At 43.0% G+C, this 68,717-nt stretch overlaps 7 protein-coding genes across 7 annotated transcripts; 4 read left to right on the top strand and 3 right to left on the bottom strand.

The window, feature by feature from the left end:
• Window positions 1-5,315: 5,315 nt before the first annotated feature.
• Window positions 5,316-8,518, bottom strand: med8 (mediator complex subunit 8; the record flags this gene model as incomplete). Its single annotated transcript, XM_079221539.1, has 7 exons — window positions 5,316-5,781; window positions 6,782-7,021; window positions 7,121-7,208; window positions 7,367-7,507; window positions 7,632-7,776; window positions 8,130-8,251; window positions 8,513-8,518. The coding sequence occupies 7 exons, from the start codon at window positions 8,516-8,518 to the stop codon at window positions 5,711-5,713; spliced, it is 813 nt and encodes a 270-aa protein (XP_079077665.1). The 3' UTR covers window positions 5,316-5,710.
• Window positions 8,519-9,215: 697 nt separating this feature from the next.
• On the top strand, window positions 9,216-11,432 carry LOC306739517 (carnitine O-palmitoyltransferase 2, mitochondrial-like; the record flags this gene model as incomplete). The annotated part of the gene is made up of 4 exons (XM_079221538.1): window positions 9,216-9,388; window positions 10,294-10,374; window positions 10,485-10,535; window positions 10,592-11,432. 4 exons carry the CDS (start codon window positions 9,216-9,218, stop codon window positions 11,430-11,432), a joined length of 1,146 nt encoding a protein of 381 aa, XP_079077664.1.
• An 11,266-nt stretch (window positions 11,433-22,698) lies between these two features.
• On the top strand, window positions 22,699-25,968 carry LOC306739351 (carnitine O-palmitoyltransferase 2, mitochondrial-like; the record flags this gene model as incomplete). The annotated part of the gene is made up of 5 exons (XM_079221346.1): window positions 22,699-22,871; window positions 23,660-23,740; window positions 23,848-23,954; window positions 24,043-25,308; window positions 25,640-25,968. 5 exons carry the CDS (start codon window positions 22,699-22,701, stop codon window positions 25,966-25,968), a joined length of 1,956 nt encoding a protein of 651 aa, XP_079077472.1.
• A 15,098-nt stretch (window positions 25,969-41,066) lies between these two features.
• LOC306739189 (carnitine O-palmitoyltransferase 2, mitochondrial-like) lies at window positions 41,067-44,335 on the top strand (the record flags this gene model as incomplete). Its single annotated transcript, XM_079221155.1, has 5 exons — window positions 41,067-41,239; window positions 42,025-42,105; window positions 42,215-42,321; window positions 42,410-43,675; window positions 44,007-44,335. 5 exons carry the CDS (start codon window positions 41,067-41,069, stop codon window positions 44,333-44,335), a joined length of 1,956 nt encoding a protein of 651 aa, XP_079077281.1.
• Window positions 44,336-51,230: 6,895 nt separating this feature from the next.
• Window positions 51,231-55,358, bottom strand: aldh9a1a.1 (aldehyde dehydrogenase 9 family, member A1a, tandem duplicate 1). Its single transcript, XM_079220917.1, has 10 exons — window positions 55,221-55,358; window positions 54,742-54,871; window positions 54,494-54,628; window positions 54,162-54,358; window positions 53,471-53,611; window positions 53,121-53,309; window positions 52,858-52,945; window positions 52,630-52,771; window positions 52,221-52,333; window positions 51,231-51,622 (listed from the first exon to the last, which is right to left on the bottom strand). The coding sequence occupies exons 1-10, from the start codon at window positions 55,347-55,349 to the stop codon at window positions 51,528-51,530; spliced, it is 1,359 nt and encodes a 452-aa protein (XP_079077043.1). The 5' UTR covers window positions 55,350-55,358; the 3' UTR covers window positions 51,231-51,527.
• Window positions 55,359-57,064: 1,706 nt separating this feature from the next.
• tmco1 (transmembrane and coiled-coil domains 1) lies at window positions 57,065-60,281 on the bottom strand. The gene is made up of 7 exons (XM_079221113.1): window positions 60,098-60,281; window positions 59,124-59,201; window positions 58,961-59,020; window positions 58,778-58,824; window positions 58,540-58,607; window positions 58,206-58,350; window positions 57,065-57,595 (listed from the first exon to the last, which is right to left on the bottom strand). The coding sequence occupies exons 1-7, from the start codon at window positions 60,165-60,167 to the stop codon at window positions 57,497-57,499; spliced, it is 567 nt and encodes a 188-aa protein (XP_079077239.1). The 5' UTR covers window positions 60,168-60,281; the 3' UTR covers window positions 57,065-57,496.
• Window positions 60,282-62,937: 2,656 nt separating this feature from the next.
• Window positions 62,938-67,117, top strand: uck2a (uridine-cytidine kinase 2a; the record flags this gene model as incomplete). The annotated part of the gene is made up of 7 exons (XM_079220486.1): window positions 62,938-63,042; window positions 64,396-64,555; window positions 64,821-64,917; window positions 65,405-65,547; window positions 65,716-65,813; window positions 65,934-65,982; window positions 66,981-67,117. 7 exons carry the CDS (start codon window positions 62,938-62,940, stop codon window positions 67,115-67,117), a joined length of 789 nt encoding a protein of 262 aa, XP_079076612.1.
• Window positions 67,118-68,717: the final 1,600 nt, after the last annotated feature.

The following is a 68,717-nucleotide window of genomic DNA, read 5'->3' as shown; positions in this document are numbered from 1 at the left end:
ATCCTTGGAGATGAATCCAGTTTTTAATAGAGAGCCGAGGTGAAACCTGTACGTAAGAGAAGTAAGAGAATTTCAATCAAAATCCCTAAAAACTACAAACTAGTACACAAATAACTACAAATCCAGCCTGGGAAGAGGCCCTTCCTCCACAGTATGTTGTGCGGCTTGCTTTATATGTCTGGATAAGAAAAAAAACTATTTTTTAGCTGCCTTTATTCGAACACCATTTCCCATAAGCCCTAGACGTCTGTGTAAATATCACGGTTCAACAGAAGCTGTAGTTTTTTTTTTCTTTCTGCGCTCAAAAAGTTTGAATTCTCTCGTGGAAGCTGGACGACGCAAAGCAAAGCCTCGGTTCCACTTTTTGAAGAGAGACCGATGACAGAAACGCTGAACGAGAGAGACTTCCCTTCAGTTACATCGGAGCTAGCGGAGCAGCTAACTGAGCTAAACAGAGAGAGGCGCCACGAGGGTCGACACGAGTTTTAAGAAGGCTCACTGAGAGGCCGGGCCGACGCCACAGCGAGCAGCGCAGGAAGACGCCGGCGACACAAACACGTTTTGATGCCGGCACTTTATTCGTCTCAAATAACTCGATTAACGGAGAAGACAAAAGCAACAGTTGCATTAGTAGAACCCCGCCATTGGTTGGAGATTAATCCGCCTCTGTCGTACGTCACAGGGTTAGGGGGCCACAGTTGTGCACTCAGGAGCGCGCACAACAAGTGGTGGGTATTAAAGACTTTCTGATGGGACCACATGCAAATGAGAGAGAGAGAGCATCGTCGTCATTTCTATTTCAAAACAAAAAACACGTCTCAATTTATGCGTATTTTCGATTTGCAAAATGTGCATTGCTACTTTGCAAACAGGTCAAAATGCTGTTTTTTCAACAACAAAAAAACAAAAAAGGCAAACATCAGACCTCACCTCATCCTCATTGGTTTCCTTCACCTGATCCGAGGCCTCTCATCGCTCTTTCATATCAATCACCCTCAACCAGACCGCAGTGCGTGTGGCACACGTGTACAGTAGGGCTCGGGGCTCATATTATATCAATGACAATAACGAGGCTCATATGGCCTTATTCGCAACGCATAATGCGCATCAGTTATGTCAACGCCTGCCAGCATGATACACACACACACACGCACACGCACACACGCACACACACGTGCCTGGAGGGGCAGGCTACTCAAGCAGACGACGCAAAGTGTCTGAGGGCACGACATAATGGAGAGGCTTTGTCTTGGTCTGCATTCATGCGACGAAAAAAGTCTTCTCCTCCACCACAATCCTAAAATACCTCCAGTGTAGAGGAGCTTCTGCAGGAATAGGGTCAAGTAATTACTGACTGTGGGCGTGTTGCAGATTTCCGATTTGGAAACGGTTCAGTTTGGCAAAGGACTTTTTGCCACAGTCTCGCGTTGCCTATACACCCACAGATGTTTAATGAATTCCTCTCATCCCAACTTTCATAAAGAAGACATTCGGGGGAGATTTCACAGATCAGCGTGTGTCATCGTGGCCTTTCAAGTTATTTCAACCGTGGAACATTTGAATTAGGCTCCGCAGGAAATTGGAGCATCCTGGGCGTGGGAGTTTATAAGGCTGTAAACTGGTTCTTTATATTTGCCTAAAGCTTCCATAATGAGCGAGATGTGGACCTTATCTTGTTATTCAATTAGGGTGGGGGAGGGGAGCCTTTAAAACCGTGCCAGGAGATTCTCTTATTAAAGAAACGAGAAAGTTATCTCTCCGAAACATGAATCGAAAATGAAACAAACAACAAAAAACAAGAAATGTTTTTTGTTGTTGTTGTTGTTTTTTGCGCTGATGATCAAGGACATCCAGATACACCGCTGTTGCAATAATTATGGCGCTCACATCCCACAACAGAAAGTACAAGGGCCCGTTCACGTGGACGCTCGTGCAGCCGTGAGCTAATTTGTTGTGAGTGTGCGTCTGTGTTTTCATCCTCTTAAATGCCCCCCTTCGCGTTTCTGGACATGAAGCCATTTGACACATTTGGCCACTGCGTCGCGTCGCTTTGTTGGGAAACTCCTGTCTTTTCCTTGAGATAGCAACGCTGATTATGTTGTCAGAATGGATTTGTGTCTGGTAAAAAAACAACAACAAATAACTGCCCGGTTCCTCCCGCTACCCTGCTACATGTACTGTATATTGTAATTTAGGAGGCAGCTGTCATATTGAGTTTCCCCATTATCCGGTATGCGTACCGCGAGGCTTGAGACTCCAGACCGAGCGCACCGGTCGGGACTGGGCCATCTTCCTGGCACTCTGGCAAGATGACGCGATCTTGATTTATGGGTACAAATTAATATTTAGATTAATAGTCAAAACAGAAGGCGAGAACGGGCTACTGGCAGGTTTGTGGCTCCCAACAGTGAAACGCTGCTGACCCCTCATGGTCTGTGTGACAGACGCGGACGGAGAGCGCTGAGGACAGGGACGGACAGGGATGGGGGGCTCCGAGTCCACATGGAAACAGATATATGAGTTGTGAACCCTTCACGTCAGGCATTTTGGGCTTTAAAAGTATTTGTTTTTAGAATTTTGTTTGTAACTTATAATTTTTTTCTGAATCTTTGGAAATTCAACCTCAGTATGTGATAATAAAAAAAACAGTGGCACTATGTAGATAAAACAGTTATTGATATTTATTACATATTTTAAATATATGGTAGTTATGATCAGGATGGATGTTGGTTACACATTGAACTTAGTGAAAGTGGAAAATAATAGCAATATACAGCATTTATAGCAGTTTTTGTTTTACATGTTTTGTCCTCTAAGGACATGAGAGCAAAGTGAGGCACAATGGTTAAGCAGAATATTAATCAGTCACAGACTTTACATAAAGCTATAAATAAAAGTAATGACAATAAATGCCTTCTACTAACAAATTACTAAATGAACAATTAAAAAATTACATAAACTTCTTCAATCAAAAACATATATATATTTAACGGCATGGAAAAGGGCATTACATGATAGAGGCTGTCAAAAGACATCACATCACATCGTTAAGATGTTTGACATTCTATGCAAAACAAAATCAAAACATTTCTTCGTATCAAAATCGAATCATCTTTTCTTCTTAAACAAAATATGTGTACTTACGTAAACTAGTACCAACAATCAATCAATCTGCAACTTTCAACAACAATAGAGGTGTGTGCAGAGCGCTACATTCTAAGCCCGCCCTTTTCTTTGGTGGTCCAATCAAATGCAAAGAATATGACTTAAACCTCTAATTTGTAATCCCTCATAACTGTAAATATCTCAAATATTCAGTTTCACCGGGGAATATGTCACAGTACCAAAGCTACAGACACGTCGACTTCCATTCAGTCGGGATTTGAGCTAGGCTCATTAGCTTTTAGCTAAGGCCTAGTTTTACGTGGTGTTACTCTGTTATTATTTATTATGTATTATTTATGCTATAGCCACGGGTCTTACTTATGTGGAATGACAAGATGTTGAAGCACCCAAAAATTGTTTTCAATTCAGGAAAAACAGGAAATAGTGTGTAGATTAGCACAAGCTAATGCTATCAGCTAACATGAGTGTGGTCACTGGGGTTGGGTTTTACCGATTATGTAGGTTTATTTTCTATTGTAAAATAATGTACATGATAAACTCAGATTTTGGTCTCACTCGTGACCAATAGCCTATCCTGCATTTCGGCCCTGCAGGGCAACACGAATGGATGGGATTTAGATCCTGGTGCGACATGCTAGTTTTATGACAAGAAGTAAATTGATATTCTAATTGTTTCATACAGAAGAGTCACAACTGTCACATGTGGCTGTGACAGCATGCGTCAGGGCAGCGATAGTGCGACACTATAGTCTGCTATGAGCCTCTCCGGGGAGTGCAATTTAAATCACTGCCTGCATCTCTGTGCTCTCACAGCTCTGAAAAGGATGATCAGACAAATATGTTTTTTTTTCTATCATAGGACACCGGAAACTGAATAGAACTTGCCCATTGAACCTTTATACGGTTCACCTCTACTTCCTAATCCTCAAATCACAAATTGTCCGGAAAATAGGAAATCTCGAGAAGTCTCTCAACACTGATGGGGCCAAACGTTCCCCCAGCAGACATGTTTGACTTGTCATAGAGCAGGAAAGGCCCGGGTTGTCACTAATAACATTACCGACGGTCTCCTGCTCCATTCCAGTGGCCCCCGTAAACCGTGACAGTGTGACAGTGAGCCAGCATGCACAACACCAGGACCCCGGCACTGAAGCAGCTGAGTGGAATTCATCGTGGCATCAGTCATCATTTACACACATATTCCTCTCTCAGAATGCATTTTGGAGGTTTCTTTATAGTTACAGCCACAGCAACAATTCAACTCATGCTCCGCTTGTTAAAAAGCAAAAACACAGGAACAAAAGTGTCCCTTGCTTGTTTTCTCAGGAAATTAATGGAAACCATTGGCTGATTGTAAAGCAAGAAAACCAGACATCACAGATCTTAGGAGTCCAACTGGAATGTGCTTTGTGATCAGCTTTAATAAAACGTGCAATGCATGATTGCTTTGTTTATAACGTAGACCTCATCTGCGGCCACAGGTCTGACCTTGTGCAGCTTTGAGCTGTCTCAGCAGAGCGTCCGAGCGCGGCGGCTGACGCAGCGAGACGTCTGCCCGTTTGGGGACAGAGGGTGTATGTAGGTCAGCGGCGGGCCCGCATGCTGTGACAGCAGCACGGTCGCTGTGCTGTGCAGCAGGACGGGGATCGGAGTGGACAGAGAGAGAGGGAGAGAGAAAAGCGAGAGGGAGCGAGAGAGAGAGAGGGCCCCCCCCTCACACGTCAGCACCGATACTTCCTCATTTGCCCCCTTAAACACTGTGACATTATCAGGCCACGCAGAGCAACGTCCGCCCTCATTACTCTCACCTCTGGTACCGCGGCGAAGTGGGCAAAGAGGAGCCGGAGAAGAGGACACCGGCAGAAATAGGGAAGGGACATCCGATCATGGTGCATGTCTGAAAATGTCCGGATTGGTCATTTGACAGGCAGATGGTCCGTCCATGTCGAGACACACGCGACGATCAAACACAACAATGGTACAGTGTTGACAATACAGAGCTGTGTAAACACAACTTGATTGAAATATAAAATTAAAAAAATGTAGAGCTACTGGCAAAGCACACTAGTTTAGGATTTAAAGAAATGGGAGAATTAATTAAAACATGTATTTATTACTTTCCTCAAGTACATATATCATAAAAAGTCATTTAAATATATTAATTCATACCAACCAAGTAGTTCTTTAAGCACATCTTTTATTGGAAAAAAAGTAAATAGTACAGTACAACATACAAGCCTTTCTAATCTCACAAATGACGTCATACTGCCATCTAGTGGATCAAACAGAGGTTCAGATGACGTTTCAAAAATGAAAAAAAAAATGAAAAGACAAATGAACCCTGATGGTCGCAAGTATTAACATTTTGTGTTTGAGATCATTTCACACTAAGAATGTCAGTGAAACTGCTTTAGGGAGAACAGAGCAGTAATAACTTTGTAGATGTTGGTCCATTCTATGAAAATAATGGGTTTGTATAAAGTTACAAAGGCGAGTGTTACAACTTTTGGTCATTGCTGTTGGCGAGTCTCTGAAATGTAACGAATGATTATGAACACAATCAAAATATAAATAAAAAAGGAGCTCATCGGTTATAAGGATGCATCGAACCGGAGGCAGATTTGATGTTTGTCTTGATGCTGCTTGGCATTTTTCCTGAGAAAGAAAAGAAATAGGGAGGAAAATTACTGCTTTGGAAATCTTAAGAGTTCAGCAAAATTCAGGGGGTTATTTTTCTATACCATAGGCTCATTTGCGATTAATTCCTGTCTCGCCTGAAAGATGACGAGATTGACAAAGAAGTCATACAGTTTCCAGCAGCATCATCTGACTGAAGAAATTATTATTTGGTAGATCAATCTGTTCAGCTTTTACTATGCAATAATGATCTCTAATGAATGATGATCTTGTGTGTGGAAGGGTTTACAATAGGGTTAAAGAGTGTATTTATTAAATTATTTTAATATGGTTAAAGTAAAGATCCTGTCCACCGAAAACTCAGTCACGTCCTAAAATTAAGACATTAATTAATAATGCAAACATTCTCACAATTAGACACACGCAAAAGAATATGAAGAGCAGCAAGGGCTTAAAGCGATAGTTCGATGTTTTGAAGTAGAGTTGAATGAGGTCTTTATCCATAGTCAGTGTTTTACCTACAGTAGATGGTGGTTAGTACACCCCCAGTTTGGGAAAAGCAGACAGGAATACTACTCCTGAAACCTAATTTAGACACACAAAAAACCCACTATATTTTATCGACTTTATTTTGCCGTCAGACAGCCCTTCCGATGGAGAGCCGAACTGAAAGTGCAACTTAGCTATACTGTTTTTACAAATAGAGCATCGATTATTTTCACCTTCAATTCTCCCCAGAAAATATTCTAAATAATATGCACACTTAAACTGATGTGTTTTTTTTTTTTTTTTTTTTTTTTTTTAGGTGGCTGAAATACGTTTTGCTGCTGCTCACGTCCACAGCAGTACATTGCTTTGCTGCTACTCTGGCAATACACTGACTATGCATTGTACCTCATACAAGCCCACTTCAAAACAACCGAACTATCTCTTTAACATCAGTAAAAATGTATTGTTAGAACGCAAACAACCAAAGTGGTCATGGCGCAATACTAAACCAGCTCTCCAGGTCTCCTACCTGGCTGCCCTTGCTGCTGTGGAGCCAGAGGTCCTCCCATACCTGCTTGTTGGCTTGAACCACCACCAATGGTGACCTGCTGCAAGGTTGGGCCTCCACTCATCATGGCTCCTTGTCCCGGATGTCCAGGGGCCACTGGACCAGGAGGCCTACACTTGGAAAGCCCCTTTCCAAATGCAACTGCTCCGACTAACGCGTTAGTGTCAGCAGGGTTGAATGATGGTTTGTTCTGTCGTATTGCTGTGGAGAAGAAACAAAAAAACCTGCACATGAGTCAACATATTTAAATGAATTACTACTTCTTAGAGGAGTTACCTGGACACTGAAAGTGAAACATACCTGCACTCTCTGAATCTCTGTCATCCCGAGGATTGTTCAGCTTCTCTAGCAGATTGGAACAAAGTTTATTCAACGTCTGGATCTGTTTCTGTTGATGAAAATATAACCAGGGGCATTTGAACAATGCAAAATACTCCACAGCTGTAAAAAAAAAAAAAAAAAAAAATGCAAGGCACGACAAAATTACATTTGTTTGTATGAGTAAGACAGCATCGATCCACTCAGTTTGTGCGATAACTAACTGACCTGTGCCACCTCTGGGCCAATTCGCGCCGCCTCTACACTCAGCTGTTTCTCCTGCTCCTCCACCTCTGGATCAGGCTTTGTCCGCAAGTAGTCTGGTACAATCTCATGGCTGAACACTGGGACACGCTGCTCTGTGAGTTTCTGTGGGGGGTGGAGAGCGTCGGTCGTGAATGGAAAGGTTAGAGAGAATGCTTAAAATGCAAAAAATATAAAACACCCACACATCAGAGAAGCGGAAACATCAGTCCGTGGCTTTGATACTCACTGCTAAATCCTCATCCCGGTCTGGGGACAGAAGCAGCGGTATTATAACCTGGTTGCGAAAGGACGGTGTCTTCTCATTCTTCAGCAGTTTATTGATGCTGTTCAGCTGACCGGATAGCAGGGCGAAGTTGTCCAAAACAGAGGGCCTGAATGACACAAACACAAATCAGCACCTGAGAAGAAAAATATAAACACTCCACAAAAGGGCATTTAAATGTGTACATTTTGATGACAAAAAATAAATAAAAATAATGTTTCTTTCATATACACAACTGAATCCTAACTTGCCAAGTTGTCCGCAGAGAAAGACTCAAGATGTGACACCCAGAGGTGGTGCTGAAGCAGAGGGACTGGGCTCTGCTCGCCCTACACTCAAGTGTCACTCATTTTATAAATGTCCAAAGCCTGAACACGTATTATTAGAGATGATTCTCCCTTTAGGTTAGACGGCACAAACTGATACCCAATCGCTATTCTTTTGGGGAAATGCTTTACTCACCATGTTAATCGCTCGTATTCATTTTCCAGCTTATAAATGAAACTGTGCAGAGCGTTTTTGACGTGAGCGACCCGAGAAGCGAGAGACTCCACCGCCGCCTCCAACTGCTTCTCCTCCCGCTGCTACGAGAAACGAGAGAGAAACGCTCCGCTGATGAACAAAAACACGCGAAATCAACACAACAAGTTAATTTCACTGGCGTTGTACAATAGTACTAGCGTTAGCTGTTAGCAAGCTAGCTAACGACTGCGAGCTCTAAAAAGAAGTAACCAGAAGCGCCACATTCAAACTTTAACAGGTAGAACTGCAACGACAGGATCAGAGTATAATAGAGCAAAGTAGCCACCCTAAATGACAATATATGGCCATTAAAGTAGCATTACCTGCATTGTTGAACAAGCTTACAAGCTAACAGTGAAACGCTCTAGCTAAATCAGTCAAGGCAGACGCACTTCCGGTTAACCGTGTCAAAATAAAAGCACGTGTTTTGAGCATTTTCACCACACGACAAAACACAAAAACTATAGTGGTGGAATTTAACTATTGGTAACACGTTTGGATTATATTTTAAATACATTGTAGTATTATCAGTGTGTGGCTAATTTTACTTTAGCAAAGGATCTGGATTACATATACTGGAGTATATGAAATTACACATATGCACATCAAACCTTTGCTGACAGCACTAACGATATATAGCTTGAACAAGCATGACAATAATACTGCACACTGCTTTTCAAGTGCAACAATTATAGTAAAATATATAATATTATTGGTATAAAATACTGTGGGACAAGGGCTGTACCATTTATTGGCCATCTTATTATTGTGTATGTGTGTATGTATATGTATATACATATATATATATATATATATATATATATATATATATATATATATATATATATTTTACACACACTCACAAGTACACACACACACACACACACACACACACACACACACATGTACATCAGGGGGAAGGAGGCGGGAGGGAAGGAGGCGAGAAAAGGAATGGAGGAGACAAGTTAGCATAATACATCATACGTCGATAATAACCCAGGAGGTATTCCGTCTGCTAACAGCACCATGGCCAGTCTGCTTTCAGTGCAATGTGTTGCCTCTCTGAGGAAATCCAGGACTTATTTAAGAACTGCTGCTCTGGGCATCAAGAGACACTACAGCAGCAAGAAGGAGTCTTCAACCGAGTATTTGAGCCAACGTGTTGTGCCATTGATGTATTACCAGAAAAATTTACCCAGGTAAGGAGACAAATGTGACATTTGTCAGACACATTTTATTTCACATGATTAAAACTGACTGTCAAAGTGGGGTCCGTGTCACTCTGCCAGGCCGTTGTGAAATAATTTGCCATACATATTATAAAATGTCTGCATCATGAAAAAGTGCATATCTACAAATGAGCACTATTTCTGCCAATAAAACAAGCATATATTTTACCTCCCACGTTAGTTTTGGGACAATAGAAACTCTGATATGATTGTGACACGCAGCAATAAATTCATTATTTTGAAGTTGAAGCACTGGCTGAAAGTCAGGTTTAGACTGTTAACCGTAAATATCTGGATTCGTGAGGACTATTCCAATCTTGCTGCTGTTCATTTTCTGAAAGCTTTTGGGTTCAAGATGACAGTGAACACACAATACACTGAGAAAGAAAACTGACTAAAAAACAAAACAGCAGAAAGTTAACAAGATACAAAAAAATAATTAAGCGGCCAAAAGGAGACGACAGACTTGAACAAACCAGAAAATGCATCCATCAAAGATTTTTCATTTTCACATTGCAAATTTATCTGCTGTTGGACTATAATAGTATTGTAGTGAAAAAAAACACAGCGGTTGCTGATTGCTTTGTTTAGACGCCTGCAATAAATGTCAATTTCCTAAAAGAATAAGCATCTTCCTAAATCGTAGACAAAAGAAATCATAACATTCAACTTCATTCATTATCGCACGGTCAAAAACTGTTTGCTTCTGCCCAGTCAGCAATACCTGTATCAAGCAACCTTTTTGATTATATTAACTACGCCCCCAAGTGGTGGGAGGTTTAACACAATAAAACAATAACAAAATGGCTCTTACAAGTACTATATACTTTAATCTTAACGTGACAAAATGTGAACAAGTGTTTTTAATTGTTTAGGCTACCCATTCCAAAGCTGGATGATACCGTCAGGAGGTATTTAGCTACCCAGAGACCTCTGTTGGATGATGACCAGTTCAGGTAAGTTTTTAAAAGGGCAATCAACCTTTATGATGTAATTATTTGAAACAATAGTGTCTATATTAACTACTTGAATCCTACCTGCAACAATCTAAACTGTGAATCCTCAGAACAACAGAGAAAATTGCACAGGATTTCCAGAACGGTGTGGGGAAACAGCTGCAAGAGGAACTGGTAGCTCAGGACATGAACAATTAACACACAAGCTACATCTCAGGCTCTTCACCGACGAGAAAGCGAGACATCTCCTTGTTATGAGGAAAGGCAACATGTATGTGTTTGACGTTGTAGACAGGGATGGGAATTTGTTGAAGCCTGCAGAGATTCAGTCCCACTTGAAGCACATTTTGTCCGACCCAACGCCAGCGGCTACCTTTCCTCTCGGGATCCTGACCAGTGAGAACAGGGATGTGTGGGCCGGGCTGAGAGACAAGCTGATAGCTGCTGGAAACGCAGAGGATTTACGGAGTGTTGACAGCGCCCTTTTCTGTCTCAGCTTGGAAGATGAAAGCATGAGGGACCACATCCACATCTCCCACAACATGCCGGTTGCAGCCGACGGCTGCAACCGGTGGTTTGACAAGTCCTTCACAGTCATTCTGACCAAAGATGGACAGGCAGCCATCAATTTTGAGCACTCCTGGGGCAACGGCTTAGCTATACTTCTTTTCCTCAATGAGATCTTTCAAGACACAACTGAGCGGCCGCTGGTAAACCCGGGCTCTGCTGCTGCTGCTGTGGATTCAGCCTCTGCTGTGCGCAGACTAAAGTTCAACCTGGACAGCGAGCTGGAGAATGGCATCAGAAGAGCCAAAGAGAACTTTGACTTAACTGTATCGACACTCACCATTGATACCGTGGCGTTCAAGAAAGGTGGCAAGACACAGTTAAAGATGAGCAAAATAAGTCCAGATGCTGTAGTCCAGCTGGCTTTTCAGATGGGTTTCCTGAGGCAGTATGGACAGACAGTAGCAACATATGAGGCCTGTAGCACTGCAGCGTTCAGGCATGGCCGCACAGAAACCATCCGGTCAGCCACCACACACAAAAACTTGTGAAATAATCAAAGTTGTTCTGCAAACATAGTTTGGGGTTTGTTTCTGTAAAAATGATCTGAATTAGTTTTTTCTTTTACATTACACTGACAAGATAGTCCTTCCCTGTTGTTATTTTAAAATGTTCTAGACTTAATTTATTCTGATGACTGGGTTGCACCTTATGCAACCCTGTCTCCTAAAAATTACGTTCCTCCAGAACTAATACGCATTCCCAATTACGTTTGATCAGAAACGTATCTCCTCCCTGATTATGTTTGTGTTTGACGTATTACACATACGTTGATAAAACACGTATGTTGATTATACACGTATTTTTGTTTTCTTGTTTTTATGTTTGTGTTTGACTATTACAAATACATTTATAATTGTGTGTTTGTGTTATTGTTTTCTTGCTTTATTTAAGCATATTTTAATTTTTAAACTTTACGGAGAAAAAAGAAAAGAGGGGCGGGGGAGGCCAGTGACGGGGAGCCGAAGACCGTTTGCCAGCCGTTGTTAGGCCGGTGACTCTTCTCTGAGTCGGGTTGTTTGTGAATGCAGCCCAAAGTGTGTGATGAACTCCATCTAGTGCAGTAAACCACTGCGATCATCAGCAGACACTCGGATCTCTGTGGTCACATCAAGTGCAGAATCTGACGTGAAAAATATTCAAACGAGCTGAAGGAGTCACGGGACCCAACATCCAGTTTTCAAAATACTAACTGATATGAATGTGTTCAGAACATTTCTGACCACATCCAAACATCTTAACTTTAACAGTACGTTGTGTTTGACATATTACAACATTTCTGTAAGACCAGTACAGTCTTAAGTCAGATTCTGCACTTGATGTGACTACAGAGATCCGAGTGTCTCATTTGCTGCATTTCACAAGTATACCGATATCAGACGGCGCAGAAGGCCCAGGTCGAAAATGCACGGCCCGCCACTGCTTTACAGTGACGGCTGCGACTGTAAATTGTTGTGAACACTGTTGTGGTCATCTGACAGAGATTATAAACTATGGGCAATTTATACAGTTGTACATCATCCAGAGACTGTAAATAAAACCACACCATATTAAATTGACGTAACTTTAAAGTGACGGCTCCAACTGTGTGGACTCCTCTCTCCTCGTGTCTCCTACTTGCTGTTGTGCCCATTTATCAGTTTGTTCTGTTTTGATGTAACTTGTATCGCTTCACTCTGAACATTATGTTCATGCAGACAAACAAAGGTCTTAACTCCCGGCAAGGAAGTATGCCTAGCAGGGGGGAAATGAGGTGCTGCTGGAACTGTTCAGTTTGTGTGAAACATATATACTCTACCTAAACTTTGACCTGTTGTTAGACCGCTGAAACATCCGTGGGGAAGGAGCTCTGACCATTCAACTGAATTATTCTAAGTCTCTACGGCAGAGGTGGGCAAACTTTTTGGCTCAGGGGCCACATTGAATTAAAAAATTTGACAGACGGGCCGGGCCAGTATCAGATGGATGGAGAGTGTTTGTGTGAACCTGTCACGGGAGGACAATGTTTAGGACCCAAATGCAGACCACATGAGAGTATGAGTATCTGGTAAAACAGATTATTGGAGCCAAAGGGAAGGTGGGGAGCCTGTGGTCCGCCACAGGGGGTGCTGGGCGGTGTGAGAATATAACGTAAATGACTCAGCTTTTTTGTTCAACTCGCTGGTTAAATCTTCATCAATTTGTTCTACATGCCGAGTCACTGTTCTGCGTGATAAACTCAATTTTTCAAATTTGTTTTTGCTCTCTGGACATAAGAGACCTTCTGTTTCTACCATACATTCTTTCAAAAACTCTCCTTCAGAGAAAGGCTTGCTGGCTTTTGCTAATTTGAATGCTAGCAAAAAACTTGCCTTGGTGCTTGATTCTTGTATAGCAGTTTGGCGGAGAAAAATATTTTGCTGACTCTTTAATTTGGCTGCCAACCTCTTAGCAGTAGCCGCCCGTTCTGTCGTTGACTGTTGGCTAGCATAGTTAGCATGCTTGGTGGAAAAGTGGCAGCTAATATTGTATTCTTTAAATACTGCAATGGTTTCTTGGCAAATAAGACATACTGCCTCTGATCGTACTTCGGTGAAAAAATACTTAGCAGTCCACTCCTCATTAAAGACTCTGCACTCACTGTCAACTTTTCTTTTCTTGGGTCCACTCATTGTGACAGAAGGGATCACTGCAGGAGGATGGCAGGAGGCTGACAGACAGAACCCTATATGTCACATGACATGAGCGCGCAGGGTGGCGCAGTTCCGTGGGTCGAATGTGGTTAGTTTTGTTAGTTATACTGAGGAAAAATACTCTGCATGTAGCTGTCAGTTCATTTTACAACTCTAAAACTGTTGTAGTACAAACCCTGTCTCCGGCGACAGAAAGTGATTCATATTACCGTAATGCTTCTAATGTTAACGCTTTACGACATAATTAAAAAGGATTTTGACCGCTAAGAAGTGGAGCTTTTCAGTGGTTTGCGGTATATTACGCAGTGGTGGGCCGTCAGGGCCTTCTAAGCCTTCTCTGCTGTCCTAAACAGAATCACAAAGTTATAGCTATTTTATAATTGAATTGTTTTTCACAAATACACTTCATGTATTATAATTATTTTTCCCTATCAGGTTATTTTCTCATTGTACAGCTCTGTTGCTCAGCCTGCAGTCTTCAGCCATCAGACTGCAGCTGGTTTGAAGGAGATTTCATCCAATCAGATTTTTTCTCTCCAGTGTCTCTAGGCCAGCAAGGCAGTTTAAGCAGGCCTTTGCAGATTACAGTACACAGAGAGTGGACGTTGTGGTTGATTGTCATGGACTTAAGCCAATCAGATCTTTAGTTTGACAAGCTGGGCGGATTATTTGACATGCAAGGTGGCGTGGAAGTGTGATTGGTCAGTGACCCAGCGTGACCATAACATGCGCTGTGATTAGCCAGTGGGGCACAGGGCGGAGCTCAGTGGGAGCTTGAATGATTCAGGCTGAAGCTAGAGAAGTTGTGAAATATTTTATTTTTTGCGTGTTTTGGCGCTCGGTGGAAGATAAACGGACTTGGTGGTTGGATTTTCTGCCCTAGAACGCGTGGAGGTTTCCGGGGTGCGGTTGGGAGGCTCGGCTGTCCTCACCGGTCCATGGCACCTGTTGCTGGAACTGAAGCACCATAAACCGTACAACCGCGTTGCTGAATTTGTTAATAGGGATAGGCGGATGGACTTTGTCTTGAATGAACATCATCAGGTGAGTTGCTTTTTGTGTTTCATCTGCGGTGGCGTTGTGTTGTATGCTGTTTTTTTTTATCATGGATTGTTTTGTCATGTTGTAACTGTTGTGTATTGTTATTCAATTGTGTTTGTTCCCTCGGGGGCATCCGTAGTGCCCCACTGTTAACCCGTGTGGAATGCTGGGTATTTTGTCCTGTGAACGATACAGTAAAGAAATGCACGTTATTTGAAACCACCGTGTCATGTCATCTTATTATTAGTTATATGAGTATAGAGTGTGCTCTATAACAATGACTAAGTGTGGTTCTTGTTGCGGGGGGAAAACCCCGGTGGGCCGACGGTCGGGTGGGTCAGAGACGCGCTAAACTCTCCCCGACTCAGAAACGTCCGCTGAAAAAAGAAAGAGGAAAAAAAACTCCGGCCGTTTTGTGACTTTACAGGTACTAATAGGGGGAAATAAAAAAATGGTAAACCACATGTCGCTTCTCACAAGGGTTACGATATTGTAGCAATGTAGATGAAGTTAAACAACCATGTGGTTGCGGAGATAATTAAGGAAACGTTTTTCGAAAATAGGCGCGGAGAGCTTGATGCTTATACGGTTGAAATAGCTCCGCGGGTCGGTCCACATCGTGTGACCTCCCTCCATGGCCGTAATAGTGCAAAGAAATCGGCCGTATAGTAGAGTGAGAGTCAGCTGTCCACACATGAGTCTGTATTGAACGCACCGTGTTCAATACACGCGCGGGTCGGTCTAACTGGAACTCTCGGGACACTTTTTTTTCTTCTTCCCCAGTCCACCTGATGTGGACACACGTCATTGAAGGCCTTGGTCTAAAACCCACGGCCCGCCACTGATATTACGGTAATATAAAAATAAAAAGTGGCGCCCTTGTTATTTGGGATCAGTGGGATCAGGGTGGAATTGACCAGCGCAGCACAGCAAGTGTTGTGTGTCGCTCTAGTTCAGCAGAACACGGCAGGCGCTTACAAACTGCTGTAGCCTCTCTGTTCCCGACTTGATTTTCCCAAAGCACGATGATGGCAACAGACCAGCATCAATGTTTCTTAATGATTATTTATTGCACAGGGCTCTTTTAGGCTTTTCGTGTGTGTGCGTTCTTCTGCAGCAGAGCCAAGTGTGCAGCAGAAGGCATTACAGCAGTCTTTCTGCTGCAGAAGAACACACACGAAAAGCCTAATGCCGTGTTCACACCGGATGCGACGCGAATTTGCGGCGCCGCGTCCACCGTGGAAGTTTACTCGTGCGAGTAGAAAGAGGGTTCACACCAAACGCGAATTCGCAGCGCGACAAAGGGGCGTGGCTTAGCTCTGTTGCTTGCCTGGAGCAGCAGCAGCAGTTTCATTCAGAAACGGGGAGACGCCGGTGTTGACGGGCGGAGCTTCTCAACGCCGCAACGCCACTAATGCCGTGTTCACACCGGACGCGACGCGAATTTGCGGCGCGACCAGTTTACATGTTAAGTCAATCCACAGACGCGCTGCGGCGCGAATTTGCGGCGAGATAGACGCGTTGGAGGTGGCGCAAACAGAACGTTTGACCTGGGGCGAACAAAGCGAAGGACGCGGCGCGAATTCTCGTGAGTTGAATTCTCCCAACTCTGGCGGAGAAATCGCGTGACGCAAAGTTGCGGCAGCCAATCAGTGTTGAGAATCAGCGTTGAGAAGCTCTGCCCGTCACCACCGCTGTCTCCCCGTTTCTGAATGAAACTGCTGCTGCTCCGCCTGAACCAGCGCTGACAGCGGCTTCATTGAGACGCTGTTGTGGGACTACGGATAATAGTATGAACCCAGACACCATGGAGTTTGATGTTCCGACATATGTGGAGTTTACACAAAAAGTATAAAGCAGAACTAGTGGTTATTTATTCCATGGTCGATTGTGGAAATGAAAGCTTCGTCGCTTGTCTCTCACAGAGGCAAGCAACAGAGCTAAGCCACGCCCCTTTGGTCGCGCCGCGAATTCGCGTTTGGTGTGAACACCCTCTTTCTACTCGTGCGAGTAAACTTCCACGGTGGACGCGTCGCGTCCGGTGTGAACACGGCATAAAAGAGCGCTGTGCAATAAATAAGCATGAAGAAACATCAACGCTGGTCTGTTGTGGTCATCGTGCTTCGGGGAACTGAATTTGGGAACGGAGAAGCGCTACAGTGGTCTTTACTATAACTTTTAATTATTTAAAATAAAAAAACATATATATATTTTTTATGTTATAATAATTATAATACTCGGCGGGCCGGATTAAAAAGGCCGTAGTTTGCCCACCTCTGCTCTACGGGGTATATTGTGGTGGGAAATGCTCCCCAGAGAATGGACATAGGGTGTAGTGTTGTGAATGCAGCCTTCAGGCTGGCTCCTCCCCCAACCAATTCTCTAATCAGGGCCATCTTATACAATGCACCTGTTTGCCTTATTCCTTTTTGGCCCCTGTTCTGTCTGGTGAGCTAGTGCTGTGGAGGTGGTGGGAGAGGCAGGGGTTCCCTCGCCGTCAGACATGTTTTCCATCGTGCCTCGTCAGGTGAGTGTGGTGGCATCGCTGCTTATCACCCGAATTTCACAGTAGTTAATATCTCACCTTCTAAACGTCTCTCGTGCTCTTAAGTGTGCAGTGTTTTAGTGCCGTAGTTTTGTTGGATTGTTTGGTCATATTTTGTTATAACTAAATGTGACTGGTTCTTGTGAATTTGTTCTTGTTGATGTGGACTACATGCATTGTCGGTTAATGATGCAGCATCCCGATATCAGACGGCGCAGAAGGCCCAGGTCGAAAATGCACGGCCCGCCACTGCTTTACAGTGACGGCTCCGACTGTAAATTGTCGTGTACACTGTTGTGGTCATCTGACAGAGATTATAAACTATGGGCAATTTATACAGTTGTACCTCATCCAGAGACTGTAAATAAGACCACACCATATTAAATTGACGTAACTTTAAAGTGACGGCTCCGACTGTGTCGACTCCTCTCTCCTCGTGTCTCCTACTTGCTGTTGTGCCCATTTATCAGTTTGTTCTGTTATGATGTAACTTGTATCGCTTCACTCTGAACATTATGTTCATGCAGACAAACAAAGGTCTTAACTCCATCCGAAAAGGGAGTATGCCTAGCAAGGTGTGTGTGGGGTGGGGTGGGGGGTGGGGGGAATAAGGTGCTGCTGGAACAAGCTGTTCAGTTTGTGAAACATATATACTCTACCTAAACTTTGACCTGTTGTTAGACCGCTGAAACATCCGTGGCGAAGGAGCTCTGACTATTCAACTGAATTATTCTAAGTCTCTACATGGTATATTGTGGTGGGAAAATGCTCCCCAGAGAATGAACATAGGGTGTAGTGTTGTGAATGCAGCCTTCAGGCTGGCTCCTCCCCCAACCGATTCCCTAATCGGGGCCAGATTATACAATGCACCTGTTGGCCTGGCCTTATTCCTTTCTGGCCCCTGTCCTGTCACTGCAGTGGCTCTTAGTGTTTGTTTTCATACCAACCCGTAGATAAGCAGTTGGTTGCTCCTAGTGATCGGCGGATGAAGCCTTGTGAACCATTGAGGCTTCCTTTCTAGTTGTACCGAAAACAATTCTAAGCTTCGGGGCTTCACTTTGAAGAACAGCGAAATGTGGTGGCAGACTGGAATTAAAGCCAATTTAACAGTGTGACCGAAGCGCTCGCACAACACCTCAATGTTTCAATCCTAAATTTCTGCAGTAAAAGTAAATTAAAGCTGCGTGTTTATTCAGGGCTTTGATGTTATATTCAACCGTTATCGACGATATTGAGATGTTGCTCAATAATATGAAACAACGTGTTCCCGATGGGATTCGATCCTCTCCACACAGAACAGAACGGTTTAGTGTGTGTGTGTGTGTGTGTGTGTGTGTGTGTGTTAGTGTGTGTGTGTGTGTGTGTGTGTTAGTGTGTTAGTGTGTGTGTTAGTGTGTTAGTGTTACCCACTAGACCAGAAGTCGGCAACCCGCGGCTCTTTAGCCCCTCTGTTGCGGCTCCCTGAGGCTTTGACAAAAAGCCTCAGAAAGATTGCCCAGTGGACAAATAATGAAAAATTATAGACTAATATCAAACCTCCCATTTTTAAGTAAAATAATGGAAAAAGTGTTCTTTTTGGCCGAAAATAACTGTTTGGATGTCTTCCAGTCCAGCTCTTCTGTTTCACAACTACATGCTTCCGCTTGCTCAGATTATGAAAAACAACAAAGTGTGTTATAATAATTAAGCAGACAACACCCACATCTACATACATATATCACCAGGGGACTATAATCCCATACAAGGGCTGGCTGGGGGATGGCTGTGCTAGAGGGGCTGGTGGTGGTAAATCCTCTCTGAAAAATAAATGACTGCTAGTCAATACTAACTTCACACAGTTTGAACAGTTCAACGGGTGTACATGCAGCTGAGCTGTGTTAGGGCTGCAACGATTAGTCGACATAGTCGACGACGTCGATTATGAAAAATTGTCGACACGTATTTTTAGCGTTGACGCATTGTTTATAAATAATAAAAAGATTCAGAGCTACCGGCAATTTTCATTCGGCATTGCAATGCACTACAGGAACCTCCTCCACTTAGCATTCTTCAGACAAAAGATTGTGGAAGAAAATTATTTCATATCAACACAATTACGAGAGATCTGCTCGTAATTATATAATAATAATATATTATAAAACTATGATACTATAACCTACAAGGTGATAAATAAAGCTTTGTGTGTTTTTCTTTTTCTCTTTTAGTACTAAGCAAAGGCGTGTGGACGAGTCTGAAGAGAGGCTCATGTACCCCTCAGATGGCAGGAGTCTTGACAGAGAGCATCCTCAACATGATTGTCAATGACATGAGACCTCTATCATCCAGGTTACACCTTACCTTCCAGAACTCATTTTACAAAGCGCATGGAGCAAAAGTATGAAACTACACTTGTCAGGGTTAAAGATGCTCTGAAAGCAACTGAGAACAAGATTGCCCTCACAACTGATGCTTGGACCAGTGTAGCCACAGAGGCATATCTTGGCATCACATGTCACTTTATAAGTTATGACTGGGAGCTCACTAGCTTCTGTCTCACAACCATGCCACTTGAAGAGAGGCACACTGGACCCAGCATTGCTGCATGGATTGAGCAGGCAGTGGAAAGATTTGAGATCCATACAAGCAGAATTGTGGCAGTTGTTCATGACAATGGCTCCAATGTTGTGCTGGCTGCAAACATCTTGCAAGAAAAACACGAGAGGGTATCTGTCCACTGCGCAGGTCACACTTTGCAATTGGTTATAAATCATGCGCTGAAAAACCCTCAGATCAGCAAAGCACTTGGAGCTGCAAGGTGTCTCGTTGAGCACTTTAAAAGAAGTGAACTGGCTGCAAGCAACCTGAAAATGAAGCAGAAACAAATGGGGACTCCTGAACACAAACTTGCACAAGATGTCAGTACCAGGTGGAACAGCATCTATCATATGATTAGTCGCCTACTGGAACAGAGGTGGCCAGTCACTGCAACGCTTTCTGACCCAGCAGTAACACAGAGAGGGAAACAATACCTAGACCTCAAAAGCGATCAGTGGAAAAAAAAAAAAACGTCTGTAAATTGTGTGTTCCCCTGAAGGAAGGAGCAGCGAGATGTGGGACTGCATTTTGATTTGAAACCATTGCACTTTTATTGTTGGGTAGGATGGACTATTTAGTTTTACTTTGACTTTGAATGTCACTTGCAGCCCAGTTATTCAGTTATTTTGCACTTTCAAAAGGCTGATTGCTATTTTGAGTTAATTTTAAAGCATATTTGCACTTTAATTTGTATTACTATTTCATGTATTTGTTATTTAATTATTTATTTATTTAATGTATTAGTCGATTATGAAAATAATCGTTAGTTGCAGCCCTAAACTGTGTACCTGGTGAGCAGGGTCCGGCTCGTCGTCAGTCTTCCACGAAAGCGTAGGTGCTGGTGGCTGGAGCGAAGCTGCAAGTTATCTAGTGTAGCAGATGTGAATCCTCTCTGTAAAATAAATGACTACTGGTCACTACTAAGTTTACTGAAAGAAAGTTACGATTGCACACCAAAACCCGTAACAGAGATCCAGCAGGGACTATGCTCAGGGAAGAGCTAAATTTGCTAACTGCTAATGTAAACAAACTATGTGCGTACCTGCGTTACGCCAGACTCGCCGTTAAACCATATTTCTGCGATGTATTATTGCGAAGATATGAATATTTTAAAAATGTGGACGCGTGTCGGCAGGGTCGGAAGAATTAAGGCAGGCAACAAAAACAACAACGTTGATTGACAAACGGTTTCTAAAGCCAGAACACAAATTGGGTTACTTGCATATCCCATAATAACCGACAGCATGCCGTCCAACAACTCGTTTTGTGCCGTCTTTGAAGTGCCTTTAAAAACGCTGTCTGTCTTGCTCCTCCAGCACTCTGAGAAGTCAGTCTCGTCATGCAAGGCCAACTCAAAAGCCCCAGGAAAATTCACACAATCAATAATTTTGGATAGAATTGTGCCTGTTTTTATCCACCTCATTGTGTTTCTTCACCGCAGTCCTGTGGCCGTCGTCCAGCTGGGTAGCGATGTTGACTTAGCCTGATATGCTAGCTTAGTAGCTTGACGGAGTTATCCATGTGTTCTCATGTTTTCTTCATTTAATTTTTTTCCGACAAGTGCTTCATGTCCCTTACTCCCATAGCTGTCCATGCTGGATCGGTCCCCGTTGATTTAAAAAGCAAGCATGGAAAGTAAAATACGGCGTTAGCACGACTGTATCCAGCAGCTAGCTTAGCCAAACCGTCCTGGTGTAGCCATCTCCACAGAAGCTGCTTCCCTTTCACGCCAGTCTGTTGTCTTATGGTGAGGTCCGGTTGATCTGGGACCAGGTGTTTTACCTGTAGTTTCTCCGCCAAAGTTCTTCTCTCAAATAGGTGTTTGAGGAGAGATTATGCCAAGTAAGCGTTTGGTCTTCTTTGAAGAGCAGTGCTCGCACTCACCGCTGTCATGTTGTTATAATGGCGCCTTGAGAGACTATAGCCCTGACGAGAACGAGAGACGGAAACGTGCACCCTAGGGCCAAATGAGAATGGTCTTTTTTAGGGCGCGGAATGGATGAATTGTGTGTCACTCATTTATAGCTTTAATCAGTGATTGGCAAAACTGCTTATTAGACCCGTCTTTCTTGGGCCAAATGGACCTGGCCCCAGCATGTGCACGGCGCAAGAGATATGTGCACTGGAGCAGCTGAGGTGCAGGGGCGGAGAGGACAAGCAGGAAAAGCATATTTTGCGCAGATATCCTATTTTACAAATATTACTGGGTATATTCTATAGCTCATGAACACAAATATTGACAATTTGTATAATTTATTAATATAATGGTTTTTATAATTAATCATATTATAAATATTTTAATTGTTTGGGTGGCTGAAGGTGGGGCCAGGCCCCATAGCCCTCTATTGGCCGGCCGCCACTGCTGCTGACCTCTTTTGGGTAAATCTGTTCAATGTCTTACGGGTAAAGTATGATTCATCGAAAGGGTACGGTGACTTACTGCTTGGCAAAATCTCAAACATGCTGTTTTGTGAAGTTAAAATTGGTTCTCACTGGGAATATGCAATCAAATGTCCTGAGTGATGAATGAATACAAAATAAATAGTACGGTTGTCTGTTTTTCTCAATTTAATTTATATCCCATTTTATTTATTTTTCTCTTAACTTATTAAAATAAGGTCTTTTATCACATGTGCGTCCTCCCAGTGTAAAATATGCCTACATAGGCATTTAACGAAAGAAACATTCTTTCCATCAGATTCTATGTCCTTGACTCCTCTCTCCTCGCCTTCCCTTCTCGCATCTCCCGTGGGCGTGACTAAGAGGCAAGGAAATGAATAGAGACAAGTTAGCATAATACATAACACACGTAGTCACCTCAAGTGATTCATTGTCTCTTTAGATTTTGTCTTTGACCGTTAGCTTCAGCCGGTGTGCTTTGCGTCGATTAAAAACCCAGGAGGTATTCAGTCTGCTAACAGCACCATGGCCAGTCTGCTTTCAGTGCAATGTGTTGCCTCTCTGAGGAAATCCAGGACTTATTTAAGAACTGCTGTTCTGGGCATCAAGAGACACTACAGCAGCAAGAAGGAGTCTTCAACTGAGTATTTGAGCCAAAGTGTTGTGCCATTGATGCATTACCAGAATAGTTTACCCAGGTAAGGAGACAAATGTAACATTTGTCAGACACATTTTATTTCACATGATTAAAACTGTGACTCAAAGGGTCTGTGTCACTCTGCCAGGCCATTGTGAAATAATGTATTAATTTAGTTATGAAATAAATTGTTCTATGAAAAAGTGCATTTTTACAAATGAGCACTATTTGTGCCAATAGAACAAGCATATCCTGTATTTTACCTCCCACGTTAGTTTTGGGATAATAGAAACTCTGATATGATTGTGACACGCAGCAATAAATTCATTATTTTGAAGTTGAAGCACTGACTCAAAGTCAGGTTTAGACTTTTAACTGTAAATATCTGGATTCATGAGGACTATTCCAGTCTTGCTGCTGTTCATTTTGTGAAAGCTTTTGATCAATAACTTGAAATGTAAGATATAAATGCTGTCACATTGAGTCCACATTTAATTTGAATAACATTCCCCTTTGTTTAAAGGTCAGTGGTATTGACATTCACTAATATTTATGTAAACTTAATTTTATTCAGGATAATCTATTGAGATTTAAAAATCTATTTTAAAAGGGGGTTTCTATTCAAGATGACAGTGGACACAAAAAACGTACAGGAAAAACTGATTTAAAAACAAAATAGCAGAAAGATAAGAAAGAAATACATAAAAGAGATGGCAGACGAGAAATTAAAATCAAAGAATTTTTAATTTCACATTTAAAAAAAAAAAAAATCTGCTGTTGGACGATAAAAGTATTCTATCATTTGATCTAAACGTGACGAAATGTGAACAAGTGTTTTTAATTGTTTAGGCTACCCATTCCAAAGCTAGAGGACACTGTCAGGAGGTATTTAGCTGCCCAGAGGCCTCTGTTGGATGATGACCAGTTCAGGTAAGTTTTTAACCGAAAATCAACCTTTATGACGTAATTATTTGAAACAAGTGTCTATATTAACTACTTGAATCCTACCTGCAACAATCTAAACTGTGAATCCTCAGAACAACAGAGAAAATTGCACAGGATTTCCAGAACGGTGTGGGGAAACAGCTGCAAGAGGAACTGGTAGCTCAGGACAAGAACAATAAACACACAAGCTACATCTCAGGTGAGTGTGTTATTCTGACTTTACCCTGATATTGAGCATCTCAGATACATCACTAATGAATCTGTTTGATTTATTTATTTTCTCTCAGAACCATGGTTGAACAAGTTTCTTTCGAATCGCTTCACTATGATACAGAACAACCCATTCTTGCTCTTTAATCCTGACCCTAAGACAGCGTACAATGACCAGCTTGTGCGGGCGACCAATCTGGTTGGTTCAGTAGTGCGCTTCATGAAAACACTGCGAGCCGGATTCCAGGAGCCAGAGGTTTTCCACCTCAACCCGTCAGAGAGTGAAAGAACAAGGTCCATCCGCTGGGTCCCGTCTTCACTGTCCCGCCCCCTGGACATCTCTCAGTTCTTGTACTTCTTCAACACAACTCGCATCCCCAAGAGGGGGAGAGATGAGCTCTTCACCGACGAGAAAGCGCGACATCTCCTCGTTATGAGGAAAGGCAACATGTATGTGTTTGACGTTGTAGACAGGGATGGGAATTTGTTGAAGCCTGCAGAGATTCAGTCCCACTTGAAGCACATTTTGTCCGACCCAACGCCAGCGGCTGCCTTTCCTCTCGGGATCCTGACCAGTGAGAACAGAGATGTGTGGGCCGGGCTGAGAGACAAGCTGATAGCTGTTGGAAACGCAAAGGATTTATGGAGTGTCGAAAGCGCCCTTTTCTGTCTCAGCCTGGACGATGAAAGCATGAGGGACTACATCCACATCTCCCACAACATGCTGCACGCCGACGGCTGCAACCGGTGGTTTGACAAGTCCTTCACAGTCATTCTGACCAAAGATGGACAGGCAGCCATCAATTTTGAGCACTCCTGGGGCAACGGCTTAGCTATACTTCTTTTCCTCAATGAGATCTTTCAAGACACAACTGAGCGGCCGCTGGTAAACCCGGGCTCTGCTGCTGCTGCTGTGGATTCAGCCTCTGCTGTGCGCAGACTAAAGTTCAACCTGGACAGCGGGCTGGAGAATGGCATCAGAAGAGCCAAAGAGAACTTTGACTTAACTGTATCGACACTCACCATTGATACCGTGGCGTTCAAGAAAGGTGGCAAGACACAGTTAAAGAAGAGCAAAATGAGTCCAGATGCTGTAGTCCAGCTGGCTTTTCAGATGGGTTTCCTGAGGCAGTATGGACAGACAGTAGCAACATATGAAGCCTGTAGCACTGCAGCGTTCAGGCATGGCCGCACAGAAACCCTCCGGTCAGCCACCACACACACAAAACGATGTTCACACGCCTTTGTTTTCCAGCCAGGACAACACAGTGCGGAGCAACTACAGGCCATGCTGAGTGAATGCTCTAAATATCATGTGCAGCTCACCAAAGAAGCAGCTATGGGTGTGTATCAGACATTTCTACAAGTATTTAAAGGATTGCAACTTGTGCTTTTTGTGAAATATTCAAAGTGGTTCTGCAGATATAGTTTTACTTGTAGTCATTATACTGTCAAGATAGTCTTTCCCTGTTGGTAATGTAATAGGTTGTTAGGTCATTTATTAAGAGGGATTTATATCTAGGCCTAATATCTTCTGATGACTAGGTTGCACCTTATGTGCACTAAATGAAAAATAATCTGTAAATTAGCTTTTTCAGACAACACCGGTCTCAAAACACACACACACACCTTTTGATCTTCTGTACTAACCACTTCTTTTATTTTTCTGACTAGGACAAGGTTTTGACCGTCACCTGTTTGCCCTGCGATACCTGGCCAATTCAAAGAGCGAGCCTCTGCACAGCCTTTACACAGAACCAGCTTACGCTGCCATCAACCACAACATCCTATCCACAAGCACCCTCGCCAGTCCAGGTATGATTCTGGGTGGCTTTACCCCGGTGGTGCCTGATGGCTTTGGTGCTGGCTATAGTGTCCATGACGACTGGCTCCAATGCAATGTGACCAGCTACCCGACTCGCAACGTCCATGAATTCGTGGAGTGTGTCCACCAGTCCTTAGAGGACATTTTCACTGTCCTGGAAGGAAAGACACTCGGCTAAGAAACACAAGTGTTTATCATTAAAAATACTTGATTTTATGGAACAGTGGTGATTGAGACTTTAAATGTGTTATTTTTAAGGGATTTGCATATTACGGGAGGTAATAAATAACAAGGGATCTTGTCAATTTATAAAAATTGATGGTCATGGACCTTTCACTGGCATGAGATTGTTCTGCTCACAGATGACCTAAAGACCTGGATGCAATCCAACTTCCTCAAACTCAACAAAGACAAATCGGAAATCCTTATCATCGGCCCCAACTCACTCTGCATCGATGGCACCACTTGTTTCTGCTTCCACACACATCTGTAGCCATTGCGTCATCTTTGAGCCAACCCTCTCCTTTGAACGCCACGTCAATCACAGACCAAAAACTGCCTTCTTTCATTTTAAAAACATCGGCCATCTACGCCCCTCCCTTTCCTGAAACACTCATCCAAGCCTTCATCACCTCTGGACTGGGCCACTGCAACAGCATCCTGTGCAAAATCATCAACAAACTCAGCTGCCCATCTCCTCTCCCAGTCCCGTGCCAGAGACCAAATCACCCCTGTCCTTCAAAACGAAAGAATCCACTTCAAGATTCTCCTCATCACCTACAAAGCCCTTCACAACCTCGCCCCTCCATACCTCTCTGGCCTCTGACCTCCTGCAACGCTCTCACCCTCAATATTCATTGAATGTGCTGTAACTCCGTTACGTTATTCATTCTGGCCACATGACATCTATTGCTTCTGTCCATCCGGGGAGAGGGATCCTCCTCTGTTGCTCTCCCTCAGGTTTCTTCCCCTTTTCCCTGTGAAAGGGTTTTTACTATCTTTATTGGGGAGTTTTTCCTGATCCGATGTGAGGTCCCGGGACAGGGATGTCATGTGTACAGATTGTAAAGCCCTCCGAGGCAAACTTGTATTTGTGATGTTGGGCGATATAAAATAAACTAAATTGAATCTCAGATCTGCAGATGCCCAACTCCTTACCTTTTTGTTTCTCACCATTGTCATCTTTCTTGTTTTGTTGTTGCTTCTATTGGTTGTGTAATGGGAAAAATACTGCACTTATAATTGTTGCAGGTTTGAATATCATATCCAGTGCGGGGGTGCGTCGCGCCGTGTGCCGCGATCAGCTGTTATAGCAGGACACAATCCACGGCTCGCCACTGCATTTTAGAGTCCAATTAACCCTCATCATATTATATTCAATATAATCATGTTGGCAAGAACCTTTTGAGGTCCCTATTTTGTGAAACTTGAGTATACTCATTATTGTTAAACTTCCCCAGAAATCCCATGCTTTATAAACATTCCCTTATTAACACATTATTTTCCAAACCCTCCCCCATCTGCTTCTTGCCTATAAGGTACACCTCTCTCTTATCTGTCTGCTATAACTTTCAACTCGTGAATCTGTCGTTGAAGACCCAGAAACCTGTGACCTCCCTAAGACAGCATTCTTCCTATCTAATTGCCATAATACAATGAAGTCACCCTTCCTTCCGCCCACACTCTCTATCTGGGCATGTTTGCGCCAAGTATAACTGAGCCCCATTACCAATGTTAATTTGTACTTCTCTGCTGAACGTTCATCGTCCTGCAGACTTGTTCCTTCTTGCAAGAATAAATACTCAGAAGCATCTCATCCGAATCTTGTGAATAGGAGTTACAAATAATTCCACCACAGTTGTCTTTACCATGTAAAGTGCCTTGAGTATCTTGTAAAGCGCTATACAAATAAAATGTAATATTATTATTAATTCAAAAAAACTAAAATACCACTGAAACATATTTAATCATCTGACTTTGCAAGACTTCAGTCTGTTAAGTCAGCAGTGTACTTCAGCCTGATTTGAATCATTAGCTGAGATTTTACTTTAGGGTTACATGAAACAGTGACAGGTTACAAGATTCAGAGTGCTGGTAATATTGTTTTTGCAGCAGGGCTTCGCAGATGAACTGCTCTGCAATACAGATTAGAGTATGATGTCAGCTTCTGTGCCTTTTCAAAATGTGAATTTAATTGCTGATTGTCTCTGTAATAATTCCTCATTGATCTCTTTGAATATATTTGGAAATAAAAATGTAATAACTAGCTCCATTATTTCCTAAATGTTTGTTGATGAATGCCATTTAGTAAAAAAGGTTTTTCTATGCACAAGACTATTAAATAGAATATATACTATAACATTATCATTAAACGATAAGCCATAATGTTGACACCAGCAAAAGACACTTGTAATTATTATATTATATATTATTATATACAAGTAGCTTAGACAAGTAGTACATTTCTTTATAAGTAAGGACATGCACTTCAACACGTGTGACCTCTGACTTGTGGCCCAGCTGCATCATCTTCCAAATATTTTGTTACAGCGCTGTATTTTATTCCCTCTGTCAGACGAGCATAACAATGTTAATGACAACTTACATGTTGTTAACCTTTCCTTAAATTCACAACCTGGTGTGACAAGAATGTGAATATGTCACACATTTTTACACACAAGTATGTATAATAGCCTTTATATTTTATTGTGTGAAGCACCACAATGTTTGTATAAAAAGTACGATACAAAAAAACAGTGACGTATAGTTGTGGGGGCGTGGGAACAGTCCCGGAAGGAGGCCTAATTGGCCTCAGCTGAATCAAATTGTGTCTCTGCCTGATAAGCAGGTGGAGGAACGAAGGCGGAGAGGAGGTCGGAGCCACAGTCGTGAGACTGTGCGAGTTAGAGCCGGAGTCGCAGGCATTTGGCGTTCAATAAACCATTTGAGAACCCATACAGTTGTGTGCTGGTCTTTGTGCGAGGGGAAACATCACAGGGGTAACGGGAGCACGTTACAATAGTATACTAAATAAATAATAAGCACACACCTGTCTATCCAATTCATCTGCAATAATAATGACTTGATATTAGCAAGTGCCGCTGCTACCGGCAAATTATTATATCAGTGAGAGCATTGTTTTGCAGTCAGCAATCATTTGCTGCATTTCACAAGTTTGTATACATAGACAGGAGTAGTTGTGCTTAAAACAGTGACGGGCCGTCAGATATACCTTCTCTGATGGCCTAAACAGAATCACATTTTATAATTTACATTTACATTTTACATTTTAATTTCACAAATACACTACATGTATTAGAATTGTTTTTGGAGTGGATGTCAGAGCTTCAGAGGCTGGAGGATTTCATTCCTGAGATGAAGAGGACAACGGCAATAAAAGGGATCCATTTGAGATGGGTAAGTGTATTTACTGAACTTTGCAATAGCATATTCATGTTAGTAATGGGAGCCAGCTAGCGCTGCTGCTAACAGGGAGCTAGTGGGAGGTAGCTAACGAGGAGATAGCTGGCTACAGGCTGAACAGTGCTTAATCAAATATTGTCACTATCCCCGTTAACTTTCTTTCAATGAACTTAGTACACCTAGTAGTGTTGGATCTCTGCTACGTGTTTGTAAGACTGTAGCTATCGATAGTTTGAAGTTAGCTTAGCAATGTTAGCACGTAGCCGTGTTGGATGTTGTCTTATGGTGTGTTCACACCGAACGCGGCGCGAATTTGACGCGTGACCAGGTTACATGCAAAGTCAATGCACAGACACGCCACCCCACGGGGCGGTGCGATAGACGTGTTTGAGGTGGCGCAAATAGCGCGTTTGACGCGGGGCCAACAGAGCGAAGGACGCTGCGCGAATTCGTGCGAGTTGAATCAAGCCAATCAGCGTTGAGAATCAGCGTTGAGAATCAGCGTTGAGAATCAGCGTAGAGAATCTCCGCCGGTCACCACCGCCGTCTTGCTGTCGCTGAATCAAGCTGTTGCTGCTCCGCCAAAAGTCGCGCTGCTAGCTGCCGTTATTCAGACATTGTTGCGGGACTACGAATAATATTATGAACCCAGACACCATGGAGTTTGATGTTTTGACGTATGTGGAATTTACACAACAAGTATGAAGCAGAACTAGTCGTTATTTCCATGGTGGATGGCGGGAGCGGTATCCGTTTTACGGAGATAAGCCAGACGCAGTTTCTGGAGGAGCTGTGTGCGGCTACGGATGATGTTATGAACCCAAACGCGAGGGCGTTTGATGTTCCGACATGTTTGGGACTTCCACAACAAGTATAAAGCAGAACTAGTGGTTATTTATTTCATGGTCGATAGCGGAAATAAAAGCTTTTTTCATGGAGATAAGCAACGGAGATAAGCCACGCCTTCGGTGTGAATACCCTTTTATTGTCGAGCGAGTAAACTACCATGTAAACGGTTCGGTGTGAACACAGCATTAGGTGTCTGTAATACTGAAAAACGGCACGGCACAGTACGTAATCCTTACTACCGTAGCCCTCGTTAGATTGTTTATGTTAGCAACGTTAGTTGCTGTATCTCTGTTACGTGTTTGGAAAACGGCACGGTAAGTAATCGTTACTACCGTAGTGTTAACGTTACGTTAGCAGTTTTAGCTCATGTCTTGAGCATAGCTGGACCTCTGTTAGCTTAGCAAAGTAGGACATCTCATGCAGTGTCTTGAGCATAGTCAATGTTTGATCTCCGTTAGGTGTCGGTGTGTAATCGTTACTTTCTTTCAGTGAACTCATTCTAACTAGTATTAATTTATTTTACACAGGATTCACAGCTGCGAGGGTCCAGAGGACAACATGCAGCATCGCAGTCCAACTCTGCCTGCCAACAGATGACCACTGCAGGCCACAGCATCCCCACCATACAATAATACATTTGATTTTAGACATTTATTTACACGTGTCTACCAATCTATTCAAATATTTCACTGCTTTTGTGAACCTAAGACCTTTGGTTGGTAAAACAATTTTTAGCATCAAAACAGTTCGACCGCCTGAGTAAAGTTATGTTTTCACAAGAGATCAACTTTAGGTAGGGTGACCAGACGTCCTCTTTTTCCCGGACATGTCCTCTTTTCGAGACCTAAGAAATGCGTCCAGCAGGGATTCCAAAAACGGCCCGGATTTTGCCTCGTTGGATATTTGTGTTTCTCTGGGTCTTTCACAAACTAGTTATTACGCCCTTACAAGTTTTGGAAATGGTATCTCCCGTTCCACCATCTTGCGTAAGCTCGGACTGTAGAGAGAACTGTCATTGGTCGACCGATCTCAGTGTTGCCAGATGCACGATAATTATCCTCCAAATACGACCATTTTGAGCCTTTGGTACGATACTTCGCCATTTCCAATCTGGCAACACTGAGCACCTTGCCACCTCCACTAGTTGCATTGTTTACAACAACAGCACATGACATCTGCAGCGCTACCCCCCGCGACGAAGTGTCCTCTTTTTCACAAACTCAAATCTGGTCACCCTACTTTAGGGCCATATTATCACTTTACACTTGTGTCTTAGGACAATGCTGCGTCATTATATAGAGAGCTGAGATTGTTCTGCAATTTTTGATGTAAAACACATGGGTATCTATCATATGCAAGTGCCTTTAAAAGGAGAATTTAAGAAATGATGTAAAATCGAGAAAATGACCCCCGACTCGAGAGGGTTAACATGCGCTGTGATTGGTCAGTCGGCCAGCGTGACTTTTGTCAACAGAAAGCTACCAAGCTGCTAACAGAACTTTGGTGAGTGAACTGCTTATTTTATTGTGTTTTTAAATCTGCAGTAGCATTGTGTTAATGCAGTGGTTCTCAAACTGTGGGGCGCGCTGCTTTTTTATTTATTTTATTTTTTCAATATACTTTTACATTTTTATAATTTGTATAATCCTTTATTAATCCAACAGTGGGTAAATTATTCTCTGCATTTTACCCATCCTTATTAATTAAGGAGCAGTGTGCTGCTGTGACGCACTGGGGGTTCAGTTACTTGTTCAAGGACACTTCAACACACAAACTATGGGGAGAACAGGGATCGAACCGGCTACCTTGTGGTTTCAGGACGACCACTGGGTCATTGAGCATGAATTGAGAGCAGCCGTATCAAATCTAAAACCCTGTTTTCTATTTTTCCGACCACTCAAAGCACTTTAACACTACTTGTCATCATTCACCCATTCACACCCATTCATACACTGATGGGAGGGACTACCATACAAGTCCCATCAGGACTAACTAACATCCATACACCGTAGGCACAGCTACGGGAGCAATTTGGGTTAAGTGTCTTGCCCAAGGAAACATTGACATGGGCTAGCGGAGTGTCCTCAACTCTCTCCTCGTGTTTGTGTAATAGGCAGATCATTTAGTATGGCCTCCACTTCACATAACAGTGTGAACTCCTTCATCCTCCTAACAGTGTTACAAATCCTCCTGACCATACATGTGATGCACTCCCAAACGGGATCCAGCAGGAGGAGCGAAACTCCATCTAATTCCTTCCTGTGCCTTAATATTTTTTATTTGATTGTGATCTGATAAACCTACAGCTTCTCTTTCAGCTCCCACACAGTTAGTTACGTTGTCCGATCTCATCGTAGAAACTTGTCCTCGTCACCATCTCCAAGCTGAAAGGCAGACGAGTCGGCGTGATGACGATGACGCCACTTGATAACTTCTTTAAGACACGAAAAGGCTTCAAACTCCCATATATGATATTTACTCATATTAAATATTATGTTGTAGAGCCAAATGTTAAACTCTCCAACGCTTCTGAACTGGAAGTGCCACAATGATAACTAATTTCCGGGTTTTGAAACTCAACTGCAGCGCTCCATTGTACAGAAATGTTCACATCAGCAATTGGATATTTGTAAAAATGTGAATGATGATATATATGGTGAATACTAATGTGTTGGTCAGATGTCACTCAAGAAGTGGCAGCAATTCATCTTTTATTCTGAAGCAACAAACAGCCAGGCATAGACTTTGTATCTAAAACATTTTATTTTGATCAAAAAGGTGTTAGTTGTCCAATAGTGTCCCAGTTAAGCATGTAGTATACAAATTTGCACAGAGACTGATTAACCGTGATTTACAGTTCCCTAAACATGGAATTTCTAATTCGTGAGGCACACAGTTAGTTTGACAAGGAATGTGTTCATTTACTTGACATGACAGAAGAGAGCAGTTAAGCGTTTAATCCACAGTTATGACACAGCCGTGTTAACTTGGTGCGGGGAGTTCAGAAGAGGCTGTCGACGTCGCCCATTTCCACAACTACTGTCTTCAGCTGGGAGTAGTACTCGATGGTCACCTGGCCGTTCTCTCTGCCAAAACCTGGTGCAGCACAGTAGATATCCGTTTTAGTGATTCACCCTCCTTTCATTCAGTAAAGATAATGCAGGTCACTCGTTGCAATTAAATGTTATACTATGTGTTGGAACAACAATGGGGTTTTGTTGTTTGAGAGAAACACTGAGTGAATGGGGACATGTAGTTCCTTTATTTGAACACAGGGTGGACCATTCAGCTCAAAGGGCATATAGGTAAGTGTCTGCTAATGAGAACAGGTGTGTGGATGGGAAGCACAATAGTTTTTGACCGTGGTCGAGTCAGCTTCTCGTGCGTTTCAGTTAAGATCAAGTGTTGTATCCTGTGTTGTGCTGCAGCATGTAAGCCATAACTTAATTCAAGTGTATTGGACATGCGGATTAATGCTATGGTGTCACGGAGCAGAGAATAAATGGATCAAAGAGACACAGCGCAGTGGCCATTGGATTTGTTTGTGGCAAGAACACGCGTCCGAACATGTTCTCCCATTCGCCCACCTGGTGACTCTAAGACTTACATTGGGTAAGGTTGGAGCCTCTACACTATGAATGCATTTCTTTAATAATTCGGAACATTTTAATCTTTTTTTTTTTTAAACACCCCACCTGACATCTTGTATCCTCCAAATGGCACTTCCACTGACTGATGTTGTAGTTGTTGATGAAGCAGGTCCCTGCCTCCAGCTTCTCAGCCACGCGATGGGCTCGGGAAATGTCCCTGCAGTCAGAGGAAAGGAACAAGATTCACTTTGTAAGCATAAAAAGAAAAAGGTCTGTACGCAACTTGACCACACAGTTGGAATGCTGTGTCGTCTGCACTCCAACCTCACAGACTACTGTTGCACAACAAATCACACTTTGTAATTGCAACACTCTTATTTGCTGCTCTGTGGAAACCCTGGACAGCAGCCAATGGGATGCAATATCAACATTATCTTTGATAGCAAACTGTCAGCGTTGTTAATCAGTAGTTACGGCAATCTTCAAAGTAACTGCATGCGTGTACTCTGCTGACCTGGTGAAGACGCCAGAGGCCAAACCAAACATGGTGTTGTTGGCTCTTCCGATCACTTCTTCCTCCGTGTCGAAAGGCAGCACCGACATGACCGGGCCAAAAATCTCCTCCTTTACACAGGTCATGTCATCCCTGCAGTTGTCTGCACCGGGGAGGGGGAAAACAGACTTGGTGTAACACACCAGGACAAGAAAAAAACATCACTATGCGATGGTGTGTCGTCAGTGAAAAAAAAACATCTGTAAATTGTGTGTTCCCCTGAAGGAAAGGTGCGCTCACCTTGGCTCACGCAGTGAGACGCCGAAGGAGAGGAAAACGTGCCGGTGTCACACCCCAACTGGTTTTCAAACCTACTGGTTTCTCTACGCGTGCGTGCGTTGTCTTCACTTCCCAGCTGCAGCGGTTTTCTGTCTGGTCACCAGATTCGTCACACATTCACAAACATATTGCTGAAGATCTTCAAGCCACATTTCATCTCCATTGCAGCGATCGTGATTGTATAAGTGAGCGCTGCATCACAACCACGTATGAAGAAATACATTAAAGAAAATATATTTATAAAAAGATCGCAACGACCTGGATTCGATCCCTGTCGAGCAAAAAGAAAATCTACTGAAAGATGGTGGCTCAACCTACAGAGCTACCTATTATTAAAAAAACTCAAGTCATTTCAGGTATTACTCATGTATGTCACATCTCCTCTGTGTCCAGGGAACTTCTTGGTCTAGGTGAGCTGAAACAACTGGTTACCTCGGGCGGATATTAAACCACGTCTCAACATATTTAGCGATGCTTTTTCGCGAGGCTACGGCCAGACACCACTGACGTATTTTGACAAAAACAATTCTACTTTTGTGACGATCGTATTGTGAAAAGACACTAAAAACATTGCGAACACTGAGACACAGGAAAAGTGGAAAACTAGTAATGTTCTACACACAAAACAATGAAGAACATATATTGCTGGAGATCTTCACGCCACATGGCATATCCTTTGCGGCGATTACAGTTGTTTAAGTGAGCACTACATCACAACTGCATATGAATAAACACATCGAAGAAAGATAAATGTAAAGATCGCAACGACCTGGATTCGATCTCTGTAGAGCAAAAATTATTACGTGTTATGTGCTGGCAATGCGCCACCAATCATTAAGCAAACTTAAGTCATTTGGGAATTTATTGATTAAGTCACATCTGCCCTCAGGGAACCTTTTGTTCTGGTGATCTGAAACAACTTGTTTCAGGCGGATATTAAAACACTGTCGTGGAACTCCACAAATATATTGTTGCCGATTCTGGAGTCAGCTATACTTTTGCAAGATGATGCTGCTGCTCATTATTACTCGTAATAAAGTTCCCCATCAAGGGATTACATTGACGGCTTTTTAAATGACATTTAAAAACTTGGTTAGGAAAAGATATCACAGTGTTGTGCGGCTTGCTGACTAGCTGTTAACTCTCTGCCGTCGTAAGCCTGCTTGTAGTCCAGTAGTGCTGACTGCAGAAGAGGCGACAACATGTTTGTGGAGTTCCACAACAGTGGTTTAATATCCGCCCGAGGTAACCAGTTGTTTCAGCTCACCTAGACCAAGAAGTTCCCTGGACACAGAGGAGATGTGACATAAATGAGTGATACCTGAAATGACTTGAGTTTTTTTAATAATAGGTGGCTCTGTAGGTTGAGCCACCGTCTTTCAGTAGATTTTCATTTTGCTCAATAGGGATCGAATCCAGGTCGTTGCGATCTTTTTATAAATATATTTTCTTTAATGTATTTCTTCATACGCGGTTGTGATGCAGCGCTCACTTATACAATCACGATCGCTGCAATGGAGATGAAATGTGGCTTGAAGATCTCCAGCAATATGTTTGTGAATGTGTGACGAATCTGGTGACCAGACAGAAAACCGCTGCAGCTGGGAAGTGAAGACAACGCACGCACGCGTAGGGAAACCAGTAGGTTTGAAAACCAGTTGGGGTGTAACACCGGCGTGCTCGTCCGTTTCAGTAAACGGGGATCTCGTACAGTGCTGCCGGGAATATTTCTCTCCAACGTCCGCTCACTGTGCAACAAACTGGACGAACTCCAGCTTCTTGTAGGGAGAGACAGATACTTTTCTTCCTCCTCCGTTCTATGCTTCACGGAGACCTGGCTCAGTGGATCGATACCAGACTCCGCGCTCCAGCTGGCTGGCTTCCAGCTGTTCAGAGCGGACCACGACACGGAGCTCTCCGACAAGACGAAGGGCGGAGGAATCTGTTTCTACTTCAACAACGGCTGCTGTAACGACGTAACAGTGATTCTACAGTACTGTTCGCCGGACCTGGAATCCCTCATCATCCACCTCAAACCCTTCTACTCCCCACGTGAGTTCGCTTCATTCATCCTGGTCGGTGTTTACATGCCGCCGCAGGCCAATGCGCAGGACGCACAGCGGACACTCGCCAAGCAGATACGGTGTGTGGAGCGGACCTACCCGGACTCCTTAGTTATTGTCCTTGGGGACTTTAACAAAGGTAAACTCAGCCACGAACTTCCTAAATACAAACAGTATATTAAATGCCCTACTAGAGAGAAGAGCAGAGTCAAAATACAGGTTTAGCAAGGCGGTGAGAGATGCTAAACGACTGTACTCTGAGAAACTGCAACAACAGCTATCAGCAAGTGACTCTGCTTCTGTCTGGAGAGGGGTCAAGCAGATTACCAGCTACAAGCCGAAAACCCCCCACGCTATGAACGACCTCCGCCTGGCAGACGAGCTGAACAAGTTCTACTGTCGCTTTGATAGACAACGGAGCAGTCCTGACGCCATCCCCCACAGGCCCATCAGCCAGCCACAAACCATCAGCCCACCCTCCCCCAGTCCATCAGGGGCTCACGCCTCTCTACCACCGCCCTCCCCAGTGACGACCCTCACTATTCTGGAGAGGGACGTCAACAGACTGTTTAAAAAACAAAACCCCCGCAAAGCACCGGGCCCGGACTCAGTCTCCCCCTCCACCCTGAAGCACTGTGCTGATCAGCTGTCTCCGGTGTTCACAGGGATCTTCAACACCTCCCTGGAGACATGTCATGTTCCAGCCTGCTTCAAGGCCTCCACCATCATCCCCGTCCCCAAGAAACCCAGGATCACAGGAGTCAATGACTACAGGCCCGTCGCCCTGACCTCTGTGGTCATGAAGTCCTTTGAGCGCCTGGTCCTGTCCCACCTCAAAACCCTGACTGACCCACTCCTGGACCCTCTGCAGTTCGCCTACAGGGTCAACAGGTCTGTAGATGATGCAGTCAACATGGCCCTCTACCACATCCTCCAGCATCTGGACTCCCCAGGAACCTACGCCAGGATCCTGTTCGTGGACTTCAGCTCTGCCTTCAACACCATCATCCCGTCTCTGCTGCAGGACAAGCTCTCCCAGCTGCACGTGCCCGACTCCACCTGCAGGTGGATCACAGACTTCCTGACTGACAGGAAGCAGCACGTGAAGCTGGGGAAACACGTCTCAGGCTCTCGGACCATCAGCACCGGTTCCCCCCAAGGCTGTGTTCTTTCCCCGCTGCTCTTTTCCCTGTACACCAACAGCTGCACCTCCAGTCACCAGTCCGTCAAGCTCCTGAAGTTCGCGGATGACACCACCCTCATTGGACTCATCTCTGGTGGGGACGAGTCTGCCTACAGGTGGGAGACTGACCACCTGGTGACCTGGTGCAGCCAGAACAACCTGGAGCTCAACGCTCTGAAGACAGTGGAGATGGTTGTGGACTTCAGAAAGAATGCAGCCCCACCTGCCCCTCTCACCCTGTGTGACTCCCCCGTCGACGCTGTGGAGTCCTTCCGCTTCCTGGGCTCCATCATTTCCCAGGACCTCAAGTGGGAGCTGAACATCAGCTCCATCACAAAGAATTGATTTGATTTGAAACCTTTGCACTTTTATTGTTGGGTAGGATGGACTATTTTGTTTTTCTTTGACTTTGAATGTCACTTGCAGCCCAGTTATTCAGTTAGTTTGCACTTTCAGAGGCTGATTGCTATTTTGAGTTAATTTTAAAGCATATTTGCACTTTAATTTGTATTACTATTTAATGTATTTGTTATGATGATGTTCAGATCTTGTTAAATACATTTGAATTTCAAATTCCAACATTGAGTCATTATTTTTATTTGCTATGAGAAATAGTCATTAGATTAGTCGACTAATTGAAAACATAGTCGATAGATTAGTCGATTATGAAAATAATCGCTAGTTGCAGCCCTAAGCTGTGTACCTGGTGAGCAGGGTCCGGGTCGTCGTCAGTCTTCCACGACAGCGTAGGTGCTGGTGGCTGCATGTTATTCAGTGTAGCAGATGTGAATCCTCTCTGTAAAATAAATGATTACTGGTCACTACTAAGTTCACTGAAAGAAAGTTATGATTGCACACCAAAACCCGTAACAGAAATCCAGCAGGGACTATGCTCAGGGAAGAGCTGAATGTGCTAACTGCTAATGTAAACAAACTACGTGCGTACCTGCGTTACGCCAGACTCGAGCAGCAAGGGAGCGGGACCAGCTAAATGTGCTCACTCTGCTAGCGTAAATATGCTATTGCAACACAAAGTTTAGTTGCTAAATACACTTACCCATCTTCCAATGGATCCCTTCTGTCTGCATATTTCTCTTCATCGCAGGAGTCGAAGCCTTCAGCGTCTGACGCTCCTGTCGTCCTCGTCGCCAAAATCGCCGCCACAGCTTCCTCCGTAGTAAAGTGTATCTCTCTTCTTTATGAATGAAAATGCCAGCGTGTTTACAGGTGTGTCGTTACATGCTTGTTCATTGTGAGTTTCTTGAGTGTTCATTGGTTCGTTGATTTCACAAATTGTCGAAGGACACATGATTCAACAAATCACGGTGAAGGATTTTGTGTGACGAGTACTTTTTTGGCACACGTCATATGACACGTCGATGCCCCTATCTCTTGTCTGAATCATGGTAAGATATTGCAGGAGGAAGGCAGCGGAAGTAGGAAGTCTCCTCTTTTCAGTAGACGTTAAATATATTTCTGCGATGTATTATTGCGAAGATATGAATATTTTAAAAACGTGGACGCGTGTTGGCAGGGTCGAAAGAGTTAAGGCAGGCAACAAAAACAACAACGTTGATTGACAAACAGTTTCTAAAGCCAGAACACAAATTGGGTTACTTGCATATACTATAATAACCGACAGCATGCCGTCCAACAACTCGTTTTGTGCCGTCTTTGAAGTGCCTTTAGAAACGCTGGCTGTCTTGCTCCTCCAGCACTCTGAGAAGTCAGTCTCGTCATGCAAGGCCAACTCAAAAGCCCCAGGAAAATTCACACAATGAATTATTTTGGATAGAATTGTGCCTGTTTTTATCCACCTCATTGTGTTTCTTCACCGCAGTCCTGTGGCCGTTGTCCAGCTGGGTAGCGATGTTGACTTAGCCTGATATGCTAGCTTAGTAGCTTGACGGAGTTATCCATGTGTTCTCATGTTTTCTTCATTTAATTTTTTTCCGACAAGTGCTTCATGTCCCTTACTCCTATAGCTGTCCATGCTGGATCGGTCCCTGTTGATTTAAAAAGCAAGCATGGAAAGTAAAATACGGCGTTAGCACGACTGTATCTAGCAGCTAGCTTAGCCAAACCGTCCTGGTGTAGCCATCTCCACAGAAGCTCCTTCCCTTTCACGCCAGTCTGTTGTCTTATGGTGAGGTCCGGTTGATCTGGGACCAGGTGTTTTACCTGTAGTTTCTCCGCCAAAGTTCTTCTCTCAAATGGGTGTTTGAGGAGAGATTATACCAAGTAAGCGTTTGGTCTTCTTTGAAGAGCAGTGCTCGCACTCACCACTGTCATGTTGTTATAATGGCACCTCGAGAGACTATAGCCCTGACGAGAACGAGAGACGGAAACGCGCACCCTAGGGCCAAATGAGGATGGCCCTACGGTGAGTCTTTTTTAGGGCGCTGAATGGATGAATTGTGTGTCACTCATTTATAGCTTTAATCAGTGATTGGCAAAACTGCTTATTAGACCCGTCTTTCTTGGGCCAAATGGACCTGGCCCCAGCATGTGCACGGCGCAAGAGATACGTGCACTGGAGCAGCTGAGGTGCAGGGGCGGAGAGGACAAGCAGGAAAAGCATATATTTTGCGCTGATATCCTATTTTACAAATATTACTGGGTATATTCTATAGCTCAAAAACACAAATGTTGACAATGTGTATAATTTATTAATATTATTATAATTTTTATAATTAATAATATTATAAATATTTTAATTTTTTGGGTGGCTGACGGTGGGGCCACGCCCCATAGCCCTCTATTGGCCGGCCGCCACTGCTGCTGACCTCTTTTGAGTAAATCTGTTCATTGTCTTACGGGTAAAGTATGATTCATCGAAAGGGTACGGTGACTTACTGCTTGGCAAAATCTCAAACATGCTGTTTTGTGAAGTTAAAATTGGTTCTCATTGGGAATATGCAATCAAATGTCCTGAGTGATGAATACAAAATAAATAGTACGGTTGTCTGTTTTTCTCAATTTAATTTATATCCCATTTTATTTATTTTTCTCTTAACTTATTAAAATAAGGTCTTTTATCACATGTGCGTCCTCCCAGTGTAAAATATGCCTACATAGAATCTGATGGAAAGAATGTTTCTTTCGTTAAATGCCTATGTCCTTGACTCCTCTCTCCTCGCCTTCCCCTCTCGCATCTCCCGTGGGCATGACTAAGAGGCAAGGAAATGAATAGAGACAAGTTAGCATAATACATAACACACGTAGTCACCTCAAGTGATTCATTGTCTCTTTAGATTTTGCCTTTGACCGTTAGCTTCAGCCGGTGTGCTTTGGGTCGATAAAAACCCAGGAGGTATTCAGTCTGCTAACAGCACCATGGCCAGTCTGCTTTCAGTGCAATGTGTTGCCTCTCTGAGGAAATCCAGGACTTATTTAAGAACTGCTGCTCTGGGCATCAAGAGACACTACAGCAGCAAGAAGGAGTCTTCAACCGAGTATTTGAGCCAAAGTGTTGTGCCATTGATGCATTACCAGAATAGTTTACCCAGGTAAGGAGACAAATGTGACATTTGGCAGACACATTTTATTTCACATGATTAAAACTGTGACTCAAAGGGTCTGTGTCACTCTGCCAGGCCATTGTGAAATAATGTATTAATTTAGTTATGAAATAAATTGTTCTATGAAAAAGTGCATTTTTACAAATGAGCACTATTTGTGCCAATAGAACAAGCATATCCTGTATTTTACCTCCCACGTTAGTTTTGGGATAATAGAAACTCTGATATGATTGTGACACGCAGCAATGAATTAATTATTTTGAAGTTGAAGCACTGACTCAAAGTCAGGTTTAGACTTTTAACTGTAAATATCTGGATTCATGAGGACTATTCCAGTCTTGCTGCTGTTCATTTTGTGAAAGCTTTTGATCAATAACTTGAAATGTAAGATATAAATGCTGTCACATTGAGTCCACATTTAATTTGAATAACATTCCCCTTTGTTTAAAGGTCAGTGGTATTGACATTCATTAATATTTATGTAAACTTAATTTATTCAGGATAATCTATTGAGATTTAAAAATCTATTTTAAAAGGGGGTTTCTATTCAAGATGACAGTGGACACAAAAAACATACAGGAAAAACTGATTTAAAAACAAAATAGCAGAAAGATAAGAAAGAAATACATAAAAGAGATGGCAGACGAGAAATTAAAATCAAAGAATTTTTAATTTCACATAAAAAAAAAAAAAATCTGCTGTTGGACGATAAAAGTATTCTATCATTTGATCTAAACGTGACGAAATGTGAACAAGTGTTTTTAATTGTTTAGGCTACCCATTCCAAAGCTAGAGGACACTGTCAGGAGGTATTTAGCTGCCCAGAGGCCTCTGTTGGATGATGACCAGTTCAGGTAAGTTTTAAACCGAAAATCAACCTTTATGACGTAATTATTTGAAACAATAGTGTCTATATAAACTACTTGAATCTTACCTGCAACAATCTAAACTGTGAATCCTCAGAACAACAGAGAAAATTGCACAGGATTTCCAGAACGGTGTGGGGAAACAGCTGCAGGAGGAACTGGTAGCTCAGGACCAAAATAATAAACACACAAGCTACATCTCAGGTGAGTGTGTTATTCTGACTTTACCCTGATATTGAGCATCTCAGATACATCACTAATGAATCTGTTTGATTTATTTATTTTCTCTCAGAACCATGGTTGAACAAGTTTCTTTCGAATCGCTTCACTCTGATACAGAACAACCCATTCTTGCTCTTTAATCCTGACCCTAAAACAGCGTACAATGACCAGCTTGTGCGGGCGACCAATCTGGTCGGTTCAGTAGTGCGCTTCATGAAAACACTGCGAGCCGGATTCCAGGAGCCAGAGGTTTTCCACCTCAACCCGTCAGAGAGTGAAAGAACAAGGTCCATCCGCTGGGTCCCGTCTTCACTGTCCCGCCCCCTGGACATCTCTCAGTTCTTGTACTTCTTCAACACAACTCGCATCCCCAAGAGGGGGAGAGATGAGCTCTTCACCGACGAGAAAGCGCGACATCTCCTCGTTATGAGGAAAGGCAACATGTATGTGTTTGACGTTGTAGACAGGGATGGGAATTTGTTGAAGCCTGCAGAGATTCAGTCCCACTTGAAGCACATTTTGTCCGACCCAACGCCAGCGGCTGCCTTTCCTCTCGGGATCCTGACCAGTGAGAACAGAGATGTGTGGGCCGGGCTGAGAGACAAGCTGATAGCTGTTGGAAACGCAGAGGATTTATGGAGTGTCGAAAGCGCCCTTTTCTGTCTCAGCCTGGACGATGAAAGCATGAGGGACTACATCCACATCTCCCACAACATGCTGCACGCCGACGGCTGCAACCGGTGGTTTGACAAGTCCTTCACAGTCATTCTGACCAAAGATGGACAGGCAGCCATCAATTTTGAGCACTCCTGGGGCAACGGCTTAGCTATACTTCTTTTCCTCAATGAGATCTTTCAAGACACAACTGAGCGGCCGCTGGTAAACCCGGGCTCTGCTGCTGCTGCTGTGGATTCAGCCTCTGCTGTGCGCAGACTAAAGTTCAACCTGGACAGCGAGCTGGAGAATGGCATCAGAAGAGCCAAAGAGAACTTTGACTCAACTGTATCGACACTCACCATTGATACCGTGGCGTTCAAGAAAGGTGGCAAGACACAGTTAAAGAAGAGCAAAATGAGTCCAGATGCTGTAGTCCAGCTGGCTTTTCAGATGGGTTTCCTGAGGCAGTATGGACAGACAGTAGCAACATATGAGGCCTGTAGCACTGCAGCATTCAGGCATGGCCGCACAGAAACCCTCCGGTCAGCCACCATACACACAAAACGATGTTCACACGCCTTTGTTCTCCAGCCAGGACAACACAGTGCGGAGCAACTACAGGCCATGCTGAGTGAATGCTCTAAATATCATGTGCAGCTCACCAAAGAAGCAGCTATGGGTGTGTATCAGACATTTCTACAAGTATTTAAAGGATTGCAACTTGTGCTTTTTGTGAAATATTCAAAGTGGTTCTGCAGATATAGTTTTACTTGTAGTCATTATACTGTCAAGATAGTCTTTCCCTGTTGGTAATGTAATAGGTTGTTAGGTCATTTATTAAGAGGGATTTATATCTAGGCCTAATATCTTCTGATGACTGGGTTGCACCTTATGTGCACTAAATGAAAAATAATCTGTAAATTAGCTTTTTCAGACAACACCGGTCTCAAAACACACACACACACCTTTTGATCTTCTGTACTAACCACTTCTTTTATTTTTCTGACTAGGACAAGGTTTTGACCGTCACCTGTTTGCCCTGCGATACCTGGCCAATTCAAAGAGCGAGCCTCTGCACAGCCTTTACACAGAACCAGCTTACGCTGCCATCAACCACAACATCCTATCCACAAGCACCCTCGCCAGTCCAGGTATGATTCTGGGTGGCTTTACCCCGGTGGTGCCTGATGGCTTTGGTGCTGGCTATAGTGTCCATGACGACTGGATCCAATGCAATGTGACCAGCTACCTGACTCGCAACGTCCATGAATTCGTGGAGTGTGTCCACAAGTCCTTAGAGGACATTTTCACTGTCCTGGAAGGAAAGACACTCGGCTAAGAAACACAAGTGTTTATCATTAAAAATACTTGATTTTATGGAACAGTGGTGATTGAGACTTTAAATGTGTTATTTTTAAGGGATTTGCATATTACGGGAGGTAATAAATAACAAGGGATCTTGTCAATTTATAAAAATTGATGGTCATGGACCTTTCACTGGCATGAGATTGTTCTGCTCACAGATGACCTGAAGACCTGGATGCAATCCAACTTCCTCAAACTCAACAAAGACAAATCGGAAATCCTTATCATCGGCCCCAACTCACTCTGCATTGATGGCACCACTTGTTTCTGCTTCCACACACATCTGTAGTCATTGCGTCATCTTTGAGCCAACCCTCTCCTTTGAACGCCACGTCAATCACAGACCAAAAACTGCCTTCTTTCATTTTAAAAACATCGGCCATCTACGCCCCTCCCTTTCCTGAAACACTCATCCAAGCCTTCATTACCTCTGGACTGGGCCACTGCAACAGCATCCTGTGCAAAATCATCAACAAACTCAGCTGCCCATCTCCTCTCCCAGTCCCGTGCCAGAGACCAAATCACCCCAGTCCTTCAAAACGAAAGAATCCACTTCAAGATTCTCCTCATCACCTACAAAGCCCTTCACAACCTCGCCCCTCCATACCTCTCTGGCCTCTGACCTCCTGCAACGCTCTCATCCGCAATATTCATTGAATGTGCTGTAACTCCCTTACGTTATTCATTCTGGCCACATGACATCTATTGCTTCTGTCCATCCGGGGAGAGGGATCCTCCTCTGTTGCTCTCCCTCAGGTTTCTTCCCCTTTTCCCTGTGAAAGGGTTTTTACTATCTTTATTGGGGAGTTTTTCCTGATCCGATGTGAGGTCCCGGGACAAGGATGTCATGTGTACAGATTGTAAAGCCCTCCGAGGCAAACTTGTATTTGTGATGTTGGGCGATATAAAATAAACTAAATTGAATCTCAGATCTGCAGATGCCCAACTCCTTACCTTTTTGTTTCTCACCATTGTCATCTTTCTTGTTTTGTTGTTGCTTCTATTGGTTGTGTAATGGGAAAAATACTGCACTTATAATTGTTGCAGGTTTGAATATCATATCCAGTGCGGGGGTGCGTCGCGCCGTGTGCCGCGATCAGCTGTTATAGCAGGACACAATCCACGGCTCGCCACTGCATTTTAGAATCCAATTAACCCTCATCATATTATATTCAATATAATCATGTTGGCAAGAACCTTTTGAGGTCCCTATTTTGTGAAACTTGAGTATACTCATTATTGTTAAACTTCCCCAGAAATCCCATGCTTTATAAACATTCCCTTATTAACACATTATTTTCCAAACCCTCCCCCATCTGCTTCTTGCCTATAAGGTACACCTCTCTTATCTGTCTGCTATAACTTTCAACTCGTGAATCTGTCGTTGAAGACCCAGAAACCTGTGACCTCCCTAAGACAGCATTCTTCCTATCTAATTGCCATAATACAATGAAGTCACCCTTCCTTCCGCCCACACTCTCTATCTGGGCATGTTTGCGCCAAGTATAACTGAGCCCCATTACCAATGTTAATTTGTACTTCTCTGCTGAACGTTCATCGTCCTGCAGACTTGTTCCTTCTTGCAAGAATAAATACTCAGAAGCATCTCATCCGAATCTTGTGAATAGGAGTTACAAATAATTCCACCACAGTTGTCTTTACCATGTAAAGTGCCTTGAGTATCTTGTAAAGCGCTATACAAATAAAATGTAATATTATTATTAATTCAAAAAAACTAAAATACCACTGAAACATATTTAATCATCTGACTTTGCAAGTCTGTTAAGTCAGCAGTGTACTTCAGCCTGATTTTAATCATTAGCTGAGATTTTACTTTAGGGTTACATGAAACAGTGACAGGTTACAAGATTACAAGATATTGTTTTTGCAGCAGGGCTTCGCAGATGAACTGCTCTGCAATACAGATTAGAGTATGATGTCAGCTTCTGTGCCTTTTCAAAATGTGAATTTAATTGCTGATTGTCTCTGTAATAATTCCTCATTGATCTCTTTGAATATATTTGGAAATAAAAATGTAATAACTAGCTCCATTATTTCCTAAATGTTTGTTGATGAATGCCATTTAGTAAAAAAGGTTTTTCTATGCACAAGACTATTAAATAGAATATATACTATAACATTATCATTAAACGATAAGCCATAATGTTGACACCAGCAAAAGACACTTGTAATTATTATATTATATATTATTATATACAAGTAGCTTAGACAAGTAGTACATTTCTTTATAAGTAAGGACATGCACTTCAACACGTGTGACCTCTGACTTGTGGCCCAGCTGCATCATCTTCCAAATATTTTGTTACAGCGCTGTATTTTATTCCCTCTGTCAGACGAGCATAACAATGTTAATGACAACTTACATGTTGTTAACCTTTCCTTAAATTCACAACCTGGTGTGACAAGAATGTGAATATGTCACACATTTTTACACACAAGTATGTATAATAGCCTTTATATTTTATTGTGTGAAGCACCACAATGTTTGTATAAAAAGTACGATACAAAAAAACAGTGACGTATAGTTGTGGGGGCGTGGGAACAGTCCCGGAAGGAGGCCTAATTGGCCTCAGCTGAATCAAATTGTGTCTCTGCCTGATAAGCAGGTGGAGGAACGAAGGCGGAGAGGAGGTCGGAGCCACAGTCGTGAGACTGTGCGAGTTAGAGCCGGAGTCGCAGGCATTTGGCGTTCAATAAACCATTTGAGAACCCATACAGTTGTGTGCTGGTCTTTGTGCGAGGGGAAACATCACAGGGGTAACGGGAGCACGTTACAATAGTATACTAAATAAATAATAAGCACACACCTGTCTATCCAATTCATCTGCATTAATAATGACTTGATATTAGCAAGTGCCGCTGCTACCGGCAAATTATTATATCAGTGAGAGCATTGTTTTGCAGTCAGCAATCATTTGCTGCATTTCACAAGTTTGTATACATAGACAGGAGTAGTTGTGCTTAAAACAGTGACGGGCCGTCAGATATGCCTTCTCTGATGGCCTAAACAGAATCACATTTTATAATTTACATTTACATTTTACATTTTAATTTCACAAATACACTACATGTATTAGAATTGTTTTTGGAGTGGATGTCAGAGCTTCAGAGGCTGGAGGATTTTATTCCTGAGATGAAGAGGACAACGGCAATAAAAGGGATCCATTTGAGATGGGTAAGTGTATTTACTGAACTTTGCAATAGCATATTTATGTTAGTAATGGGAGCCAGCTAGCGCTGCTGCTAACAGGGAGCTAGTGGGAGGTAGCTAACGAGGAGATAGCTGGCTACAGGCTGAACAGTGCTTAATCAAATATTGTCACTATCCCCGTTAACTTTCTTTCAATGAACTTAGTACACCTAGTAGTGTTGGATCTCCGCTACGTGTTTGTAAGACTGTAGCGATCGATAGTTTGAAGTTAGCTCAGCAATGTTAGCACGTAGCTGTGTTGGATGTTGTCTTATGGTGTGTTCACACCGAACGCGGCGCGAATTTGACGCGCGACCAGGTTACATGCAAAGTCAATGCACAGACACGCCACCCCACGGGGCGGTGCGATAGACGTGTTTGAGGTGGCGCAAATAGCGCGTTTGATGCGGGGCCAACAGAGCGAAGGACGCTGCGCGAATTCGTGCGAGTTAAATCAAGCCAATCAGCGTTGAGAATCAGCGTTGAGAATCAGCGTTGAGAATCAGCGTTGAGAATCAGCGTTGAGAATCAGCGTTGAGAAGCTTTGCCCGTCACCACCGCCGTCTTGCTGTCGCTGAATCAAGCTGTTGCTGCTCCGCCAAAAGTCGCGTTGCTAGCTGCCGTGATTCAGACATTGTTGCGGGACTACGAATAATATTATGAACCCAGACACCATGGAGTTTGATGTTCTGACGTATGTGGAATTTACACAACAAGTATGAAGCAGAACTAGTCGTTATTTCCATGGTGGATGGCGGGAGCGGTATCCGTTTTACGGAGATAAGCCAGACGCAGTTTCTGGAGGAGCTGTGTGCGGCTACGGATGATGTTATGAACCCAAACGCGAGGGCGTTTGATGTTCCGACATGTTTGGGACTTCCATAACAAGTATAAAGCAGAACTAGTGGTTATTTATTTCATGGTCGATAGCGGAAATTAAAGCTTTTTTCATGGAGAGAAGCAACGGAGATAAGCCACGCCTTCGGTGTGAATACCCTTTTATTGTCGAGCGAGTAAACTACCATGTAAACGGTTCGGTGTGAACACAGCATTAGGTGTCTGTAATACTGAAAAACGGCACGGCACAGTACGTAATCCTTACTACCGTAGCCCTCGTTAGTTTGTTTATGTTAGCAACGTTAGTTGCTGTATCTCTGTTACGTGTTTGGAAAACGGCACGGTAAGTAATCGTTACTACCGTAGTGTTGACGTTACGTTAGCATTTTTAGCTCATGTCTTGAGCATAGCTGGACCTCTGTTAGCTTAGCAAAGTAGGACATCTCATGCAGTGTCTTGAGCATAGTCAATGTTGGATCTCCGTTAGGTGTCGGTGTGTAATCGTTACTTTCTTTCAGTGAACTCATTCTAACTAGTAGTAATTTATTTTACACAGGATTCACAGCTGCGAGGGTCCAGAGGACAACATGCAGCATCGCAGTCCAACTCTGCCTGCCAACAGATGACCACTGCAGGCCACAGCATCCCCACCATATAATAATACATTTGGTTTTAGACATTTATTTACACGTGTCTACCAATCTATTCAAATATTTCACTGCTTTTGTGAACCTAAGACCTTTGGTTTGTAAAACAATTTCTAGCACCAAAACAGTTCGACCGCCTGAGTAAAGTTATGTTTTCACAAGAGATCAACTTTAGGTAGGGCGACCAGACGTCTTCTTTTTCCCGGACATGTCCTCTTTTCGAGACCTAAGAAATGCGTCCAGCAGGGATTCCAAAAACGGCCCGGATTTTGCCTCGTTGGATATTTGTGTTTCTCTGGGTCTTTCACAAACTAGTTATTACGCCCTTACAAGTTTTGGAAATGGTATCTCCCGTTCCACCATCTTGCACAAGCTCGGACTGTAGAGAGAACTGTCATTGGTCGACCCGATCTCAGTGTTGCCAGATGCACGATAATTATCCTCCAAATACGACCATTTTGAGCCTTTGGTACGATACTTCGCCATTTCCAATCTGGCAACACTGAGCACCTTGCCACCTCCACTAGTTGCATTGTTTACAACAACAGCACATGACATCTGCAGCGCTACCCCCCGCGACGAAGTGTCCTCTTTTTCACAAACTCAAATCTGGTCACCCTACTTTAGGGCCATATTATCACTTTACACTTGTGTCTTAGGACAATGCTGCGTCATTATATAGAGAGCTGAGATTGTTCTGCAATTTTTGATGTAAAACACATGGGTATCTATCATATGCAAGTGCCTTTAAAAGGAGAATTTAAGAAATGATGTAAAATCGAGAAAATGACCCCCGACTCGAGAGGGTTAACATGCGCTGTGATTGGTCAGTCGGCCAGCGTGACTTTTGTCAACAGAAAGCTACCAAGCTGCTAACAGAACTTTGGTGAGTGAACTGCTTATTTTATTGTGTTTTTAAATCTGCAGTAGCATTGTGTTAATGCAGTGGTTCTCAAACTGTGGGGCGCGCTGCTTTTTTATTTATTTTATTTTTTCAATATACTTTTACATTTTTATAATTTGTATAATCCTTTATTAATCCAACAGTGGGTAAATTATTCTCTGCATTTTACCCATCCTTATTAATTAAGGAGCAGTGTGCTGCTGTGACGCACTGGGGGTTCAGTTACTTGTTCAAGGACACTTCAACACACAAACTATGGGGAGAACAGGGATCGAACCGGCTACCTTGTGGTTTCAGGACGACCACTGGGCTACATGAGAACTTCACATAGTACAGGTCCGTGAGGTCGGCTTTTCTGCTGTTGCGTCTCTCAAAACAGAATACAGATCCACGCTCAACATTGAGCATGAATTGAGAGCAGCCGTATCAAATCTAAAACCCTGTTTTCTATTTTTCCGACCACTCAAAGCACTTTAACACTACTTGTCATCATTCACCCATTCACACCCATTCATACACTGATGGGAGGGACTACCATACAAGTCCCATCAGGACTAACTAACATCCATACACCGTAGGCACAGCTACGGGAGCAATTTGGGTTAAGTGTCTTGCCCAAGGAAACATTGACATGGGCTAGCGGAGTGTCCTCAACTCTCTCCTCGTGTTTGTGTAATAGGCAGATCATTTAGTATGGCCTCCACTTCACATAACAGTGTGAACTCCTTCATCCTCCTAACAGTGTTACAAATCCTCCTGACCATACATGTGATGCACTCCCAAACGGGATCCAGCAGGAGGAGCGAAACTCCATCTAATTCCTTCCTGTGCCTTAATATTTTTTATTTGATTGTGATCTGATAAACCTACAGCTTCTCTTTCAGCTCCCACACAGTTAGTTACGTTGTCCGATCTCATCGTAGAAACTTGTCCTCGTCACCATCTCCAAGCTGAAAGGCAGACGAGTCGGCGTGATGACGATGACGCCACTTGATAACTTCTTTAAGACACGAAAAGGCTTCAAACTCCCATATATGATATTTACTCATATTAAATATTATGTTGTAGAGCCAAATGTTAAACTCTCCAACGCTTCTGAACTGGAAGTGCCACAATGATAACTAATTTCCGGGTTTTGAAACTCAACTGCAGCGCTCCATTGTACAGAAATGTTCACATCAGCAATTGGATATTTGTAAAAATGTGAATGATGATATATATGGTGAATACTAATGTGTTGGTCAGATGTCACTCAAGAAGTGGCAGCAATTCATCTTTTATTCTGAAGCAACAAACAGCCAGGCATAGACTTTGTATCTAAAACATTTTACTTTGATCAAAAAGGTGTTAGTTGTCCAATAGTGTCCCAGTTAAGCATGTAGTATACAAATTTGCACAGAGACTGATTAACCGTGATTTACAGTTCCCTAAACATGGAATTTCTAATTCGTGAGGCACACAGTTAGTTTGACAAGGAATGTGTTCATTTACTTGACATGACAGAAGAGAGCAGTTAAGCGTTTAATCCACAGTTATGACACAGCCGTGTTAACTTGGTGCGGGGAGTTCAGAAGAGGCTGTCGACGTCGCCCATTTCCACAACTACTGTCTTCAGCTGGGAGTAGTACTCGATGGTCACCTGGCCGTTCTCTCTGCCAAAACCTGGTGCAGCACAGTAGATATCCGTTTTAGTGATTCACCCTCCTTTCATTCAGTAAAGATAATGCAGGTCACTCGTTGCAATTAAATGTTATACTATGTGTTGGAACAACAATGGGGTTTTGTTGTTTGAGAGAAACACTGAGTGAATGGGGACATGTAGTTCCTTTATTTGAACACAGGGTGGACCATTCAGCTCAAAAGGGCATATAGGTAAGTGTCTGCTAATGAGAACAGGTGTGTGGATGGGAAGCACAATAGTTTTTGACCGTGGTCGAGTCAGCTTCTCGTGCGTTTCAGTTAACATCAAGTGTTGTATCCTGTGTTGTGCTGCAGCATGTAAGCCATAACTTAATTCAAGTGTATTGGACATCGGATTAATGCTATGGTGTCACGGAGCAGAGAATAAATGGATCAAAGAGACACAGCGCAGTGGCCATTGGATTTGTTTGTGGCAAGAACACGCGTCCGAACATGTTCTCCCATTCGCCCACCTAGTGACTCTAAGACTTACATTGGGTAAGGTTGGAGCCTCTACACTATGAATGCATTTCTTTAATAATTCGGAACATTTTAATCTTTTTTTTTTTAAACACCCCACCTGACATCTTGTATCCTCCAAATGGCACTTCCACAGGACTGATGTTGTAGTTGTTGATGAAGCAGGTCCCTGCCTCCAGCTTCTCAGCCACGCGATGGGCTCGGGAAATGTCCCTGCAGTCAGAGGAAAGGAACAAGATTCACTTTGTAAGCATAAAAAGAAAAAGGTCTGTACGCAACTTGACCACACAGTTGGAATGCTGTGTCGTCTGCACTCCAACCTCACAGACTACTGTTGCACAACAAATCACACTTTGTAATTGCAACACTCTTATTTGCTGCTCTGTGGAAACCCTGGACAGCAGCCAATGGGATGCAATATCAGCATTATCTTTGATAGCAAACTGTCAGCGTTGTTAATCAGTAGTTACGCAATCTTCAAAGTAACTGCATGCGTGTACTCTGCTGACCTGGTGAAGACGCCAGAGGCCAAACCAAACGTGGTGTTGTTGGCTCTTCCGATCACTTCTTCCTCCGTGTCGAAAGGCAGCACCGACATGACCGGGCCAAAAATCTCCTCCTTTACACAGGTCATGTCATCCCTGCAGTTGTCTGCACCGGGGAGGGGGAAACAGACTTGGTGTAACACACCAGGACAAGAAAAAAACATCACTATGCGATGGTGTGTCGTCACTTACCAAGCACACAAGGTGCCATGAAGTAGCCCCCTTTCAATTTGGGGTCACTGGGGACAATAGGCTCTCCTCCACAAAGCACTTTGGCTCCCTTGGAAAGATAGACATATTAGTCAAAAAATAATTATGGGACCCGAGAAAAATATGATTAAACTTCACACAACTGCTCTGAGGTCTGTATGAAAGCACTGGCGGTACCATCACAGCAGATTCATTCTCAGATAAACGCATCTCAGCGGTTGATAAATTGTTCCACAGGGATTAACCTCTTTCTTGGCCTGGCTGACAAATCCCAGCACTTTCTCCAGGTGCGGCTTGCTGATGAGCGCGCCCATCCGGGTGCCGTCTAACATGGGGTCACCCACAGGGATGGCCTTGGTCCTTTTCACAACTTCTTCAAGGAACTGGGGCATGATCTCTCTTTGCACGTACACTCTGGTGCCGTTGCAGCAAACCTATATATATATATTCACACACACACACACACACACACACACACACACACACACACACACACACACACACACACACACACACACACACACACACACAATGAATGCATTGGATCAGGTCATGCAACGACGCCGTACAACACAGAAATGACCCAACGCCTCACCTCCCCCTGTGTCAGGAAGTTTGCCATAAGCGCGCCCTTCACCGCGTTCTCCAGCTCACAGTCTTTGAAGATCAGGAGAGGAGATTTCCCTCCGAGCTCCAGAGTCACCTGCTTTACCCCTTTTGCAGACATTTCCATGACCTAAGGGCAAGGAGAACACCCCGGGCATTAACTACAGGGACCATTGAATCCTCCTGGAGCACTTAAAGAGTTATGCAAGAGCACAAATAGTTTTACATTGCTTCAATATTTCCCCAATACTGCTATATTCTATTTTCCCAGGATTCCAGTGTTTGACATTAATTTCACCGCGGTAAAAAAAAAAAAAATGTATGTGATCAATGTCTCGTATCTGCATCAAATTGTGCTTAAAGTCGTATTATTGTTGTGTTGTAATGCAGTGCAGACCTTTCAGAATCAAGCTAAATTCTAAAGATTCTCTCTCTGGCAACAATACATGCAGTCAGAATCAGAATCAGCTTTATTGGCCATGTGTGTTTACACATACATGGAATTTGACTCCGGTGTCACGTAGCTCTTCGTACATACATACATACTATATACAACAAACAAGATAAATATAAAAAAGACAACAGTAGTCAGAGTGTATGAGCAGTGTGATCACACAACGATCACGTCTTTCCAAGTTGGGTTTAATCATGCAAAAAGCTCACTGGTTCGATCTCTGCACCTTTTTGCCCGTGGGCACACTGCCGGTGAAAGATACTTTGGCGACCGTCGGGTGATGGCAGAGCAAGGTGCCGGTGTCTGCCCCGCCTTGCACCACGTTGAAGAGCCCATCGGGTACCCCCGCCTCTTTGTAAATCTCAGCCAGAATGACGGCCGTCACAGGGGTCATCGGAGACGGCTTGAATACCATGGCGTTACCTGAACACAACCGCATTTTAACACTGCAGGTCAAAGTTCTAGGGGACACGTTATCGTTGGACAAAACAGTCAGAAATAATGACTTCAAATCTTATTAAAAAAGAAAAGTGGTAAGACACACTGTCAGACACTCACCACATGCCAGAGCAGGAGCGGACTTCCATGATGCGATCTGGAAGGGGTAGTTCCATGCACCGATTCCCACGCACACGCCAAGGGGCTCCCTCCTGGTGTAAGCAAACGATCCGCCAGGAAGCTGGATGTGCTGGCCTTTGAGGAGCAAAATACAACTTTAAAAATAAAAACTTTCTTTTTATCTTTTGTAAAAAAGAAATATCTCACTTTGTTTTTATTTGACAAAAAAAAAGTGTTTGTGCACCCACCTGCGAGTGTACCAGCCAGGCCAGCATAGTACTCAATGCACTGCCAGGCAACATCAATATCCACCAGCGCTTCAGTGATGGACTTGCCATTGTTGATCACTTCCAGTTTTGCGATTTTCTCCCTTCTTTCCTATTTGCATTGGAATAACAGAAAGAAGAAGAAAAAAAAAAGCTGTAAATGCAAACTTTGACCAAACTGTTTGAACATATACGGGGTCATTTGGTGTTATTACATATTTGGCTTTAAGATGATAAGATGACTCGGATAAATTGAGGTTAAAATCCAAACCTGCTTGACATCAATATGGCTGCACAGACACATAGAAGGGTTGTATTGTGCAAATGTAGGTCGGCAGTAGAAGGGGGGGCATGGTAATGAATAACTAGTGTCTTACACGCTTGCCAAAGTGTGCTCCAATTTGCCTTGTGCAACACTGAAATCTGGAAATCCAGACTGGATGATTATGAACACAGCTAACCCTGATAATGCGGGCGGCCTCCAACATCACCCTCGCCCTCTCCATGCCGGACAGCTTGCGCCATTGTAGGTAGGCGCCATGAGCGCTCTTTATGGCCTCGTCCACCTCCTCGGCCCCACAGGGAACCATCTGACACAGGACACGGCCTACAAAAACAAGATTAGCAGGTTTACAGGCTGGCTGAGCTTCAAATAAAAGACATAAGGGTGAAAGAGCTGCATAGAAGTCTCATTTATTCCTACATGCATCCAAGTGGTGCAACCAATCATATGGCTTTAATAATGTTTTATAAGCTTCTTAAAATCATGTGTGAACATGTCACAACATCTCCGTAGTGGTTAAACATGATGCATAATGCATAATTCGGTCAACAATCTTTGGTCTCAGAGTGTATTTGTTCCTAGGTAACGTTAAATCAGTTTAACTGAGGGCAAGGTTAAGATTTATAACGTTTTACTTTTGATCGAATTGTTTGCAATTCTCTCTTTCTCATATATATATATATATATATATATATATATATATATATATATATATATGTATATGTGTGTGTGTGTGTGTGTGTGTGTGTGTGTGTGCGTGTGCACAAACAAATTGGACCAGCAGTTTACTTGATGTCACCACCTCTGCTGTTGTTGCTAATGAGTTTACTCCCATTCTTCACTAAAAAGTATTTTTATAATCAAACCAAATATGAAAACCCTGCTTTTTTTGTTTTCATTTCAAATAAAATATATGTGTGTGTGTGTGTGTGTGTGTGTGTGTGTGTGTGTGTGTGTGTGTGTGTGTGTGTGTGTGTGTGTGTGTACACGCAGTCTGGACCCCCAAATTCAAACTCCAAAGTACACAATCCGTACTTGGTATTGAAAAAGGGCCATAGGCTACTACACAAGTTACTCCACCCCACCACAGAAGAAGAATAGAGAGGGTTTCCGTGCATGACCTCATAGTGAACCTGTCAACCTTTAAACTGGGCTTTAACATATACATCACAAATGTCATTATCAGGAGGCAACATATGGAGCATTACATAAAAAGACGGCAGACTTTACCGGTCGCAGGTTCGAACACGGGCTCCGCGTGTTTCTCCTGCCTGGGCTTCACTCGCTTCCCACCCCAGAAGTTCAGCGGGTCTGAGATCAGCACGGTGCCCGTCGCGGCTGCGGGCATGGCGTCGAGGATTGACTGGGCCATTGTCAGAGGGAGAGGACCTGCGAGGACACGGAGGAGATGCAGCCGAGTGGCCGTGTGACGACGCGGGCTGAGATTTTAGGACAAGGCAACCAACTATACGGTAGCTAACGGTTTGCACTGCCTTTAGCTGAGCTAGCACAAAGTTAGGGCGCTCGGCTTAAACTGGCGGAAGGAAATAGCGGTACGCGGGAGCGCGCACACACATGAAGTGTAGTACAGAGAGTTAGTGCATGCAGAAACATTAACGCAACCTCACCTTCTGGGCTTCACCAGATAGACTGGACCCTCCTGACGGAGATTTCAAGTTGATACATTGTCGCGCCCCCATATGATGACAGGACACGCCCCCTTCATGGTGGGGTGACTCATTTCTGTCTTTGGTTTCCTCGCCCGACAGAGGTTTAAATAAATAAGATTAAAAGGTTTTGTTTGACTGTGTTCTTAAAGGAGCCACGTAAATGGTTTATGTACAAACGTCCCCCCTCATCTATTCTTTTATACGTCCTATTCAGGGCTAGCGACAGTTTTATAGCGTCAAAGTGCAGAGTTCAGAAACGGGACAGCGCCTGTCAAAGTGAGCAACGACGGCATACAGATGGAACGGGGCTTTCCAGAGGGAGAAAAGAAAGGGGGAAAACAAATCTGTAATACTTTTTTTTTTATTTTTTATGAAAACCATTACAGAGTAATCATAAAACTTTATTCATATGTAGGAAATAAGGATACAGACAATGACGATAATACTGACAAACAGATCAGATGTTTCTGCACCAATTAATCATTAAAATCTCAAAACAATGTATGGCTTGTGCTGAACGCATGGTGTCATTTGTATCCTTTTTGTAATCAACGTAATTACGTACTATTTTTTTTTTAAATTCCTAAGCGAGACAATCTTAAAAGTTAAATAAACAAACACCGAGTGAGAAATCCTACAGAAGGCAGTCACACAGCCGCTGCGGCAGATAACGCAGTTGCTCCTCAAGTGCTTGCAGAGTCTGTTCCGGCCGCGCTCTAAAGGACGGAGCCACGACTCCGCACAGTTCCCGTGCAGGAACGGCGCCGTTGAACCCGCCTGGTAATCAGGAAAACTTGGCTGCTTGGGGAGGAGGTCCCAGGAAGCCTCCAGCCTGTTTGGTTGCAGCTCTGGAGGGCGCGAGGCCGAGCATCTTCTGAATGTTCTGCAGAACAAAACAAAAACACTATTGTTTTCTAGCCGAAAGTTCACATGCCAAAGGTATCAAAATAAGTCAAAGTTATTTCAAAACGTTCACAATTGCGTATTACATTATCTAACATTTTGAAATGAGATTTGTAAAACTGTTCCACAATGCACACACTGCCGGAATAAATGTTATTCTCCCATGGTTTTGGTGAATACTCAGTTCTGATTGGCTGTCCATTCATTCCTGACAATGGACTATTAAGTAATTCTGGTTAGTAACCGTTAATTCATAAGAATATATATGATGATAAAATAACATTTCAGGGACATCAAGGAAAACGTACAATAACCTTATATTTGTGCATCTCATTTTACATTTGTAGATCATGTAATACACATGTGTGACCATTCTCAGATCACTTTCACGCTGCAATAACATGCTTGGCCACAGGTTAGCACCAGAGGACACAGCATGTTGCTCTGCCTGAAGAACTAGATGATCAATCTCTTACCCCAGATACAATACATTTGAGTGACCCCCACTCTGAGCTAAAATGTCGTGCTTCTCCAACTTCTCTACACGTTGGGCCACCGCTGCCTCACCCGGAATCTAGTGTTGAAGTTACCTGTCTGATGGACATGGTGCAGAGGATGTAGAGGAAGATGAAGGAGCAGTCTGTGTAATCCTCGCCCAGCAGGTTGCGATGCGACAGTCCCTGGATGTAGGAGAGCGGCACGAATGGCAACTTGGCCACGACTCTTCCATCGAAGCTGAACAAAACAAAGTGGGATGAAGAAATCTGCTTTCACATATTACAAAAGGTTTACTTTGGTCAAATGCAAACCATAATTCCTCATCAATGCCATTTTAAGTTATCTCTTAATTTTGGTTGATTGATTCTATAAATCAAAAGACGAAGATGGAAAAAACAACTGAATGCGACTTGGTGCATCACTTACATGGAGTTGAACATGCCCATCAAAGCTGTGAAGCAGAAGCCTATGGCGAACATGGACTTCATGCGCACCTGCAAACAGAACACACACAAGAAGATGGAGAAAAAAAATTGAACATTTGAAGTTAGATCACACTATAAAATTGTAGGTAAGCCTGTTAATGTCGTCATATAATATGTATTCTGAACTACACCAAAAACAACCATAATCCCAGACATTATGAATACAAATTGCCTCTCACCATAGACAAGTCTCTGTTGTTGTTCTTCAGTTTCTCTTCTTGTCGTTCTGTAACACATTCAGAGGCATACATCACGTATCGAGGAACAAAGTGAGGAAAAGGGGCAGAGATGTCGAGGTTTCTGCTTTCTCGTTTGCCTAAAAGCAACTTATTTCTCAGCTGATTTATTTACGAGGTTCTTACCAATTTTCTTCTTCTGTTGACGTCCTGCATTTTCTGTGATGGTTTCCTTTTTCTTCTCAACTAATATAAAAAACAAGCAACAGAGAATGCATCAAACAGTCGACAGAAAGGCAGTTAGTGCAGGACTGACAGTATGAGGGTCACATATGAGTGAGTTACTTACGTTTTTTGCTTTGTTTTTCCACTTCTGCCTTGAGCCTCTTGTACTTTTCAGTGCGATACACTAAAACCCAGGTAATCCCTGGGGGTGAACATCAGGAGAAGAGGTTTGTTTAGAAAATAAAACAACTCTTTTGGACCACTGCCACTAAGGTGCAACATGGGGTTGAGATGGTATGAATGTATCCGATTTCCCCACTATTGTGGAGTCTTTACTGTTTTTAGCGCTTATTTATAACAGTTGTTTTGATCTTGTTTCTTCTTTTTTTACTATGTCTCTTGTTTGCAATTTACCCTATGCTGCTGTGATCCTGTACATATCCCCACTGCGGGACTAATAAAGGATTATCTTATTTGATCCGATTTAGTATTTGTTGGATCAGCCAACAGCCAGACATTTCTGTCTGATTATTTTAATAAGCCTTTTGTATCATATTATTACACATACCGAGATCACAAAATACTGATACATTCACTGTCCCTGAGAATGATTTACATTTTGCTCACTCATGGAAAAGCAAGACCAATTCTAAATGGTAAATAACATTGTGTGGCCATCTTGTTTCGTTGGTTTTTCATTCAAAGTAGAATTCAAAGTGATTATCAATAAAGCTTTAATAACCGTTTCAACAAAATGTATATTTTAATTTCTCCACTGGGTCAAATTCAGTTTTCAGAGGGAATGAATAACACATCATTTTCACTTAACTTACATTAAAGGAGCGCAAGCGCTTTTATTATGAAAATCTAACCGGAAGTGTCATTAAGCACGAGCTTAGTTAGCTAAATGCGCTGCTAGCACACTACTAGTCCTCAAAAGCACCAAAAGTAGACATTATTCCACGTTAACAACGTAAACAACAAAGATCCGCTACTTAACGGAGACGGGTGCAAAACAAATGGCGCCTCAATGCGTTTCTTGGTAAAGCGCCTTCATACTTGAGCTGCCTGTCGGACTGTCGGGAGGATTTCACTCACCTTCGGCCAACAGCGCTGTGCAAACGGAGATAAACACGATTAGAATAGTATCGGCGAACATGGTGCTCATAATATTTTTCTTGACCCGTTTAGTGTCCGTTTATTGGCCCGTTCATCCGAGCGCAGAGAGAATCGGTTAATCTGACATGAGAGGCTACACCACGGGCCGCGCGCACATCGCAGCGGTCTGAGCTTCACTGGGCTGTGTAGTGTCAGCGTTACAGGGAGGTCATGCGCGTGAAAGTACTTCCGGTTCAACGGCCACAAACTGTTTGACTGTTCTATACATTACATACTATACTATACTATCTATAATATACATACTACATCATGTATGTGTGTATATATATATATATATATATATATATATATATATATATATATATATATATATATATATATTTATATATATATATATATATATATATATATATATATACAGGACTGTCTCAGAAAATTAGAATATTGTGATAAAGTTCTTTATTTTCTGTAATGCAATTAAAAAAACAAAAATGTCATGCATTCTGGATTCATTGCAAATCAACTGAAATATTGCAAGCCTTTTATTGTTTTAATATTGCTGACTATGGCTTACAGCTTAAGAAAACTCAAAAATCCTATCTCAAAAAATTAGAATATCATGAAAAAGTATACTAGTAGGGTATTCAACTAATCACTTGAATCGTCTAATTAAGTCGAAACACCTGCAAGGGTTTCCTGAGCCTTGAAAAACACTCAGCTTGGTTCAGTAAACTAAATCACAAGTATGGGGAAGACTGCTGATCTGACTTCTGGCCAGAGGACCATCATTGACACCCTCCATCAGGAGTGTAAGACACAAAAAGAAATTTCTCAAAGAGCAAGCTGTTCACAGAGTGCAGTTTCAAAGCACATCCACAAAAAGTCTGTTGGAAAGGGGAAATGTGGCAGGAAACGCTGCACAACCAAGAGAGATGCCCGCAGCCTTAACAGCATTGTGAAGAAGAGTCGCTTCCAGAATTTGGGGGAGCTTCAAAGACAGTGGACTGAAGCTGGAGTCCAGGTATCAAAAGCCACTGTTCACAGACGTGTCCGGGAAATGGGCTACAATAGCCATTTTCCCATGGTCAAGCCACTTCTGAACTCAAGACAACGGAAGAAGTGTCTGACTTGGGCTATGGAAAAGAAGCACTGGACAGTTGCAGAGTGGTCCAAAGTCCTCTTTTCAGACGAAAGCAAGTGTTGTATTTCATTTGGAAGTCAAGGCGCCAGAGTCTGGAGAAAGGCTGGAGAGGCGCAAAATCCAAGTTGCTTGAAATCCAGTGTGAAGTTCCCACAGTCAGTGATGGTTTGGGGTGCCATGTCAGCTGCTGGTGTTGGTCCACTGTGTTTCATCAAGTCCAGAGTAAATGCAGCTGTGTACTAAGAGATTTTAGAGCACTACATGCTTCCGTCTGCAGAAAAGCTCTATGGAGATGAGGATTTCATTTTCCAGCATGATCTGGCACCTGCCCACAGTGCCAAAACCACCAGTAACTGGTGTACTGACCATGGCATTACTGTCCTCGATTGGCCTGCCAATTCCCCTGACCTGAACCCCATAGAGAATTTGTGGGGTATTGTGAAGAAGAAGCTGAAAGACACCAGACCCAACAATGCAAATGAGCTAAAGGCTGCTATTGAAGCATCCTGGGCATCCATACAACCTCAGCAATGCCACAGACTGATTGCCTCCATGCCACGCCGCATTGATGCAGTAATCCGTGCAAAAGGATTCCCAACCAAGTACTGAGTGCATTAATGGACATTTTCAAATGTTTGATTTTGTTTTGCTGTTATAAATCTTTTTTTTTTACTTGGTCTGAGGGAATATTCTAATTTTTTGAGTTTTCTTAAGCTGTAAGCCATAATCAGCAATATTAAAACAATAAAAGGCTTGCAATATTTCAGTTGATTTGTAATGAATCCAGAATGCATGACATTTTTGTTTTTTTAATTGCATTACAGAAAATAAAGAACTTTATCACAATATTCTAATTTTCTGAGACAGTCCTGTATATATATCTACACACACATTATAAAGTGTGTAAGTGTGTGTATTGCATGAGCAGGTGCACCCAAAACATGAAAAAAACATACTGTTTAAATGCTTTTATCTCAAATGTGGTAACAGAAACATGTATATGGAGAATGCCAGTCACTGCTAGACTGTGTACAAAAGTCTCAATATGATTTGAGAGATGTTTGTAAGTTTACCGCACAGGAAGCTAAACAAAATGTATTAAAAAAAGGAGATCTATATCTATTGTTGGGGTTACATTATATGGAACAACTTTAACATAAATGTAAGAATGTCTTACTAATTTTTGGTTTTCAAAAGGATTGTTTATCAAGCTATGTTTGAGGGATACGAGTGTGAATTTAATATATTTTCTTATTTAATTTGTTCTTCTTTCTAATATCCTTGTGGGTAACTTCATTGATACGAATATCGGATAGGAGTATATGAGCATTATGCTTCTGCCTTTTCAGTCATATTGCATATTGTAGAAAGGTTTTACTCATGATGTTGTGTGTGATGACTGAATAAAACACTACTATGGAGAGTTCAGTTTAGCATAAGGGGCGCCCACGTTTGCCCCTTTTTTATGCATCTTACCCAACTCTGATTTCATCATCTCGTCAATGTAAGCGTCATCCTTGTACGATAACCAGCGCTTCCCCATCATCGCTTCCTTGAATGCATGCCCATTAACGTCAGCCTCGCCATCATCAAATGGGAGGAGCGCGCGCGTGGCGCGCCGGCCCCCCCCACCCCGTGTGTGTGTTTTTAGAGGGCCGCATCGTGCCGCAGATGAAGCATGGCAGGAGACAGCGAGACAAAGCCAGGTGACCAAGCCGAAAATGAGAGCGTTGGTCGGCAGCCTTTCCTCATTGGTGTGGCTGGAGGGACAGCCAGCGGCAAGGTTGGTAGCCCGTAATATACGCGTTTTAATGCGTATTTCCTGGTATTTACGTGGTGTTTGTTGTATATATATCTGTGTGAACCCGGCATCAATGGATTCATTTGTGTTTGTTTTAAATTGAAGATGACACGCTTTTATTTTCTCTTCTGGAAAATAATCACAATTTATTGTAAATGTTTCAGTCGGAAAAATTAGACTGATGAGTATATAGGCCAGACGAGCGCATATAAACTAGGATAACACGTGGGTTGTCAAAATAGGCCTTTTCTTAGATGGTTAAGAAAGAAGCAAGTGTAATTTGTGGAAATCAGACTTAACGACTCCCATGTATTGCTAACATGTTTTCCCTTTTGTTTTATTCTAAAGGGTGGCAGCGCTCAGAGTAAATGTCAATTAATTAGCAATACCTGCGCAGGGTCTGGCTATCAGCCCCTGAAAATATGAATTACAATAAAAACGCATTTACAGACTCTGAAAAGTAGAAGTTGAAAATAACCAAGCAGCTCTTATGTTGAGATGTGATGCTGCCTGTATGCCATATATTTACAAATTATATATACCCAGAGTTAGATGCGAGAATTATTGTTTCATGATCTGTATTGTTTCTGGTGAGTCTGCTGAAATCTGGATTTTTCTTTTTCTCTTTGTGACACCTATGATATAACCTCTGTCTCAAGCCCCTGCTAGATTTTCACTTCAGCTAATTTCTCAGGTTGGCTCATTGACATAACAATTGTTTCTTCAGTTTCATGAGACCAAATGTCTGAGATGTCATTCTCGATTCTGTATTCAATATTGTGTGGCGTTGTCAATAAGTGTTGTTCTCTCTCTCTTTTGAAGATCAGAAATGGACGCATTAGTTTTATATTTGTTTGCACTGTTGCTTTAGTAGAGTCCGTCCTCAGGGTGTCGTACGCCAAGGCAGAATCAAAGTTGTTATTTCTTCTTATCATGTGCGACAAATGTGTATTCTCCAGCTGCCTTTGAGGTAGTCAAGTGAATCAAGTAGTCCTGCGCGTGGGACATTTTAGACAAAGCAGCGAAATGCATTTACTATTTAAGTACGCTGTTCCTTGTTGGTCACGTAGGTGGATTTTACAGGTGATTAAATCAACCAAACTTGGTTCAGCAGACAGTTGTTTGTGGGTGTGACTTCCTGGTACTGTGCCCTGTTTTCCCCCACAAGAGTAACTGCTCACAGAGCCACCTGCTCTCCCACACATGTTATCTGAGTGCGGAGTAGACGTCTTGTTTTAGTGGGGGCGGCATCTGTGAGTGTATCTGTCTGCCGATCCAAGTTTTTCCGGCCAGTGTTTTGCCATGCCCCTTGTTTTGTTCTCCTCGTGTGACTAGTCGTCGGTGTGCAGCAAGATCATGGAGCTGCTGGGCCAGAACGAGATCGACCACCACCAGCGGCAGGTGGCCATCCTCAGCCTAGACAGCTTCTACAGGGTCCTCACCCCAGAGCAGAAGGCCAAGGCACTCAAGGGCCAGTTCAACTTCGACCACCCAGGTGTGTCGGTGTTAATCACCTCATCACATGCCTCAGTTGTGTTCATGTGTCCTCTGGCGGCAGGGTAATCAAAGATGGACGCCTGCTAGCTTGAGAAATGGCTGTGTGTCACCTGCTGGGAAACGTCTGCCTTGTTCATGCAGGGGCGACTCCAGCTGGTAATCTGGATGCGATTCAGGACCTTGGTGGTGTGGTTGAGTTTGTTTCGTAAAAATCCTGCTGCAAAAATAATATGAACTGCTTTCTTCCCTTTCCCTCTGCATAGATGCCTTTGACAGCGACCTCATAATCGCCACTTTGTGGGACATCAAGGAGGGAAAAACCGTCCACATCCCTGTTTATGACTTTGTCTCCCATTCCAGGTGAACGAGACTTATCAATAAGGCTAGACGGAACATATTTGCATATATTTGTTTCAGCCCAGGCACTATTAAAGAGGACTCCAACGGGGCAGAAACACTAACATTAAATGTGAGAAATTCAGAGCATATCTATGGCCTCTGAGTTGGCATTTTGCAGCGAACAGTGCTGACAGAGCTAGGTCCTACAAAGCAAATATTGTTTTGCCGTCATAGTAATGCTCGCCATATCATAAAGAGAAGCATTTTAAAGTAGACTTAATGTCTACTTTAAAAAGTACTACTTCTTTTTCTGAAATTGGTCTTCATAGTGAAATTAATGGAAAACAATAGTTTCCTGGAAGGAAGGAAAACCATTGAAAATGGAAAACGCCACAGTATGAGCTCATCATTAATGCAAAGTATATCTACCGGTTGTGTAAACCAAAGCTCGGTTCCAATGCACTCTTGGGTGGAGCAAATGTTCCATGTTTTTATGTTATGTCGGCAGGAAGGAGGAGACGGTGACGGTGTACCCTGCTGACGTGGTGCTGTTCGAGGGCATCCTGATGTTCTATTCTCAGGAGATCCGAGACCTCTTCCAAATGAAGCTGTTCGTGGACACTGACGCAGATACCCGTCTATCTCGAAGAGGTGAGACATCCAAGCGCGACAGGTCCCCTCCGGTCAGACATTTTGTGGAAATACGGCAGGTGTATATCTTAGCTCGGCCCACAGATGGCTAGACCGACTCTATAGACTTGCAATAAAATCTTAAACACAAGTAATCCAGTAATCCACCCTGCTCTTCTCTGCCCCCAGTACTGCGTGATATAAGTGAACGTGGACGGGACTTGGAAAGCGTTCTCGCACAGTATATTACTTTTGTAAAGCCTGCGTTTGAGGAGTTCTGCCTGCCAGTAAGGGCTATTCTACATGCACTGTAACACTACGCAACACATTGGCACGCTTGTGCCCATGAGCCTTGACTCATGGTCGAACCGTTTGACCTTTCTGTTTTTCTTTTTCTGACTATTCAGACAAAGAAATATGCTGACGTGATCATACCGAGAGGAGTTGACAATCTTGGTGAGTATTTGTGCTTTTGGAGCTCATAAGCCATAGTTTAGTAATTGAAGCCAAATGTTCGAGGCACTAGTCTTAACAGTGTTATCATAAAGGACGCAGCTGTGTTTGTTGTTGGCCTTCTGAGCTGGGAATTGTGTTCTTAAAACTAAGAAAGCCAAAGCATCTGCTGCTGGGAGAACCAAACCGCTTTGTCTGTTTTGAGAAAGGAACTTTTGAAACCATCCAAAATAAACTGCAAACAAACTACACTGTATAGTCTAAATATCTTGAAGCGGGATACCTACCCTGACCTTGCCCCAGTTTGTGCCTTGTATAATACATTACATCGAGGTCACAGAGCTGAGCAGTTACACTCTGGAATCTTTGAACTGAAGACATCGTGCCATGCTAGACGTGAGGCGGTGCTTATGCTGCATTCACATGGAATCATCATTTTAATGGACGAGAGCAGGGCGCTAATGTTTGGTGAGGTCTGCAGAGAATACGAGCAGAAGTAATGGTAGACTGCACTGCCTTTTTGTTTTTTAAAGTAATTTTTATTTTAAACTTATTGCCACAGAGAAAAAAGGGTGTAAAAAGAGTTTATGGTCCCAATCTCTCCTTTAATACAGCATGATGTTCATTTTGTGAATTATGTTCCCATTGCGAGTAAAATGGATGATAAAGCTGCGTATGCTTTATCGTGGGGCTACCATGTGATTGACAGGTCGATACCAAGGCATCAGCTGTGGGGGATGTCATCGATTTTGCTGGTATTTTGTCAACAAAAGTCAGAGGGTTGCCAAAATGTATCTTCTGGGGTCTATGATTTTCTGTACATAATTTTAAAGGCAATCCATCCAGCAATTGTTGAGATGCAGTATTTTAATTTGGACCACCATGCAGTGAATGAAACGGCAGTTTTCTCAAATAACCATGTGTGTGTGACACAAATGTAATGGTCATGCATAAGGCGCACTAACCGTGGTTAACCCTGTCATCTTTGTCTCCCGATACAGTTGCCATAAATCTTATAGTTCAGCACATCCAGGATATCCTCACCGGCGGTTTGACCAAGCGGCTGAACGGGTGGTTAAATGTTTATGGAACGACACAGAAGCATCCCAACATAGAGTCCAGCAGTCGGCCCCACTGAGTGCAGCTCTCCCCGACGAGACCAAGGAGGTGCTCAACGGGCCGACCGTGCGCTGCATCGTGGCTAGTAAGACACGGCTAATTTCCACGGACACAAAAGGCCTCTTTTCTTTTCTTTTTTCTTCTGTTTGGACTAAATTAATGAATTGAGGGGAAAGCATCCCTTTTGGGGAGTTTAAAGCTTCAGTATTTCTCTTCAGTTTGTGTACTGTATGAGAAAAGGGATGGGGAGAGATACAAAGGGGCTAACTTGCAATTGAATGTTGCTGCTTGCCTTTTACCACAGCACTGACGAAGCAGAAGCTGCTACGCTGTCTAAACAGATTTCAGAACACTTGACAGCCTTTAAGCATACAATGAATGCCGTCAAGCGACATGCTGTGGCCTTACCCTTTTAAAAGGTGCACCGTGTGACCAGACTAACTCCTCTTTGGCCAATGCAACTTGTCATCTGTTTTTTGTTTTCAAAGTCTGTTTAAATCCTAATTTGACCTGTACAAACAGCTTTAGAAGAAGCGTACTAATGGTTGTGATTACAGATATTTGTGTCTTGTTGCTTTGTCTCTAACTGTAACAAACTGAATGAACTATTAGTCAATTTAAGCAACCGATTCCCACCTCAAACCATTTGATTTATGAAATCAAAGATAGTTTACTGTAACTCATTCAATAAGATGTTATGAAATTACCACAATGTGTTATTTTGATTCCCATAAACTTGAAGACTCGGAAGCGTTCGGATGCTAGGTTAATTTGAAAGACACATTAAAAATGGTGTTATTAATGCACTGAGTTGTTTAAATGTCAATAAGTTCAAGATGCCCAATGTAAATGTGCACTGCAAGTGTTTATTGGGATTTGTTTTGTCCTGTGTACATTTTCTCATGATAAAGTTCTCAGGTACTCTTTGTTTGCTTGAGTTGACACACGTCATTTGCATCTGATTTAAAAAAAATAAATAAAAACAATTGTTTACTATCTACTATGAAAAAGGCCTACGCATTATTTTTATTCAATCAATATTTGAATTTGACTTCTTCTCGGCCAACATAAATGCACATAAACATCTCATTGTTTCTCTACTAGTTGTATTCCTTTGTCACGAAGCAACATTTAGACCATGTTGAGAATGAAAAGCCTTTTTTTGTTTATATATAACATTGAGACCTTATTTTTGGTGCCTGGTCAACATTTTCGGATATGAACCTGCAAGGCATGCAAGGCCACAGGTCTACAGCAATGTCCCATACTCATACTTGGTCTAAGCAAGTTTTCAGTTTGGAGTGATCACACTGGAAAAGTGAGAAAATAAAGTATAACCAGAGTCTGTATGCATAGGAGAAAACAACTTGGGGGTGCATTCCAATACTGCCATATTATTCAGTATGCCAGCAATAGATTTAGTATGGAAAATGTAATATGCCAAAAATACTGGGATGTCCGACCTACTGGATCCGGTGGCATTTTGCACTTTTCTGGCTCTTCTGACCCACAATCCTTTGCCGGGTGATACGTAACATCAACTGAGTCCCAAAGACCGATAACAGCCTGAAGATGGCTTCTTGAAATTTAGCGCTACAGACCGCAAGGCATTAATGTTC

This window comes from Taurulus bubalis (genome assembly GCF_910589615.1).
Source record: "Taurulus bubalis genome assembly, chromosome: 7".
Lineage (NCBI taxonomy): Eukaryota > Metazoa > Chordata > Actinopteri > Perciformes > Cottidae > Taurulus > Taurulus bubalis.
Note: the sequence above shows the minus strand (reverse complement) of the source record. Positions and strands in the feature narration are given on the sequence as shown.

Coding starts and splice junctions, on each gene's coding strand:
- aldh9a1a.1 (XM_079220917.1), bottom strand. CDS start 55,349: ATGGTTCCCTGTGGGGCCGAGGAGGTGGACGAGGCCATAAAGAGCGCT. Junction 53,612..54,161: donor GTGTGCCCACGGGCAAAAAG/GTGCAGAGATCG, acceptor CCTTGCCCTTAG/GTCATGGAAATGTCTGCAAA. Junction 52,334..52,629: donor GCCTCTGGCGTCTTCACCAG/GTCAGCAGAGTA, acceptor CTCTGACTGCAG/GGACATTTCCCGAGCCCATC.
- tmco1 (XM_079221113.1), bottom strand. CDS start 60,167: ATGAGCACCATGTTCGCCGATACTATTCTAATCGTGTTTATCTCCGTT. Junction 58,608..58,777: donor ACAACAGAGACTTGTCTATG/GTGAGAGGCAAT, acceptor TTCTGTTTGCAG/GTGCGCATGAAGTCCATGTT. Junction 57,596..58,205: donor GCACCATGTCCATCAGACAG/GTAACTTCAACA, acceptor TTTGTTCTGCAG/AACATTCAGAAGATGCTCGG.